The 56,968-nt window shown below is 38.9% G+C and overlaps 6 protein-coding genes and 1 non-coding gene across 12 annotated transcripts; 5 read left to right on the top strand and 2 right to left on the bottom strand.

Annotated features, from left to right (window-relative positions):
- Positions 1-5,014: 5,014 nt before the first annotated feature.
- On the top strand, positions 5,015-9,040 carry LOC113171011 (dual specificity protein kinase CLK4-like). The gene is made up of 12 exons (XM_026373362.1): positions 5,015-5,156; positions 5,746-5,840; positions 6,097-6,256; positions 6,704-6,770; positions 6,880-6,993; positions 7,142-7,308; positions 7,628-7,722; positions 7,821-7,950; positions 8,047-8,129; positions 8,233-8,312; positions 8,695-8,785; positions 8,861-9,040. The coding sequence occupies exons 2-12, from the start codon at positions 5,829-5,831 to the stop codon at positions 9,038-9,040; spliced, it is 1,179 nt and encodes a 392-aa protein (XP_026229147.1). The 5' UTR covers positions 5,015-5,156; positions 5,746-5,828.
- Positions 9,041-10,037: 997 nt separating this feature from the next.
- On the bottom strand, positions 10,038-16,098 carry LOC113169625 (glucose-dependent insulinotropic receptor). Of its 2 annotated transcripts, XM_026371192.1 has the most exons (5): positions 15,434-16,095; positions 13,510-13,570; positions 12,703-12,920; positions 12,390-12,591; positions 10,038-12,253 (listed from the first exon to the last, which is right to left on the bottom strand). In XM_026371192.1, the coding sequence occupies exons 2-5, from the start codon at positions 13,529-13,531 to the stop codon at positions 11,562-11,564; spliced, it is 1,134 nt and encodes a 377-aa protein (XP_026226977.1). In that variant the 5' UTR covers positions 13,532-13,570; positions 15,434-16,095; the 3' UTR covers positions 10,038-11,561. The 2 variants fall into 2 exon arrangements, with proteins under 2 accessions (XP_026226977.1, XP_026226976.1); XM_026371191.1 differs by having other exon boundaries at positions 12,390-12,920; positions 15,434-16,098.
- Positions 16,099-17,283: 1,185 nt separating this feature from the next.
- On the top strand, positions 17,284-29,784 carry slc25a14 (solute carrier family 25 member 14). Of its 2 annotated transcripts, XM_026371194.1 has the most exons (9): positions 17,284-17,455; positions 18,048-18,149; positions 19,118-19,256; positions 19,530-19,624; positions 22,330-22,415; positions 22,837-22,932; positions 23,371-23,495; positions 23,616-23,829; positions 24,653-29,784. In XM_026371194.1, exons 2-9 carry the CDS (start codon positions 18,086-18,088, stop codon positions 24,692-24,694), a joined length of 861 nt encoding a protein of 286 aa, XP_026226979.1. In that variant the 5' UTR covers positions 17,284-17,455; positions 18,048-18,085; the 3' UTR covers positions 24,695-29,784. The 2 variants fall into 2 exon arrangements, with proteins under 2 accessions (XP_026226979.1, XP_026226978.1); XM_026371193.1 differs by lacking the exon at positions 17,284-17,455 and having other exon boundaries at positions 18,029-18,149.
- Positions 29,785-30,219: 435 nt separating this feature from the next.
- btg4 (B-cell translocation gene 4) lies at positions 30,220-32,769 on the top strand. The gene is made up of 4 exons (XM_026372288.1): positions 30,220-30,814; positions 31,015-31,152; positions 31,707-31,983; positions 32,233-32,769. The coding sequence occupies exons 1-4, from the start codon at positions 30,642-30,644 to the stop codon at positions 32,443-32,445; spliced, it is 801 nt and encodes a 266-aa protein (XP_026228073.1). The 5' UTR covers positions 30,220-30,641; the 3' UTR covers positions 32,446-32,769.
- A 2,852-nt stretch (positions 32,770-35,621) lies between these two features.
- LOC113170987 (heterogeneous nuclear ribonucleoprotein A/B-like) lies at positions 35,622-41,005 on the top strand. The gene is made up of 9 exons (XM_026373334.1): positions 35,622-35,731; positions 37,173-37,360; positions 37,587-37,755; positions 37,981-38,139; positions 38,481-38,612; positions 38,868-38,970; positions 39,429-39,575; positions 40,054-40,141; positions 40,591-41,005. The coding sequence occupies exons 2-8, from the start codon at positions 37,194-37,196 to the stop codon at positions 40,122-40,124; spliced, it is 948 nt and encodes a 315-aa protein (XP_026229119.1). The 5' UTR covers positions 35,622-35,731; positions 37,173-37,193; the 3' UTR covers positions 40,125-40,141; positions 40,591-41,005.
- A 1,025-nt stretch (positions 41,006-42,030) lies between these two features.
- On the bottom strand, positions 42,031-42,103 carry trnav-aac. The gene has a single exon. It is a non-coding gene; the product is annotated as a tRNA-Val (tRNA).
- A 727-nt stretch (positions 42,104-42,830) lies between these two features.
- On the top strand, positions 42,831-50,316 carry znf346 (zinc finger protein 346). 4 transcript variants are annotated; one of them, XM_026373113.1, is made up of 7 exons: positions 42,831-42,919; positions 44,228-44,331; positions 44,700-44,795; positions 45,637-45,784; positions 47,012-47,245; positions 47,980-48,079; positions 48,251-50,316. In XM_026373113.1, the coding sequence occupies exons 1-7, from the start codon at positions 42,862-42,864 to the stop codon at positions 48,453-48,455; spliced, it is 945 nt and encodes a 314-aa protein (XP_026228898.1). In that variant the 5' UTR covers positions 42,831-42,861; the 3' UTR covers positions 48,456-50,316. The 4 variants fall into 4 exon arrangements, with proteins under 4 accessions (XP_026228898.1, XP_026228896.1, XP_026228897.1 ...); XM_026373111.1 differs by having other exon boundaries at positions 47,009-47,245; XM_026373112.1 differs by having other exon boundaries at positions 45,634-45,784.
- Positions 50,317-56,968: the final 6,652 nt, after the last annotated feature.

The following is a 56,968-nucleotide window of genomic DNA, read 5'->3' as shown; positions in this document are numbered from 1 at the left end:
GTCCTGCTCCATTACTAGAGCACAGTCTTCACATAATGTCCACATCTTCATCATCTATGCCTCTTTACTTCCTCTCCGCCTTCACTATGTCCCTTCTTACTTTCTATCTGTCTTTCCACTTGTCCCTCTTTGTCCCTGTGTAGTTCGTCCCTCCCTCTCATTCTTGCTATCCTCAGCTTCTGTCTCTCTGTCTCTCTCTCTCTCTCTCCATTTCCCAGCAATGTGTGTGCCCCCTTGTTGCCCCCCTCCCCATTTACCTCATCAATAACCATGCTGTGTGAGTGTGTGTGTCTGTGAAGACTGTGCATTAGGAAAATTGGTTCTCTGCGACGCACCGCTGTTTTACCAAAGTAATCACAGCTGATGGTGAGAGAGAGAGAGAGAGACAGAGAGAAAGTGAGAGGAATGATCTGGCTCAAATTCTGCTACTGCTGAAGTATGGTCTGCTGCAACGAGTGCACATACGCAGGGACACACACACACACACACACACACACACACACACACACACACACACACACACACTGCTATCATGATTCAAGTGGACATAAAAGCAAGAGAGGCTGGTCAGCCCAGTCAACTTTTGAACTCAATTAAAGTATGAAAAACCTCTCTCTCTCTCTCTCTCTCTCTCTCTCTCTCGCTCTCTCTCTCTTGCAATACAGTCAAATTCAATAAGCCCCAGTGTCCTGAAGTACAATATACTATAGAGTGCAGTACATAGGTAAAGCTTTGTTTTTAATCAATATAAGCAACATGAACCTAAAGGATAAAATACACAGAAAATGAAGACAAGTAAACATGAGTCATGTTTGCTTTGTTCATTCAACGTGTTAAGTTGTATTTTCTTTATACACCTGTGCATTTCTTTAGTTAATTTACACAGTATGAATGTATTTATGCATGTATTGTGTTTTCATACCATCTGTTCTCAACTACAATTTCCCTTATTGTATTTTTTGGGACAGGGGCCAACACCACCACATAATGTAAATGTATGTAACAATGTCACTCCCTGACAATGAGGCCAATGTGCCTCAGGCTGACAAAATAAGTATTTATTGACTTATTTTTGTAAAAAAGTAAACTCTGGGAACTTCAACATCACATAATAGTGAATCAAATCTTCTGGTTGGTATCATCAGTTATCATAGCACTCATGTTTAGCACTGTTGGTATTGCATTATTGCTCCTGAATCTTATACAGAATATCAACAGACAATCATGTTTTTGGTCAGTAACCTTGGTCAATAATATCATTCTTATACATAATTACAACAGCACAAACACCAATAAAAGGAAAACCAATTGATCTGGACCAGTCTGTCTGTTATGAGTTGTGTAAATAAAACTAAATAAAAACTAGTTCAAGTGCAGCAGCTTTGCAAAACAATGCATGTTAATGTTGTCCTGTGTATCTGCCTGTTTGTGTGTCAGATTGACTGAAGTCTAATCACAGCTGAGAGCTTTCACATCTGTCTGTCAATACAACTCACACTGGACAGCATGCTCGTCATTATGAAGTGCTGTGTGAATGTGTGTGTGTCTGTCTGCCTGTGTGTGTGTGTGTGTGTGTGTGTGTGTGTGTGTGTGTGTGTGTGTGTGTGTGTGTGTGTGTGTGCATATACTCTCCACTAAATTAAATTTGCCATCTGGTCTTCACTTTGACTGCATGTCCGTAATAAATCACATGCATGGAAATATTAGTAACCAGAAGCAGTCTGTCTCAGTCAAAACATAAAAAAGACTGCAGTAGAAGTCCAAAAGCAGCACCCCCAACTGATCACACATTGCAACTGCAATTAAAAATTTTAATTTGCTGCTACGGTAAACACCATGCACACAGTTTACAGGTAAATCAAAATTTTATGTAGTAGCTTATACATGTTTTATGTTAAAGAGATGACTTCATCTGATAGAGGATAAACTATCATCAAAAATGTCCATGACTACAGCTCCTTAGCTGAAAACAACAGGTTATACTCTGTTTACCCTGTTTGTTGTTTAGCACTTATGAAGAGGGTAAATAACTTAGGACAAAATATCAACAAAATAATAAATTTGTACAAATAATAAAAAGATTGTGGTTATCTAAGTGAAATCTGATTAAATTACAAAGTGCACTGTTGTCTTATGATACATAGTCAAATGTCATGATATTGTCATTATATAACATTCACTTTTTCAACATGTTTTCCATGACAGCTGATAGAAAACTCCTGTACATCATCATCCTGCATCAAGAGTGTCCAGGTCAGACATAGTACACGATGTCTTCTCTTGTATAGTGAAAGAAGAGTCACTGCTGGGTCAGGCCAAGGGCTGAGGCTCCCGTGTCCCTTTTCACTGCAGTTGGCTGAGGATTTTACGGCGTAGGAGTATATTTTAATGCACTACAGACCCCATTTCTGTCTCTCCTTGTCAGGGAGCTATGCTGTGTAGTAAAAAAGTTCTGCGTGGCCCCTGGAGGACACCAGTAGGAAGAAGAATAAAAAAGAGGAGGACAACCGGCAGAAGACCAAACAGCACACAGACAGTGGAGCAAAGAAGCTAAAAACATCACAGCTTCAGTGATAAAGAAAGGTAAGAAGATACAAACTTTCACTAACCACAGTAATATAAGTGACGTACAGCAGCAGCAGCAGGAATCTCTCTGTCATCAACCAGGGTATGATCAGTGATCAGTGTAGGGTTATGAAAGCTGAAGTGAAGTTGCCAGTGACGATCATGTGGAAAACAGCAATACAGTACAACAAGCTAAATAAATCTAGTAGTTATATCAAAAACACAGTGTTAATATGCTGCATTAATGAACACAGTGTACAGTACAGAGTCAAGTGTGGTCAGCACAGTGCTCGTTGCTGGAGATGTGTGCAGGGGTCAGTTTACAGACTTAAGACTATTGTTAGATTTCATGTGTTTCCAGCCTTATCAAATGACCTGTCAAACTATAGCTGATAGGGACAAATAATTGTCTCCAATTATAGCAGTCAGTCACTTTGTATTTGATCATTTAACATTCACAATAGAACACTGAGTAAGTTTAGGTTAAATTATAAATATATAAATTATAGCAATACTATGGTATTGTAAACAGATGAGGCTGTGGCTGGGGGCACATTTCTAGCACCATGTTTCACATACTGCAGATAAAGAAAACTCTGGAGCATCTTGATGTTACAGACAGAGATGTTTGGAGGACCCAATTATGCCAGACACAAGGGGTTTTGAATGAAAAAGTTCTTAATAGCAGAGGAACATGGCAAAAGACAAAGTAAAAGTAAGTTTTGTTTAAAAAGCAAAATGACAGAATATTTAGGGGACAAGATTTGATCCTTGTGGGACTCCCTACAGTACAAAGGATTTACAGAGTCACTAGTTTCTTAACAAAGCAAAACAAAAGTTTATCATCCAAGTCTAAGACTAAATCCATATACCATATCATAAATCTTGCCACTCTAGTTTTGAAGGCATTTACATAAACTGTAGCTGCAGTCAGAATGAGCCCTGTGTCTCCAGCGACATACTATTAAGATATATTCAAAGTGAACTATGCTACACTCCTGGCAGTGGTTACTGAGCAGTGATTGCTGAAACATCTTAAGTGAGTGACAACAGCCCTGCATGTTGTCAGCAGCACTGAGTCGTCCTCAGCCCTGATTTACACTCCGTCACAGAAAGCTGAGCCTGAGATCCATTCCTGAATGAGGGAGGAGGAGGCTCTGGAACGAGTAACACTCCTACACATTATTGGCTATAAAAAGCAAAGCCCCTTGGCGTTCCATATGCTAGTCAACCAAAACATGTCAATATTTCCCTTTCCATGTAAAAAGCCTTAGGTTATATAAAATTAGGGGTAATTCTTCAATTTGTCCTCCTTGAAACAAATCTGGCTACTTATGCAAGTTGTAGATGTTGCTTATTTGTCATTTTTGTGGCAAAGGTAAAAAGACATAGCGATATACTCTGGCATAGGGGAATAGGAAATAAAAAGATGAATAAGAAATGACAAAGAGGGAGAGGAGCCCACACTATATATGGCATGCCCGCTATTTGTGGAAGAGGCACAGAAAGAGAAAGCGAGAGGCATTTACAAGTGTAATTCCCATGGCCCAGTGAGTAGGATGCATCTGCATACCATCACATTTATTATTGCAAACTGTAAACTTGTGGACATGATGCCGAGGTGTAAATCACCCCTGAAGGTCTGACAGAGTTTAGAAGATAAGGTTAATAATATTCTACTTTTTTCTTATTTTTAGATCAAAACCAGCAAAGTCTATGCATTAAGTATTAGTAGTAGATCCTGTCGGTCTGATAATCCACATCTTGATGTGTTGCTTTTTCACTTCTGCTAAAGATTCCTATTGTGTCAAAAAGTAGCATGAACACATCAGAGATTCACTCTGTTGCAATGGTGGCATGTTCCTTCACTGTCATGACCATGGTAACACTAGTTTATTTTGAGCTCCATACAGTACAGTATGCTGCTCAGCTGACAGAAAACTACACTACAGACTTAATGTTGAAAAGAATCCCCTCACGGTATACGCTTGGGTTTCAGTAATTCTTGCTCTGTGTCTGTGTATGAAAATGATTTAGCTATTTTGAATAAATGAACATAATCTAAGTCAAGGTACAAACTAATTCTACTGATGTGCTGATTCCAGTTAGTCTTGTTTCTAATCTGTTTTACTTTATCATATCTGATGACAACTCTAAAAACCTAATTTCCGCACAGGGATCGTTAGCTATGTGTTTTCTTTTCACACTTGTGGAAGCTTCTCTGCTAATTATGGAGGCTGTAAGTAAACCTTCTCCAGGGGAAGACCTGGAGATGGAGAGACACATTTTGTTTTTTATTTTTGGTTAGAGGAACATTACACTATGTATAGCTTTGAAAACTGAGAAGAGGGCATCAGGGGTTGAGGAGACAGGGAAACTTTTGTCCTTGTAGATCACGGGCATTGAGGAATGAGGGGTTGAATACCAGGCAGAGCACAGGGGCAGAGCTGTGAAGTTCCTGCATGTTTCTCCACAGCCAGATTTTTCTGTTGGATTCCTTTTGGTTCATTTTAAACATACCTGCCTCTACAAAGTGTGTCAGAACAGCAGAGAACAGAGGGAAGACGCCACTGAAGACGTTTTTCATTCAGGTACAGCAACAGAGCTCTTAACTCAAAATGCTCACCCTTCTGTTCTGTTTAATTGGTGGTACAGGTTCATTGCTGAGTCTATAAATCGAGCTTTATACACAATGAAGCATCTTGATTATAATGATATTTAGTTCCCTTTAGGGATAACCTGCTGTTTGCCGAGTCTCAAAATTTCCATTAAGATTCTGTGAAAGCTGATCAAATTCTTATATATTGTGCATGTTTGCATGCTAAGGGTAATCATGCCATCACAAACTGACATATTAACAGTATGGATTGTATTAAACCTGCAAGAAGCAAAGTTAATGCTAAATATTTTCAAATCAGTTTTTAAATGAAGTTCTGAATCTTCAGAAAATACTATACTTTGAATTTTGCGGGAATAGTCTTTACATGTGAATCTATGTTGAAAGAGCATGGATTCAAATTAATTACAGCTATCAGTGGTGCCACCTTTCATCAAATTTAAAGAAAGGTCTGAGCATTAATAGATCAACATGTTTTTCTGACAAAAGGTTTTTTGATTATGTTTATAAATGTATTTTGAATTAAGTACACATCACCTCCATGTCATTCTTTCTGCTGATAGACAGTGAAAACTATCAACCAGACCTCCGCACTGACAGAAAGACTGAAAGCTTCAACCAGTGTACACACAGCACCTACTAGGAAATGGGTAATTTGGTATGATGGTCCTCTTCCTGTTTATTGCCCTCCTTCTATCTGATTCTGTCTGGCTGTGTATTCATGTGGCATTTGTTGCTATTCCAGATAAACTAAAATTAATAATGTGGCCACCCCCAACTTACTCTTGCACTGTTGCACTGTCTTCTCCATATGTCGTCTTGTCAACCTGTTTGTGTCAAACACCACCTCCACCACTGCACACATACACACGCCTTCATCACCTCATCCTCCCTGTGTCTGAAACCCAACTCAGCCTGATGACAACTCGGTCCAGCTTGAATCTCCTTGTCTTGGTGACAACCCTGTCAACGCAGATGACGATGCAGTCCAGAAGAGTCACAATGGAAAGCGCTGTGGGGATGAAGAAGACGGTCACCTTGTCTATCACGTTGGCCTTGTGCTGAAAGAAAGATGTATTTAAATCCTACATATATCTTGGCTTGCCTTTTTTACTTGTCCTAGCTTTGGTGTGTTGATTTCTAACATGGAAACATGGAGGCAGCTTTGTATTCACACCACCAGCAACTCCAGAGAAATAGGTTTCTGGTACAACATTCACTTCACTGGCTTCACAGGTGCAAATGTTGCATAGAGGGAAAGCTTTGGGTAACACTTCCTGATTTCTACACCAAATTCTTTTTCAGCAAAAATGTTCTAGTTGGTGATTTATCGCTGCCAACAAGTTTAAAAGTGGTTTGAATACTAAGCCAGTGTGAGTTTGACTGGAGGGTTTTGTGTATCATTGGAGTGTAGTTCAACTGCAAGAGACTTCTTTTTTATTACTTAAAAAATATTTGTCTTGTGTTCTGGTGAAAGAAAAAAGGGGAAACTATTCATTCCTATGTATCTGTCTTTCCCAGATGAGGCTGTCTCCACGTTGGGAGCAGGAGCCTTTGGAAAAGTGCTGAAGTGTATTGATAGAGACACGTAAGCCTCAACCTTGACCATAGCTTCTAATTATAGGATTCACTGCTTAGATATTTTATCTTTCTAATGAATGGCTTGACCGTTGAGCCGTTTCATATATGTTCACCAGAAATGAGCATGTTGCTGTGAAGATTTTGAAGAACACTGAGTGTTTCGGCGAAGTTGCGATGTCTGAGATCACAGTGCTGGAAGAGATCAACAGCTTGGATGACGACAACAGATTGTGAGTGTAGCTGCAGCAGACCAATAAAGTCCTGGATGTCTTGTAATTAAATAAAACTATAATAATTTATCCTGACATCACCAATAAACGTGGTTATTCATACGTCACGCCTCATGTTTATGGACTGCTTCTCTTTCTCTCCTGCCAGTGCCTGTGTGAGGATGCTAGACTGGTTTGAGCACAAAGGTCACATCTGCATAGTGCTCGAGTTGCTTGGCCCCAGCACCTATGAGTTCCTTCGACAAAACAAGTTCCTGCCGTTCAGTGTGGAGCAGATCAGACACATGGCCTTTCAAATCTTCAGAGCAGTCTGCTGTAAGTTTACATTTACATTTACATTTAGTCATTTAGCAGACGCTTTTATCGAAAGCGACTTACAAGTGAGTAAGTTAATTGTATTTGTGTTTAACAACTTTTCTACCAGCCGTAAGTCCACTGACACCTGACTCAAACGCAACTCATGGCAACAGTGTCACCACTCTGAAACTTTCCTCACACACACTAATTAAATTAATAGTTTAAATTAATAGAGAAAAAACTATTAACAATGGTAATTCATGCTGGCCATCTCACTTTGTTGAATGTTAACTTTTAACAAATGCACAATTACAATGTATGTTACAATGTTTTACAGTCCTTCATCGTAACAAGCTGACCCACACAGATTTAAAACCAGAGAATATCCTGTTTGTCTGCTCTGACTATGACCTGGAGTACAACAATGAGACGGTAAAAGTGTTTTAGTGACTAAAACTTTAAAATATTGATATTATAATATATTGATCTGTCATTTAAACACTTGTTTAGCACGTGTTTGTGTGTCTCAGGGGTGTGAGGTGAGGAAACTGAGGAGTCTGGATGTCAAAGTTGTGGATTTTGGGACCGCTATATTTGACCATGAACACCATGAATCCCTAGTTTCAACACGCCACTACCGAGCTCCAGAGGTTATCCTGGGTACACAAACAATTCACATACACACATATTAAAAGTGTCGCCACAAGAATTAATGTATAATGTATTTTCTTTCGACCTTTGTGTGTTTATGTTTAGATCTGGGCTGGAACCAGTCGTGTGATGTTTGGAGTCTGGGCTGCATTTTAATGGAGTTTTACCTGGGACACACACTCTTCCCAGTATACACACACACGTACACACACTCTCTCTCACTCTCAAACACACATAAAGGAAGAGAGAAATAGTAGTATGTCCTTCTGACCTCCCTGTCTCTTAATTTAGACCCATGACAGTCAAGAACATCTAGCCATGATGGAGAAATTCCTTGGACCAATCCCCTCCCACCTGCTAAAAGAGACACGGTAACAGACCCACATAGACATTTATTATTTCCCCACAGTCACTAAAGTTCCACAAGGCTCCAAGGCAAAAAAAAAATAAATTTTTGATAACAAAATGAAAGAATAAAAGATTTATCTGCAGGGAAACAACAAAACATGACAGCAGAGACAAGTACTGTGTCCATCAGAGTCCATGGTAATAGAAGTTTTTAAGGTTATGTTAGATGATATAGATAACTTACTGTAGCCTCTCTGTTTATAAAGGATTTTTTTAAATGTGTTTTTCATAATTACATATAAAGTAGTGGTGGGGTAATAGCAGTAGTAGTATAAAAAAATAATCCTGTTCATATCTTACCTGCTACTAACTACTGTGTAATTCATGTTTATTGTGTGTGTATAGAAAGCAGTGTTTTGCGCACGGCGAGCCTCTGAGCTGCAATGAGCAGAGCTACTCTGATGGTTACATTGAGAAACACTGTAAACCACTCAAGGTACACAAATTGGCCAATTAACTATTAGGTACGGGTGGTTAAAAAGGAAAAGCACAGTAACTGTTTGTCTCTCAGCAATACATGCGCTGCGGCACCGAGGAGGAGGTGCAGTTGTTCGACCTGCTCACCTGGATGTTGCAGTATGATGTCACCAGACGGATCACAATGGACGAGGCGCTGTGGCACCCATTCTTCAACCCACTGAGGACACAGAAGCATCGGTGCAGCACAGACACACACGTAGTTTTGGGCTAATTACTTGTCAAAAGTAATATATTACATATTAGTTATTACTGTTTATTGAATGTAATTAGTTATATTACCTTACTTTTGGCTGGAACCAGTCCTGCGATGATTACTAAGACAACTTTATGTTTTTTTCTTTCAGCTGTCACCTGTCTGTATATTTCTATACATTTCATCTACCTCAGGCTGTAACTTTACTCATCTGGATTATTTTTTATTGATGTCATGATAATGGAGAGCATTCCTGTTCATTTGAAATACATTTTTTTACATCCCTGCATGATTAAACACTCTGCACGTCATTGTCAAAAGTCAAGTTGTAGTGCAATTTACGTCACTGATTCTTATTCATCGTTTTAATAAAGACTCAGCATTTTTCTGTGTCTTAGTTTGTTTTATACAATAATGTAATGCTACTGCATGTAGTGCAGTGGGGGCCTGGTGCAAAGAAAAGTCGACTTGTACAGTAACCAGAAGGTTCGGTCCCACATTGAATCATGTTGGGAAAAGTGAAATATCTGTGTTTCAAACCACTATGATGCAGTTACATCTTTAATACCAGCTGTTTCAGTGGAGTGTTTAGTAGCCACAGACTAGGGTGGTGGTGGTCAACTTCTGCATCGACAGCCTCTTAGTGAAACTACCCTAAATAAACAAAGGCAAAAAAAAATACTTAGTAGGGAGCAAAACTGCTGTTGAAAGTATTGTTGTTCTCTCATTTTAGTTTTTCAACTGAAGTAAGTGTCTAAGAAACTGAACATTAAACATTACATTGTTTCATTAAGCTGTAGGTAAAATTGAAAATTCAGAGATTTCTATAACACAGCATTACACAGAAAAAGTAGTAGTAGCAGTGGTAGTAGCAGTAGTATACTATATATAGTAGACCAATTTTGGAGATGTGATTGGAGTGTTACTCTGGAATTAATTTTGTGATCATAATGTTACTATTTTTGAAGAAATAATGGCCAAAACTATAAAAACAAGAAAGACGCTGAATTATTTATTCACACATTTGATGTATCTTGTCCCAACTTAAAACCACAGACCCTTCTCCATTGTAAAAGAAGAAAAGACACTGCTCAGTGTCTGTCAGCATGATGAGACAAACAAAGGTACCTTGGCTTTATTTCCAGCTCAGGTGATTGGACTTTATGAATTCACTGTAGTCCTTAATGCTAAAGTAAATGTTGGCTATCTAAGCCCACATAGACATTCCAGACATCATTTGGTATAACTGCTTTGTTGATAAAGACTTCTGACATATAAAGCGAACAATATTTATCAAGACTCAAGCAGCCGAGGAAGTTTCCATGACTGAGTAGTTGCCCAGCTATAAAATATTACATGTGCAAGCAGCCACTTAGATAAATAGCAGACTCATCTACTATCTCAAACCCATCGGTTGAAAGCTACTAAATCCCATGGATGTAATAAAGCTGTATAAAACAAAGTGAGTCAGAGAGCCAAGTTTATGTGTAATGCCATGGGTTCCAGGCTGTCTCATTACCATTGCTGTGTGTTATCTGTGATTTATCATGCTTAATTTACCTGGCACGGAAGAGATGTCACAAATCTAAAGACAAAAAGAGTGGGTTTTTTTAGAGAAGAGGTGGGACTAAAATATAAGAGAAAGAGTTGCTTATTTTTTAGTGATAAACGCACAGTGGTGGAAATTTCTACCTTCATGAGTTGATGAGACTTTTGATGTGTCTGCTTTAGAACTGATTGAGAATTTTTTGTTCAATGTGTGGGATACCTTTCTTTCATAAGTTAGCTCACCAAAACAAGATCTGGCAGATCTTAAATTCTAAATCTTCAATTCCTATAATGTCCAAATGCATGTTCAAATCAAAAATATTGATGTGATGATGGTTAGAAGGCATATTGTTTACCACCTTAGCTTTTAGTAGGCTGGTTTTATTAATTAGATCTAAACATAAAGTATATCTAATGCTGATGGCAAAGACATATTACAGTCATTTGGACAAAAATCTAAGTTAATATAGGGGACGTACGTGTGTTTACCATTGTATTGTATTGTATTGTTATAGTACACCATCTAATCATTGTTGACAAAATGAAGGTTCGCTTTCATCCAACAATTACACACAGCCAAGACATGTCAAAAAATAACCCTGAATTGTTTTTGAATGCCACATGCTTGTTTGTTTAATGCCAACATATATTTACAAATGCATCCGTACTGAAGACCTGAATATAAATAGTTAGCAAAACAAAAAATGGAGAGAAAATTCTTTAATATTTTAAATAATTATTAGTTGTGGGATTTGGGGCACACTGGACTGAGAGCCCACAGCGCTGCATGGCAGCAAAATAAGTCTGTTGCAAAATGGTGCATGTGTGACATATGGACAAATCTGTGTGAATTATGTACAGTTATCACTGTACGTTTAGTAATTATAACTTGGACTTCTGTTTTTATTTCTAAACTGTAATCCAGTCTAGGGTATATAAAAGCATTTTGCAAAAGCATCATTTGGTGTCTCTAATCATTTCCCAGTTTCTTTCACATGCTAGTTGTAGCAGATAGCGGCACGGTGTGAGACTCATCATTACAGGTAATTGGCTGAGACTTTGAAGGGTTGAGGGCATCACCACCAGAAACACATGATTGAGTCAGTACAGGTGGCTGCAAGTCACTGTCTTTGACATCTGGTGGTCCAGAAGTCAATGAGCAGCCATGTTTGAAGCAGGAAAACATGGCTGCTAACTGCAGTCGCACCTCCTTTTGACAGAAGGCATATACTATAGGGTTGATGAGAGAGTTGGTCAGTCCCAGTAGCCACAGATAATTCTCTAATACACCTGTGAGTTCACAGCTTTTACACAGAATGTGCACTATGCACACCACAAAGAAGGGGCACCAGAGGACTGAGAAGCAGCCCACAAGCACTGCCACCATCTTCAGGGCTTTGACATGACTCCAGTAACCGCTCCTCAGTTGCAGAAGCTGGTGATGATGCTGATAATGTTGATGGCCATGGTCGTCAGCTGTCCTGGAGCCTGCTTGTCTAACTTGGCTGATCTGCTTCTGGTGGCTGCAAGCAATCCTCAGGATGTCCAGATAGATGTAGATGAACACAGAGAGGACAGGAAAGAAGCATGCACTGAATAAGATGATGATGCCCACTTCTTGGATGACAGAGAAGAAGGCACAGAAGCCACTGTACCCCTCTGTCTGCAGCTGCTGCACCATGACTGAGGGACAGAGGATATGCGTTATTACACTGTTGCTACATCCCCAACACTAACAAATGTTGAATGTACTGGTGTCTGTGGTGGTACAGCTTTAGTTACTTCATAAATTAGATATTTTTAAGTTTACAAGTCTCACCTGGCAAGAATCCTACAGCAAGAGAGCTGATCCACAGAGCCAGCAAAGACACAGCTGCTGTCCCTTTCCCAGAAAGCAGGGAATATCGTAGGGGCATCTTGATGGCTGCATAGCGATCAAGTGAGATCAGGAACATGGACATGATGGATGCCGTACATGGCGATGCGACAAAGGCCATCCTCATCAAACACCGAGTCTTGCCCTGAGCAGAAAGCGTGGTGTTTGTTGGAGTGTCAATAGCGGTGTGGTTGTGCTGGTTCTGAATTGAATAATTGTAATTGAAATCCTCTGTGGCCAGGCCGGTAATACCTACACCCACCAACGCGTCAGCTAGTGCCAGGTTTAGTACAAAGCACCAGCTCTGGCTGCTCTTTTTGAGGAGCAGCTTAAGTAGAGCAGCTGCCACCAGCAGGTTTGTGGAGATGATGAGGCAGGCAGTGATGCTCAGGATCACTCCCATCACATCGCGTCGGGTTGCTGGTTTGTTGTCTACATAGTTAGGTATCATGGTAGCTGAGGTCTCAGTGCCCACTGGTCCAGTCAAATATGACATGTTGATATGAAACGAAATTAAGGTAATTTACAAAGCCTGTGTGCAGTTGAGATTTGTTGACACTGCTTCAATGAGAATCAGTGTGTTGCTGATTGCCAATCACAGAGCTAAATGTAGGAAATTCCAAAAAAACAGATGCTCAAAAACAAACTACGTTTAAACTTTAAGAAAAGTTGAGTCTGTGAAAAAGATACAGGCAAAATATCAAAGATCATATCAAAGATCTTCCTGCAGCTGATAAACATGTGCCTGCTCTCAAGTAGCATCAAACTGTTTTGATAAAGAACCTCAAAACCTTCTTGTTATGTTAATCCAGTGTCTTATTATATTTCCACGCTGATCAACGTTGAGTGGTCCATAAAACGTTTATTCAAACTCAGTCGTCTCGTGTGTGTCCTTAAGATCCCTTCAACAAGTGCAGAAGGACAGAAACACTCACAGCATTATCAGCAGATCTCACTTGTCTCCTCCCCTCATACACACACGTATAGAGCCTACACACACACGCACACACACGCATTGAAAGAGCGAGAGCATAAAACACACAAATACTCTTCCACTACTCACCTGTTGCTGTTATTGCCTCCATAGGATTGACCAGTGTCCCAGCTTTCTGTCTGCTGGCCCTCTAAAAAAATATTATTGTTAATGTAAAGCAGAGTACCAAATCTTACACAACTGGTAAACCGATAAATAACGTTAGTTAATAAAATAAGTGCTAGCCCTTAGATAGCCTTTTTTCTTGCAAGTTCTTTTTCAAGTGTATTTCTGGGTTCACTTTTTTTTTTTTATCAAAGTTTCCCTTCAGATTTGTAAATGCAAACTAAAAATGTAGAATAAGTGCATGGAAGTGTAATATCCACAAAAAACATGTGCTGACATAACATACTTCCACTGATGACAGTGACAAATAAAAATACTAATGTGCTATTAAAACCCCTTCACATGAACCTGTTTTGTCTGAACTACTGACGGTTTTACCCCAAATCATTCATCGATATAAAACCCAAGCAGTTATGAGCTGAAGGGGCTTAGGTAAACTCTAAACCTGTTGGCTGTCGTCCTGTTGTGGCCCTAGAATCCCTGGGAGAGACATCTGGCATGATGGGACCATTTTCCACCAGGATACACACACAAATAGATCTGGCTAATGACGCTTCCTGGCCGCACACACTCAAAACATCATCTGGCGTCACACCAGCTTCTTACACTAGCTGCAGCTACAGGATTGAGAGAAAATATTTCTAGAAAAACGAGAAATGGAGCATCCCCATCTAAAATTAAACTGGTTAATTATTAGTCTTGATCGTGTCCGAGCCCATGATTTGTTGGCTTGTCTTAAGAAGTTTGAATTTTAATGTACTGGCACAAGGTAATGGAGCTTCTAAAGAGTTTTAAACACTTCTACACTACACTCCAAGCCAGCCCACAGCACCAGAGCACAGTTTCACTGGGTTCAACATGAGTTGACATCAATCTGAGAGGGAAGATCCTCTTTTTATTACCACTCACGCCCCCTCCCTCCCAACAAACCAAAACTCCAACACACACACAATGTAGGGATGTTATTCACCCCTGCTAGACCTTTCAGGACCTTTCAAAACAAAGCGTGGGTCAGCAGTAATTGTGCACAGGGCTCGGCAGCACCCAGGGAGCCTCGATCCTGTTTACACCTCTGCCAACGCCATCCTCCACTAGCTGTGACGGATTCTTGTGACTCCACCTGCGCTTGGGAATTGGTTTGAAGGAGCATCTGGGTGTTTTAAAACAAAGCGAGGACTTCTCCAGTGTTGGAATCATAACAAGTCAGGAAGCTCTTCACCTGTTTAGGATTGTTAAGGTGATGGTGGTGATGTCTGCAGCAGAGTTTGAGTGGTGTCAAAGTTTCGTGACTGTAAAAACGAGCCAGTTCAATCATCTTTTCATGTATATGTAGTATGTGATGTAGTACACTGTTAGACTTCATGTGAGTGATATTGATTACAACCAGATTTAACAAGAATTTCTGTTTTCTTCCCTCAGAGCAGATGTAGTACAATTATAATTAGATCATTAAGACTGATAAACTTTAGTTTGACCAAAGTTTATTCTAAACATTAAAAATGTATTAGGCAGGCATCACATTCAAACATTGCTGTAATAACAGCGGTTCAACTGCCTTATTTATAACTTTCGCTTAAAATTTAATAGTTGTAGTCAGGCCCCATGTTGTAGAGTTTTATGCAGGTTAATGTGATTTTATTAAGTGACTTTGTGTTAACTGTGCAGTCATTTTAGCCACAGCTGTAAAAAAGGGGAAGCTTCACAAGAGATGAGGTTAACCAAGAAGTTAAAAGTTGTCTTTTAAACTGTTTTTTTTTTCTGAGGAAATGCTTTAATTAATGTGTAAAGTAAATGCTTAATGTACTGGTCAGAAATGCATGTTATTCCCTGTGTCCATGTACCAGCCACAGTCAACAGGTGGGTTTGCTTAAACAAGTGTACTTTTTACCTTTCACGTCTGATCTGTGGTTGACAGCCTGAAACTGACGGCATCTGTGACAGTGTCAGAGTGAAGATGTCTTTAAAAAGACGGCTGCTGTCCATGTTGTTGTGCTGTGTTTACTGCGTGGCTTCGCTCTTCTGCCTCCACCCAAACCGCAACAACTGCTTCTCTCTGGGAGCTCGGTGAGTCTGTGTGTGTGTGTTAATATATTAAAATGAAAGAATCTTAAAGTTACAGTGACTTACATCCTACATACCTGTGATTATTTTAAAATATATATATATAACAATAGGGGAAGTAGATAACTAAATATTTAGTCTTTGTATGCATACATTTACTTCTAACAGACAGTGGAAACTTTACAGGATGAGAAAGAGAGAGAAGCAACAAACTTATCTTTCCACTTGCATTCACCTCCCCTAGGAATCTCGTGTCGGTCGTCCAGCAGTTTTACCAGCGTGTCATTCGACTGCTGCGCACAACTCTGTGATCCTCAGCCCCTCCTGTGTTTGAACCCTGAACACTGACCCTGTCCTGTTGCTGTGACACTCTCGCTGTTGTCAAAGATGTCCCCCAGTAGTGCATTGCCAGTTAAAAAGAAGAAGAAGAGGAGGAGGAATGATGTCACTCCAACCTAGGACAGTAGAGCTCCTATCAAGTTGAGCCATCTGCCCTGACGTGTTCACTACTGTATTTCTTTGACCATACAGCTGAAGAGTAAATTACAATGACTGCTTTTGTACTAATAATGGTTAACATTGTGGATATTTGCTGTGTGATGAGCGAGGTGCAAGGGACATTGACAGACCTCTTCTTAAAGTGTTTTTAGGTTTTACTATGAACATGTCAGCTCCTCTGTTTATTGCACAATTAATGAACAACGAAGAGCACGGAAATAAGCATGTAACAAGGAGGCTGGTGGTTGAAATTCCTGCACTTGCTAGTTTGTCAGAGAAGGAACAACCTTTCTTTCCTTTAATTACAGATAAAAAATCAGTAACTCATGTAAAGATGCTTTGTGGCTGGTGGTGACTGCTATTCATAGTGAAGCTTGGGACTGGGTCTACAGCCGTAACTGGTCTAAAATATACCTGAGGATAAACAGGCCTGATTAACCTGAGAGTACTAGCACTGGCAGCAATAGGGTATAGAATTAAGGAGCAGTCCCAGTAGTTGTGCTGCAGTGGTCTGTTCAAGTTTTGGTAGACTGAAATTACATAAAACCATTTCTTACTTTCATTATGCAGATACTGTTTTGGTTTTGTTCGTGCAGCTTATGAGATTTGTACCTCTATGCTATGTATAGGGAAGGCAAAGTGCTGCTCACAGCAACAAAAATGTGACATTTAAAGTGCAAAAGCAAAGAAAATACCACATCAGTGAGTTTGCTTGTCAAGAAAAATAAATGATGAGATGTTTGTAGCTGTATGAACAAAAACTTTGACATTTTGTTTTGACGAGGATCAGATATAATTTTAGTTGGAATGCTTGAGTGAAGTGAATGAGCCATGAATATTCAATGTTTCCTGAAATCCTGTTGTACTCATTTTGGTGGACAATGTTGCTTTTTCACACTTTTGTATGAACAGAGTGATGATACTCTCCCTAGAAGATTAACTGTGCCACAGAAATTGCTAAAATAAAGTCTTCTGAAGATGTTTTCTCAAATAAAGACAGAAGATTTTAAAATATATAATTTTTTTTTTTATGCCTAAAACACCTGCAACACTTTAGGCACAATATTCTTATAATGTGTTACTAATTTTAAGGACTGTTATGACCTTGCTTCTATTTTCTATTTTATTTTGAAAGCATTAACGGAAATACAGTTTCACCATGTTCCGGTTTGTCGTGTCTGTGCTTGACGCTAGCTGAAATGGGAAGCTAACAGCAGGCGAGAAGTTTTCTGCTTGCACTTTGCCAAAGTCAAGCCATGCATTCGTATTAGATAATGGAAAAGCAAGTAAAATAGCAGGCCGCGGATTTTATCGACACCACAGAAACGTCACGTCTCGGCTGCATGTAACGGTAACTAGCTGCTAATCGGTAACCTCGCTAAGAAGCGGGCTAGTAATTTACAGAAGTGTTAGCTTACTAGTTAGCTGTTAGCCTAGCTGTAGCAATCTGTTTTGGGCTAACCTTTCTGAACAGTTGGTATGGTCTTCTTTATAACAAACAACATAAAGACAGTATGTGCATTAAAATTGAACAACAATCATGATAATTTAGATTTTTTTTTCGTTTTCTTTTCTCTGTATTAAGTATATGACTAGCGCTGACGGTAATAAATAACTTAATTTTTATTCTCGTAACACTGTCGCCGTCCCCGAACTGTTGCTCATGGTTTGACTTCCCCGGTACAACAGCCAATCAAATCCCTTCAAAGTTTGATTGAAAGACCTCACAGCCAATAAGCAGGCGCACAACCAATACGACGGTTCTCCTAGCGGTGTTCGACACAGCGGGCGTCTCTTTCCGGCGCAGTATGCTGGGATGCTGATGCTGAGGAGTCTCGTTGATCTGTAGCATCATTAGATCTCAATGTTTCTCGACATGTTGTATTGTCTCAAGTTGCAGCATTGTGTTGACCTCTGTCTGGGCTGCCTGCTCTTGTTTTTAGCGGGGCTGCAGCAGGTGGAAGCAGCCGCCGCCGCGGAGATGTCCAACTTAAACTGGAAACCGTTCATCTACGGAGGGATGGCCTCGATTGTCGCAGAATTCGGTACGTGATGCACCACAACATGCAGACGCCGTGTATGTGTATCATCGGGTTTTATTTCTAGTATGGTGTATAATAGCAAATACTTCTCTATGCATTAAGAGCTTGACGAATTTGCAGCTGTAGGAAAATCTTGCACCAGTATCTGCTGAGTGATGGTAGCACTGGCTCCAGATAGAGAGTGATGCATACAGTTGAATGAATATCAAAGGTATATGGTTCACATTTCAAGCATTGCCCTGCAACTGCAGATTCACATAGTTCATAAAACTCGAGTTCAGTCAGGTTTTTGGAGTTTATAATACGTTATAATTTGCACATCACACAAGTGATGTGTGCCAATTTTAAAGAACAATCAGCCTGGCAATTTGCCCATTTTTATCTCATATGTGTTCCTGTCACATCTAAGTAAGGCATCAGTTTTTGTTTAGTTTTTTTTTACAAATGAACTAGAACTGTAAACTGATCTTCTGCATAGCTATTTTTCCAAGATGCAATTGTTTTTTCCAAATTAAAGATTTGAATTGTAAAGTTACTGTCATTCTGGTATTTTTGGTACACGTATAGGATTGGCAACTTTGGAAGGTGCTTAAAAACCTTACAAATGTCCCATTGCCACCCTTCCCATCCCTTCATCATAATGTTGGCACTATGAATTTTGACATCAGCATCATCATCATTGTAACAGTCATCACCATTGTAATTATTCTTGCTGTCTACATTATGTGTTTCTCAAACTCACCACTTAACTACCCTGGTATTATTTATTACAATACATACATTGTATACCTACATTGACTTCAGAAATAATTCAGACCCCTTCACTTTTTGCAGACCTTATTGTGCTGTAGAAATCATTTCAGTTAATGCTGTTGACTCAAACATTTATTGACTCCAATTCCCTCAATTTCTGTTTTCAATTAACTGATGTTGTTGTTAATTATTTAATATAATTTATTATTTATCACCAGGGACATTTCCCATTGACCTAACTAAGACCAGGCTTCAGGTCCAGGGTCAGTCCCAGTACACAGAGGTGCGCTACAGAGGCATGTTCCATGCCCTCTTCAGGATTGGCAAAGAGGAGGGAATCCGGGCCCTATATTCTGGGTATGGAACAACTTTTTAAGGCTCTTTTCACACAATGCATTCAGTGAATACCCATAATTCAGTAAATGCTAAGTAAACCTTTTGTTCACTATTATTATAAGTAATTCATCTCTGCTTTTGAATAATAAACAATAAGCCTAATTTTAAATTTTAAAACTCCTCAGTGAAACTGGTAGAGGAGAGTTAATGATAAACACTTACTTTTCTTCTGCACTGATCTTCAGTTTACCCACAGAGTGCAGGTTAATAATTTTTTTTTCCATGTTTTCTCAGGATTTCCCCTGCTCTTTTGAGACAAGCATCTTATGGGACAATCAAGATAGGAACCTACAACTCCCTGAAGAGGCTGTTTGTCAGTCGTCCAGAAGGTGGGTGTCACTACTTCCATTATTTGCAAGATCTTGTCATCTGTCTTTCTGCCAGGCTTGCTTAAATATTAGCTTCTGTTAGTTATAGCAAATAATGTGGATGAACAAATGAAGAAACACAAAAACTGCAGTCTAATTTACCCTGGTATTACTAGTGTAGTGACACTGGTATTACCAGCTAAATTTCACTGAATAGAATTATTTGCACAGCAGCTAAACTGTATGCAGTTTTGAGTGTATTGCTGTATAAACCGCACCCACAAATAGGTTAAATATGTCGTGACAACCTGTGTTGGCCTGTCTTCAAAGCCGAATGAGTAAGTTAACTTACCAGCACTAATTTGCAAGCAAAATAAGAGACAAAGGAGGTGGGGGGCGGGGAGGGGGGAGCGTGAGTCAGGCTACATTCACACTGAAGCTGTAAGTGACAAGAGAAGACATTTGAAGTCACCATCTTTGACACAACACATCAACAACATGATTAATCAGTTAAATAATTAATGCATTCATTATTGATTGACTGATGACTAAATTAGAGTAGGTAATTGTAGATGCCTTATTACAAACTTTAAATGTACATCATGCACTACAGAACCAAAACTGTCAAGTTGAAGAGGCAGTAGACAAACCTTATTTATGCCAAATTTGGATAAAGATATAGTAAAAAGTAAAGCAGATACGAGTTATTGTCCTGTGTGTTGACAGAGAAAAAGAACCACTTCAGTTATCAGCCAAAAAGGATTTGTACTACATTTATCAACAACTGGCTGGCGCCAGCACAACTCTGAATTTCAGGAAGTTTGCGACCATAGGCTGTATCTCTTCCTCTATTGCCTCTCTGTCTGCTTTTTCATTTGTCATATCACTTCTCCCGTTGATTGGATCCTTCTTTATCTGGCACAATCTTTCACTCCCTGAATTCTGGGTCCTGCCCCTTTTTGTTTTCTCTTTCCCTCTACTCAATTGTTTCTCTTCAATCAGCGCACTATTTAATGATTAATATTTAATGATATTAGTGTACAACCTAGATAATATGAATAATAGAGTAGATGAAGCTAAAGAACAGAAGTGAGGAATTGGGTGGCAGAAGCGATGGACTAATGAAGGGCTGCAAATGAGCTTACTGAGCCTGAACTTATCCTGTGTACAAAATACAAAACACCTGTTTTGTTTGTGTTGATTATTTGCCTTTCAACCTTGCATGCCCTGTGCAGCGATGGTGCCACTGTGTTTTGAATGCTTGTTTTGATACAGGCTTGGTTTTACCCTGTGGTTGTGGTGGGATCGAAGGCCCAATGCCCTGCCCCCCAAAAAATGAGAGACACGAGGGACACCACTCTAACTGGTGGTCAGATTGAACATGGATCACTGTAACTATTTTTCTAAACTCAACCCGTTATTATTTTATCTCCACCTCTTTCTGCTTCTTTCTCAACTCTAGACACCATACTGGGTTACTATTAATGAGATCCACCACCTTCTAACACTGACAGACTCTGCCAAGGCTAATTGCTAACACTTGTTCCTGTTTATTTAAAGCCAGTGTGCAGTAACAACAGAAATTTCCTTTAATTATTTATTATTGTTTAATTATTTAATTCAAATGTGTTTTGGTCTGCTTGGAGTGTCAGGCTGGTGCAGTTTGACACATCATGAGAGTAAGTTCACACTGTTTGAAGTTTATCAAATCTACTTTTTGGTCAACCACTTATGTTGATCAAGATACAATTATTTCCTCCATGTAGTGCTCCAAGTGGATCAAAGTAAAGAGTAACATGTATGCCAACAACATTAATTTAGACATAATCATTTTTGATTACTGACAATGATTACACATTTAAATACTGCATACTTGTGTAAAGATGTAGTTTGTAGACAGTGAAGTAATATCATTGTTGAAAATTATCACTTGTACTTATAATAATCTTTCTTTTCTGATTGTCTCTTAGCCTTATATTGTCTAGTTTAATAGCAATTTTCAATGTGTAGCGTTTCTAGGATTAAATAGGATCTTTATAAAACACATTTATATGTGAATTCTTAACGTGTTATTTTCAACACACTATAGATTGTAACTTGTTTGGGTCAGAGCAGGCTATTTTTATAAAAAAAAAAAAAGCAATACATTTCTTCACCAGTATGAGTAGTGCTGATGTTAGGGAGCTAATACTGATATGAACATTTGACATTTTAAGATATGTACTAAGCAGGACATTTTACAGTTTAAATCTAAACTTCCTTGATGTCAGGTTTGTTGGCAAAGCTGCTGTATCTCACATGTCCATATATTAGCTAATTTTGATGATTTCAGTCATCATCTGATACAAGCAGTATTTTCAGTATGGCCTCTAAATAATTAAATGTTATTGTTAGTCAAGAATTGTTTCCAAAGTAAATTTGGAAACAAATTATTTTAAAAATGTGATGTGAGAAATAGAGCTACAGTTGTGTGCACACTGCAGCAGCAGCTCCAGGAAGGGGAGGAGTGGTGTTGGCATTACGTGGCTGCCAGACACAGACACATCCACTGGATGAGAGATGACTTTAAATATTACAAGTTGTTTTGTGTTGAATAATCAAGCTCTACTGGTGTGTTGAAAATGACAATTTAAAAAAGTGGACTGCATGCATGATTAAAGTTATGGACTCTCAGAATAACTGTAATAAGTGTTAATGTACAACATTTGTTGTTTCATTCCTGACAGATGAAACTATGGTCATCAATGTCTTCTGTGGTGTCGTTTCTGGGGTCCTGTCCTCCTCTCTGGCCAACCCCACTGACGTCCTAAAGGTGGGTTCCAATGCTGGGTGCAAGACTTAAAGCGAAATGTCTGTTTTTGACAGTGAATCATTTTGACAAGCCCCTTCATCCAGCACTAAAACAATATGTTCCTAGTTGGTTAAATATAGACAGTTTAAGCAAACAACCAAAATGTCAGATTATATTTGGATTTAAAAATTTTTTAGGTTACAGTTATTTAACTTTAACAGCTTAAGGTAAATAGTAATAGTTTAGGTTGGACTGTCTCAGCTGATGTGGAGTATGTTACTTGTCATTGTTGTGTTCCGAACCCACATAAAACCATCTTGTTGAATATTGGAATAATGTAAAGTGTCTGTATTCTACAAACAAATGTTTATATGTGACACAAAGTGAAGTGTTGTGAATCAGAGGAGAGTTTAACCCTTTATGGTTTGTGTCTTTTCACCAGATCAGAATGCAGGCACAGGGCAGTCTGCTTCAAGGCAGCATGATGTCAAACTTTATCAACATCTACCAAACAGAGGGCACCAGGGGACTGTGGAGAGTGAGTGTTGAATTACTCTTTGTATGTGAGGGACACTGGATTCCATAATGGTGCCTAATTCGTTATTGTAAAAGTTGCTCATCAGGTGCTTCACTTCATACTAGCTGGCTTAACCTACATAAAAGTCATATCAGTAAATCATTCTGACTATTTGCTAAAGCTTAAAACCTAATTAATTAATTCATTCATTCATTCTTCATATTCATGAACAACACAGGGTTTTGCTCAGTCCTGTTGTATGCTATAGGTTTCTGCCATAAAATGAATAAGCATATTTGCCAGAAGAAGAAGAAGAATTTTTTAAGTTAAAAAGTTCAATTTTACCTTTTACATGCCGTGTCTTGCAGTTAGCTATATGGGTTTGTTGTATGTCTACTCATTTGCTAGGTTATAATGTAGTAGTTTTAGTCAACCTTTTTACCTAATCCTTTTCTTCAGGGCGTCATTCCCACAGCACAGCGAGCAGCCATTGTTGTTGGGGTGGAACTTCCTGTGTATGACATAACAAAGAAACACCTCCTCCGCTCTGGCCTTATGGGAGACACCATTTTGACACATTTCATGTAAGTTTCTTAATTCCTAACTGTACTTTTCAGATATTATCATGTGTCAGTAGTTGGGGATTAGGCTTTACAACTTTCAAGTGGTCCATTAACGTTTTCATTGTATGTATGTTTGTCTAGTTCAAGTTTTACGTGTGGCTTGGCGGGGGCACTGGCATCCAACCCTGTAGACGTGGTTCGGACCCGAATGATGAACCAGCGAGTTCTGTCAGGAAGCCCCATGTACAAAGGAACACTTGACGGAGTGATGCAGACTTGGAAGAATGAGGGTTTCTTCGCTCTCTATAAGGGTTTCTGGCCTAATTGGCTGCGACTGGGGCCTTGGAACATCATTGTATCCTTTCAAACATATCCCATTTCTTCATAGGTGGGTAAAACAGAAAAAGATTTCTGGTCACTTGTGGTTTTTGGAAAAATGAGTCCCAGTCTGGAATAGCAAAAAGGTCTAGAATTAACACTGTACAACTAACTGTTTTTAAAATTGTGTCATAGATCTGAATACTATGAAAATTGAGAAGAAATTTGTCAGCTTATAAGGACTTTTTAGTTTTTTTATACTAAAATAGCTACATCTTGAATCCCATAAGTGTGTTGCATTTAGTCTACTTTATGAAAAAACTACAGTATTTTTTATATAATTTCTACAGTAAACTAAAGTTTGTTGATTTGACAGGTATTAACTTTGTCTTTACCAGAAACTTACTTACTTAACTTAGTATCAAAGTATAACGTTTTGATAGTGCTCAATTGCATGTCAGTGTAAGAACAATTTACCTGTTCAAACTACATATTATCTGTAATGCAAAGAGGCGACTTGAGTAAAATGGATTTGTTTATTGGCTTTTGAATATGCTCTGTGACAGACAAATGTGTTGTTAAGCTCCCTTGTTGTGTGAACTGCCATGTTTTGTCTTCTGTGCACATATTGACCAAACAGTCTTGCTGTAGGTAAGTTTACATGTGTGGTGTGATGACTTCTAATGTTCCAGACAGGTTGTGTTGTCTGTCATCTAGTCTCATTTAGTCAGATTTCTCAGAACTAATGATGCAGCAGTCCAAATTGTGGTCATGTGCATCCTGTTTGGTTTAATTTTATTTCAAACATTTCCATCCTGAACTCTCTTGCAGTATGAAGTTTTCCTTAATGTGCCCCCCAGTTTTTCATCACCTTCGAGCAGCTGAAGAAGCTCCCGTTTTAACATGAGCAGGAAATGGGACCTCACTGGTCTACTAGACTGTGTTGGGAGTAATTGGGATGTGAGCATGGCAGAACGTGGAGTTTTAACACCAGTATAATCACCCTCTAAATCCATACCAGTAATACAGCACGCAGTATCATCTACCCATACTCATCCAATTTTTTTCTGTTTTATTTATTGACCCTGGTTTTGTTTTCACAGTTTTAAGTACTGTTGCTTTGATGATTGCTCTCACCCTCAGACACCTTTGACACTCCCCAGGCAGCTAAATGTTTGGTTGTATCTGACGATGGAAAGTTAGGAAGACTAGTTTATTTAATTGAGCTGGTGAAAGATGGAGTTTGCCACTGTGGATTGGGTGAGTAGAAAGCAAAAGTGGAAGCGTAAAGATGACATTTATGATTGTTTGCCCTGGATTCCTACATAGTTCTGAAAAAATACAGGAAATTAATGCAATAGTAAGCCTAGCCATTGTAAAATGTTAGTCCAAACGTGAGACTACGCAGTGTGTGAAGTCTAAATGGTGACTATGAAATTTTAAAAATAACTGGTGTGTGGGAGCCCCAATATTTTGGGCACAGCATGATATGTGTTAGCAAAAAACAGGTGTTACTGAACTGTTGAATGTTGAGAAATTGTATGGATGAGTGGTACATATGACAAATTGACTGTTACTGTACTGTAGGTATTGCAACAAGGACAAACTGCACTTTGTGCTTTAAGAAACAATTAAGTAACAATGCTCAACAGCTCTTCAGATGAATTCGACTTTGTATTGAAAATGATACTCAAAAACCTTACATCACAACACTTCTCATGTCAGCTTTGATACAGTATCAAACATTGGTGTCAAAAGCCCCTGGACATTTATAGTGCAGTTTAAATTAAAATTGCTCAACCCTTTTTGATTTAGTGTTTATTTTTTGTTAGGACATATTAGGACATCAACTCTGGACATTTATCTTTTAAGGAGCCAGCTGAAGTTTTACTTATCCCATAATGACAAAAAGTTCACACTTAAATTTTCAGAAAATTCATGTTTTAATTTTGTATTTAAAGGAAGCAGTGCAACCAGGTTAGTCACTCCTAAAGAAGCTTTTAGTTGTTGTTATTCTTTATTGTTGCTTTGGCCATGGACTTTTTTTATTCACCTACAGTCTGCTGTAGTATAAGGAAGTCATGATTTGTGATTTGCTATTTCTGCCATAATGATCAGTACTGTACAGACTCATCCAGACATAAAGGTGCATGTATTTTATCTTTGGCATGTTCAGGTGTGCATAAGATGCCTTGTGCTTTTGATTTTCTTTCTTTCTTTTTTTTTTACTATGGTTTCTCACTTGTTTGAGGTAAGAGGAACGAGGCATGGTGTGGAAAGAAAGTGGACAAGCAGGCCTTTGTGCCAAATGTTTGTATCAAACTAGGTTACATTTATGTGCAGGTAATTCTTGAGAGTTCATTTGTAGCCACTCTTGTTCCTTGAAAATTTGGTTTGCAGAAGTCTTGAAAGTCAGTGTGGTTAGAATCGGTGACTTCAATACAATGTTGTGAATTAAACAACATATATAAATTAAATTATAAAACAGTCCAAATTAATTTTTAATAACATTTATTTTTACTTGTTTATAAGGAGTCTGCAAACTTTAATCAAAACAAGTGCTTTGAATTATTTGCAAATACTGATTTTCATGTGTTTGAACAGTACAGGAGTGTAGCTTCCCCCTGCTTGACCTCACGCTTTAATTCACCAAAACATTTTTTATGTTATAATTTTACCAAATTTTATTACATTTGATTTTTATTTTTTTTTTACAAGATTAAGGCTTTTTTCCCCTTGTGTTTGGCCTATCTATATCACAGCAGCTCAGTCAAAGGATTCTCATCTTAGCAGCAATTTTCTGTGATGTGTCCTCCAGTAAGTGTTCCAAATTGTCTTTAGACTGAGAAAAGTTATCTTTTTCTGTTGTAACAACCCACATTTGCTCGTTTCTATAGCTAACGCACATTGAAAACATGCTGCTATTCAACAGAAATCCTGCTGTAGTCAGTGGTGCTTGAGTTTTTGGTTTAAAACGAATCAGTGGTCATTGACAGCTTTTAGATTGTTCCTGTCTGCAGAATCCAAAAAACAAACAAACAAAAAAACCATCAGGTCACATTTCTAAGGAGTTATTTATTTGGTTGGTACTATTTTCAGCTGTTACTCTAATGTCCTTTTCATTTTGTGACGGTCAGATTGTAGTTTGTGTAGATCAGTTTATTCTTCCACGCTGCATCTGTGAATACTGAATGGAGTCCTGGAGTTCTGGAAGAGTTGCATTGTCACAGCCTTATGCTTTTATCACCTGTCAACAATTATTTTCTATGGTCACGTTGCCCCTCTGCCCATTCTGATGCCTCATTATGATATTGGGTTTGTGGGTTTTGTTTTGTTTTTGTTTTGTTTTATTCTGTTTTTACTGTCCACAGATGGATGTGCTTATAATACTGAAGTTAACATTTAGAAAAAAAGGTTCAGTACATTTTAGAGTGTTTGGGAGGAGGTGTGCTCTGTTACCTCAGTTCTCATGCTTTCCTGAGCCATTTAAACCGTCCACAAACACATTGTTTTGAATGTGCAACTTCTGTAAAATAATATGTGCATATAGATATATACATATACATGCTCTGAGTCCTGTATCTATTCATAGAAACTATCAAACCTAACAAAGTTAAATCCAAAAGACCTGCACAGCTTTTAAGAGATCAGCTCGCCCAAATAAGAATGAAAAACAGCTTCTTTTCCATTCACCTTTGTTTGTATGAACTGACCCTTAAATGTTTAGGTAACATTCGTCACTCTTTGGAAAATCAAGTGACTGATTTTGAGTTTATTTTCTCCTATTTATAAATCATGTTCTTGTAAATGTATATTCACGCCTGCTCACTCCGTCATCACATCATTCTGATCACTGTTACATGAACTGTCCCGCCTTTAAATTGGTAAAAGTTATTTTTTTCTTTCAGTTTTCACTTTGAATGTTCTGTAGTTTCACTTGAAATTGTGTTGTAAAAGCTGTCATCATGGTAAATATATTTTAAAACTATATGTTTGGAAATTCTTTATGTTTTAACATTATGCTAAATGTTATGTATTTCAAAGATTCTGAGTTCGGCTTTTTATGTTGATCTGCTTTGACCTTACAATGATCTATTTATTAGATTCTGTGTTTGGTCGAGAAGAATACAGTTGTGCTGATGCTGCTTTCCATTCCTGTTTTGATTTCTTTAAATAGTATTTAATGCCAACACTGCCATGTTTTTCTATTATTTTTTTGTCAAAGGTTTTGTTTTAATTTGATCTGATTTAATTTATCAAGTGATAAGTGATATCTGATTTTACTGCTGCCAGTTAGCTTATAGCTTAAGCTGTAAGCTAACTTCTTCTGCCATTTCATCTCACTATTGGCAATAACACAAATGTGCTTATTTCCCACATTGTCCAACAGTTTTAGGGCCTGGTCACATCAGAACGAGGGGATGAACCCTTGCATCTTTGAAATATTTTGGCAGTGGTTCCCCACAGTTGAACTAAACTAAAAAAGTTTAGATTTTGTAACCACAGCAGTTCTGTTCTGTTGGGCATGAACAGTACTAGGTGACAGTATGATCCAAACTTAAGGTCAACATACTCACTTTCCCATGAGCAACCAAACTGTCCAGTTTTCATCAAGATGAATGGTGTTTACTCCGCTATGTATATGATGTATAGTAAAAGCCTTCCTTGTTCTGTCATGTGGCCGTCCACTGGTCAGTGACCTCTGACCCTTTCCCAGTCCTTGCTGGGACCAGTCTATGTCTTGTCCTTGGTCATTTGCCTAGGGTCCTACTCTGATATTGCGTTAATAGTCTTCCTCTCAGGGAAGGTCCTGGCTATAGCGAGTACCAGCAGACATCTTATCTTGTTGAAAGGTTTGTTAGTGAAGACTCACTTGATGACTCAGACGCCTGCCGTCTTCTCTGTGCTTTCTTGGTTTAAATCGTGACATTCTCCTCCACTGTTTTATACTCATCAGTAGAGAGAGGGTTTCACAGCTGAAAGCTCTTGAAAAAGTGGGTGTTGAGTAGTAGCTTTGCTTCAGTTTTGACACTGGTTTGTAAGAGTTTGTCTTGTTTTAAGCTTTGTAATATCATCACACTCCAGGAAATGGATCCATAGAATTGCTTAGTAGTACTCGCACAATACAAAAAAAGGTTTTATGTAGAAAAGGAGCATATGGAATTTGATTTTGCTCCATGGATAAATTTATGTAGTGCTTTATGTTTATGAAGGGGATCTCACAATTTGAGGGTAAAAAAGAAGTCAGAAAATAGTTGTACCTCTGCATTTCTTTTCTCCCACTGGTGCCATTTGATCTTTGTATTCTTTTTTTTTATTTTTTATTTTTTTCTCCTTTCTATACGGCATCTTTAAATCTGAATTTTTAGCATATTGTGGTTTGTTGCTTAATTGATGCTTTTCTATTTAATCTCAAAAGTAGATTTTTCACAACTTTAAAGCTCACTTCCCCTTCAGACAATCTTTTTCTTTGCAAACTTTTCCTCTGCCACCTGTTTCAATGTTAAAATGAACACATTGGACATTAAATTAAAATTAGACTACAGGTAGTCGGCATCATTAATCCTGATCACAGCAGAAAAACATCCTAAAAATCTACAGACTGATTGAAACTGTTGTCTTGGTTTGATTAATTGTAAGGCCAAAGTAGTGCCTCTTTCTACTGTCAGTTTTTAAAGGACAGGTTTTACTTCAGAATGGTGTTTCAGAGGCTACAGTTCAGTCCAAATGGTTTTAAATACTTTGAATGTGGAAATTGTAATTAACCGTCTGACAGAGGTCTTTTGGTAAATTTTCCCATCACTGCCCACTTATTATTTGCACTTTGGTATCTGCTCAACTCGTATCATTGATGTGTATAACCTTTTCACTAGTTTACTTGATCAGTTTCTATGGACATTTTAGGTGCAGAGTACTTTTTTTATTTCTCTGACAGAATGGATTTGGCTTTATATAAATTCAGTGATCACTCAAATAAAAAATATACGCTGTGGTTGTTTCTGTAGCACTTTATTTTTTTTCTGGTGAGTACATTTGGGTAAAAACAATGTTCTTAATGACTTTAATATTTAAATAAATATGTGAAAGTGTGAAACACCTAGAATCTTGCAATGATTTTTAAAATGCTCCAGAGAGTTATGGTGACTCTTGATTCAGGAATACAAAGCTGCAGCTTCTCTGTGACTGACTGATGACAAGTGAGTGTATGTTACCACAAGGTGGAGCTGCAGAATAAAAGAGACACATAAGTGATGATGACATAAGTACAAAATGATAAATAATATAATAAACTGATTTTATATATTAATGACTCATTAAACATTTCACACCAGCTCACATTAACTTGTAGGCCTATAACCAGCTGTTCACCAAACATGTTAAGAGAAGTCAAACACACACACACACACACACTCATCAAGTCAACCAGATTCAGGTGTGTCAGCCTGTCACACAGCTGAACTGTGGTTTTATTAAACCTCATGAGAAACTAAGGAGGCGCTGAGTGTTTTAGTATCTACGTGAGGTTTCTGCTGTTACACAAAGATTTAGCTGCATGCAGATGTCTATGTTTTCATATTTAAATTGCGTTATTGTTTTTGTGTATCAGCATTAGAACTCACAGCGAAGTTCTCTCCAGAGCTTCAGCAGCAAATATGTTTGCTTGAGTTGTTTGGTTTCCAGTTCTTCTGGTCTGTTTTACTTTATTTTTTCCTTTCTTTTCTGTAACAGTAGGATCATCCTACGCGTGTTTTATTCTCTGGCTTTTAACAGTACAGCTGTGAGTTTGCTCAGTCTCGTCAGGTTTATTTAACTTGGAGTATAGAGTGTGGTGTGTATGTGTGTATAGCCATGAAGGAGGAGATTGCTGCTGCTGTGTTCTTTATGGCTCGGCTGGTGAAGAGGTATGGTTGTCTGGATAATAACAGCAGGGATCGCTTTGCTGCTGCCCTCACCTCTGTTCTGTTTGAGAACTACAAGAACCACTGGCACCCAGATGCACCCATGAAGGGACAGGCATACAGGTCAGTAAACCTGCTAGTGGGTTTCCCTGCTGCATTAAAAATGTGAGGTTGGATAATTAGTAAAACAAAATGAGTTTATGAAATGTAAAACTGTAGTACTACAAGCAAGGTGAAGTTTTCCACATTTTCCACAAGACTTGTGAAAGTAAAATAAGTCCCCCTTCTCAAATCCTGATCACTGTAACTGCTACGTCTTTCAGGTGTCTACGTATGAACCGTGTGCTGCTGCAGGACCCAGTGCTGCAGCAGGCCTGCGAGCGGAGTTCGGTGCGGTATGAGAATCTGGGTCTTCCTCAGGAGTTGACCGTGTGGGTCGACCCAGGAGAGGTGTCCTGCAGGTCGGGCCCCACTTCACTATGTAGATAATCCACAGAAGTCTTAGTGCTAGAGCCACAGAGGGGTCTGTACCTCTGAACTGCAGTGCTTGACTGGCTCTTGCAATAGTTGATGATGAAAATTTAATTTAAACTTTGTTCTTGATGGAGTGGTTTATTTGAAATCTGTATGTTCAACCTAATCGGGGTCTTAAATAACTGGACTTTAAACTTCACACTAACACCTTTCTCCATTAAATTAGTACTTGAGCACAGGCATGACTAAATTTCAAGATGTAAGCATTGGGGAAAAAAAAGCATAATTTCCTATTTTTGCTAAACATCAACTGGCTCTACAGTAGCTTCATAATGAAGGTGAAGACTATTGTTAAAACTTGAATCAAACTAATATTTTTATTGATTTGATGTTCTACTAAAACTCCAAAAGGTAGTGCAGTGTCTCACTACTGTCAAAGATGGAAATATGACCCTATGTTTGAATCTGATGCAGTGAATAGAGCTGCTTTAAAATGCTGCAGAATGTAGTTTTTAGTGGGTTTGTTCCCCTTTTTTTGCAGATACGGCGAACACAGCACTCCATTCTGTGTCTCTGCAGTGGACAGCTGTCGTCGTGGAGACAGGGAATTTTCCCGCCGCATTCATGATGCCGTGGAGCGGGCGAGCCTCGATATTCCATCAGGAAGCTCCTCAGACGAAGAGGATGGAGGTGGAGACAACAGCCTGAGCAGCAGCAGCAGTGGCAGCCTGACGGCTCTCTGCCCTGCTCCAATCCCACCCACCAACCCTGAACCCAAGACCATCCCGACTGTCAGCAACCCCAACAGCATCTATCGGGTAGGCGCTGTAGGAAAATGCCTTCATTTTATACTGATGTTCTTGCCTGGTGATGGTTGAATATCTGACTTCTAGTGTAAGCTTGTTAAAATTGGTGAGAATTGTAATGTAACTAGTAACCATAACTGCCTTATGATGTAATTTAGTCAAAATGGTTCTCTGAATTGGACATATACGCAACGTTGTTGTAAAATTTAACTTACTATCCTCTGTACAATCCTAATAACCCTTTGCTCTTCTTGCCCTCAGTTCAGTGAGTTTTCTCCTGGCGCCCCTCAGACCTGGTTAAGGGAGAAGCGGAAGGCCTTTTCTGGGGACACATTCCTGCATCATGCTTCTCTAGCCGGAGGTCCGATCTCCCAGTTCTCTGGCCAGAAAGGCTTCAAGTCATATCGAGCCACATTCACCTTCAGTGGGCCTCGTGTTGACAAGTACCACTGGGTCAGCAAATCTCGATCCTAGAGTGACCTCAGCCTTTAACCTACATTCAGAATCTTGTCGCTGCTCAGCACAGGAGCCATGATGCAGGATCAAAGTGATATACGCTGGGGATGTTTCAGGACAGTTTATGTATCTTTAAAGGAAACGAGTTTATTATTTGTACGTGGTTTAAAGTAATGATTTATGCTGTTTAAGCACGATTTTTAAAGATGTTTGAAGTATTCAAAGTATTTTAACCAAACCCTCTATTCTAAATGTTTTTAACCTAAAATTAAAGTAAGTGTGAATAAAGTAACATTGAACTGTCATTGAAAAGAAATAAATGTGTCAGCTCTGCTGGTTATTCTAAAGCATTTTACATGTTTTGGTTTTATCTTCTTAAATACTCGTCACCACTTCTCTCTTTGACGCGACAGTGTTGCAGCAAATTGAGAATTTTACTACTAGTAAAGTATGAACACAAGCGAAATCAAGGTGTGAAGAACAAGTCACAATTTTATTCCAGCTACAACATAAAATCTGTAGCCACAAACTCATCACAAATCATAGGTAATGCCAGTAAAAATGTTGATGGGACAAATATTTTTTTTTTAAGATATATATTCAGTCCCGCAAATCTTTCGGTGAGCAGCTGTGTGTGGTGGTGGTTGTTCTGGTAGTGTAGTTAGTGATTGGTGTGTTTTAAACAATCAGCTAACAACACTGCCTGCACAACGACCCCAATCATGCCATCATGAAGCCGTGATACTGCAATAAATGCTGCTAGATGTAAGATGGCTGACGCAGCGGATGCATAAGCAAAATAACTTTAATTGGTGAGCTTTATAGATGCTATTAATTCATATATTCAACTCAATTCTATATGCATAGTGCCAAATGACATTTAATTTGATTACATACGTGTCACATACAGTGTTCAAATTTAATTAATCTGAACAACACTGCAAAAACAATTCAACAATTTACCTGTCTCTAGCAGCCTGTAGAAACCATGAAATGATCCAGTGAACTTTCACTTCAAAGATTTTGTTGAAGTTTTGTTACATCATATGCTTCAAATTTCTTTATTAAAATAAAAAATCTAGAAATCAAAGACCGATAAATACAAATACAAAATATTCAAACATGGCAGTTTACAAACAAAAGTGATAGAAGTGAGCTGGAGTTCAATGCTGGAATCAATGTGAACTTGTTTCAGATAAAAATATGTGATGTTATAATTTCTCTAATGCTGAGGTCCAGTTCTGCAGATCTATTTTTAGGCTTTTCCACATCACTGACAGGTCACATTTGTTTATGCAAGTGAACACAGCAAAATTCAATTATTACAAAAACAAGAACAATAGTAAAACATTGCTGTGTTGTATGTATGTGAATGGATGAGCGCTGTGTTCTTACCTGCGATCACTGCAATTCTCACAGATCTGTTTACAAGTGACCACTGCTGGAGAAACAACACTGTCTCCACAGCTACACTTTACTCTGTGTGTGTGTGTGTGTGTGTGTGTGTGTGTGTGTGTGTGTGTGTGTGTGTGTGTGTGTGTGTGTGTGTGTGTGTGCGCGCGCCCATGTTTCAGATCTTGCCTCAACTTGCCCCTGGTTGGCGGTTATAGTTGATGTTGCCTGGGTGAAGCGGTCAGTGGCAGTAATAAACACTCTCACCCTGAGCCACAAGATTACCTTTTTAGCTGCATTTATTATTTGGGCCCCTCTTTCTTAAATGCAGCCTGGAAATAGAGTGTTTTTTGAGGTTGGAACTTACAATATTGTGGTATATAAGAACAGGAAATCAATCCACAGGACACCCGCATCTTGTTTTACAGCAGTTGGTTCATGCAGGTTGACATTCATTGACAATCATTCACCTGATTTTGTGGATCATGGACTACCTCAGCGACCCTCCCCAGTACGTCTGCCTGTGTAACTTTGTGTCAGGTACTAACTCCTGCGTCCTGCCACCTTCAGAAGTTCTCTGATGACTCTGCAGTTTTAGAATTTATTCAGGGTGGAGACATCACAGAGTACCAGGGAGTGGTGGACTGGTGTGGACTCAACCATGTTCAACCCAACATCAGTAAAACAAAGGAACCGGTGATGGACTTTAGGAAATCTGGGAGTCCCATCATCCCTCTCTCTATAGAGGGGGATGACGGGATGTAACAAGATGTAACAAGACAAAACAATTTCCCTCTGGGATTAATAAAGGTTTTTGAATCTTGAATCGTCTGGGATTCTGCATGCATGTTCACTGTCAGTGCTTCATGGGACATTTGATGATATGAGCAGTTGGTAAAGAAATTAGTTTTACTTTTATGACAATGTTCGGAGTTAAAGAAAATTAGGGTAGCAGCTTAAATAAAAAAAAATTTTATGGGCACGATATTAGATATTTTTTATTTAGATAATTTACATGTGCCATGTTTTAAAACAAGAACAGCAATAAATATAATTTATTTCTGTTATACAACTAAAGATAATCTAGTCGCCTATGGCTACAAAACTGTCTACAAATGTTATTTTGTCAGAAAACCTCCAAATTACAGATCCTATTACTCCTGTTGAAGTCTCAATTGTGCGACAATAATAACTTTATAATAAATTTTCCCATTACAACCTCAACAAAATGACAAGAACAATATTCAACAACTGTTAATTTGCAGCATGTAGATGCATAGCATGATTATGACACAATCTCACAGTATTTCCACTAAAATATAATTTACCATCAATTACACAGAAATCACAACAAATGCAAAACAACAACAACAACAACAATAATAATAATACAACATTACGGATTACATTACATATGGGAACAAATAGAGCCTAACAACAAAGTTTGGCCCTGATATCCTCCAGGAGGCTGATGCAGCTCTGTTGTTACTGCGTGAAACATCTCAGGCTCCATGTTTGAAGATGATTCACAGATTTTTTTTTTTTTTTTTTTGAGTAGCTGAGTAAGATATAATTATTATTATAGTACTTTGGACAATAGGGCCCACAAATTAAGACGGGGTTTAAACTACCTCATTAATTATAAACAGTTTGAGGAGCAGTGAGAGGACAGGAAACAGGAACGACATTTGGCTGATGTATTTATGTTTCATCAGCAATGCGGGCAATCGACCAATCATTTCACGTTTTCATTCGCACAACATGGCTTTGTGTCCAATCACAGACTTTGTCATTACGACATGCTTCACTACTCGGTCACATCCGGTCGTATATATGTTGCCACGAGTTAGCGGCGAATTTGGAGAGTGTCCATTTTGAACAGTAAATCGGCGTCTCCGGTATTTCCCTTAAAGTAAGCATGCTTTTGTTTTTAGGTGTCTAACGGAATATAGACAGGCTGTGCACCATAGTATAGTGATTGTTTTGTTTTCAGTGTTTGCCTGCGATCTACTTCAATCGGGCCAGCATCTTCATGTTAGCTCTAACTCTAGCTAGCCGTGCGTTAGCCACAGCGGCGCTAACATACGTTAACGCAGTTATCGCACTAAATCTACAGCTCCTCCTTCCATTGTAGTACAATTTAAGGCTTTTAGCTTTTGGCACTGGTGATTCAGGTTTTATTTGTGGTTTTTGCAGTCTCCCGTTGGTTCGTTTGTTCAGAGTCAGCTGCCAAGCTGCTATCCGGGCCTACTCTGCTCCGAGCGGTAATTTAACGGAGCAAAGCGCGGTCCGCTTGAACACTTGATTCGGAGCGTCACGCTGGTTTATTGCTGCTTTTTGTGTGCTAGCAAAGTCCAAATAACCTCGTAAACATGCAACAGTTTACGTTATCCACTAACGTTACTGTTAACCAAACCGTTAAGGATATGTGTTTGTGCAAGCTCATGGTACAAAAACAAATACAGAGGTTAAAGTTAATAAGTAGCAGGAAATTAACACTGATTGTTTTCAAGTAGACTAAAAGTAGCTGGTTAAGAAATCTTCACTGTTATTGAAACAGGTTAATATAGTTTACATTTGTTGACATTGCTATGTTAAAAAAAAAAAAAGCCAAGTCAATGAATTGGTAGCTCGCAGAAAATAAGACTACTTTTAATAATTGGTGTCACATTTGCATCTAAATTAATGAAATGCAACATGCATGTTTCAACTTTATTAGACTAAATGTTTTCCTTTGGTGATATGGTTACTGTTGTAAACTTTTTGTTGCAGGTTTTTGGGCTCTCTGTCAAAAAACATGATCAACATGATTTTAAACATTTTTTTTTAGATCAGTAATGTTAGATCATCAATGAAAATGGTTGTAATCTGCAGCCATTCAAGGCACCAAATAATTGGAAAAGTTTGAGATAAATATGATCACGTTACTCCAATAATCAAATACTTGGTAGCAGTGCAACTTTTCTAGCCCTGTCTAGTAGAGGCCATTGCATGAAAATCTGATTCCAACAACTTGTAATTGTACTTCATTTGCCAACATCGTGCATGTTCATGTTCATGTTCAAAGCTGCTTTATTAAATACAGTAAAAATTAATGCAATCTGGCAAATTATAGAAGCATTTGTGTAGGAGTCCATTAGACAAGTACTACTCAATTTTACAGACTCTCAATAATATAATGAAACACGTTTGTGGCATTCTAAGCAGTGTACTTGATGAACTTGTGGGCAACAGATGTCCCCAAGCAAGTTAGAAATGTAATAAAATGTTTATCCTAAAATAAATTGGAGTAAGTAAGCAATATTTATGACACAAATATAAAACACCTACTTATTTGGCTTGTCCTTTTTCAGTCTCTTCAAGAGTCCATCACAATGGCAGATGCTGATAGTCTTCTTATGGAGACATCGGAGCAGAATGGCAACGAGGGAGAGGAAGACCAGAATGGAGCAGAGCAGGAGCTGATGGGTGGAGATGATAGCCAGGATAATGGCACAGATGGAGGAAAGATTGATGCCAGCAAAGAAGAAGAGGATGCTGGGTTAGTGTGTATTTTTTTCCCCTATAGGACCAGTCTCACTTAACATATTCAGTAAGAAATATAATGTCATTAAATAGTTTCACTTATGGCCTCCCATGCAACTGATAACAGGATTGTCAGTTGGTTGATTTAAACAGATGTTGGGTTGCTACTAGCTAAGGCTACCTGTGCTGTAATAATGTGTGTACAAAAGAAATAAATCAGTGGTGCAATGGTGTGTTTGCAGAAAAATGTTTGTGGGCGGCCTCAGCTGGGACACAAGTAAAAAGGACCTGAAAGATTACTTTAGTAAGTTTGGTGAAGTGTCGGACTGTACAATCAAAATGGACTCCAACACTGGCCGATCTCGAGGTTTTGGCTTTGTTCTCTTCAAAGACTCCGCCAGCGTGGATAAGGTGAGTCATCTCTGATCTCTACTGCTGTTTGTCATTTAACACAGAAGTTGGTCAATGGGGCACTCTTTTGGTACCCTGAACTTATTTATTTATTTATTTATTTTTTTAAACAGACAGCAGGGTTTTTTGCTAACACTATTAGCAAAAAACATGATACTGACTGTTATTCCAATGTTGATAAGTAGTCTTTCAGTCTTTCAATAAAGACAACACATCTGTCTGCAGGTGCTGGAACAGAAGGAACACAGACTGGATGGACGTCAGATTGACCCCAAGAGGGCGATGGCCATGAAGAAGGAGCCTGTCAAGAAGATCTTTGTCGGGGGTTTGAACCCTGAAGCAACAGAGGACACCATCAGGGAATATTTTGGGGCCTTTGGAGAGGTCAGTTTTACTAGATGGAGCCACTACAAAGACCTTTGACCTTTGGATAGAACACTGGAAACCTTACTCCTCTCAGGATTCCTGTATTCACAGCCACATATATCTGAAATCTAGATGGTACTTCACTTTTTTTTTTTACTAAAGGAAATGATTCCAATGGAACTGGAGGTCACTGAAGAGCCAACTCGTCTTTTAAACACACACATCTCTGCACAGAATTAGGAAGGATGCATGATTTATTCAATCTTAATTGTTGTAATCTTAATTGTATCGTAATTGACATGCCTAATTGTCTGAATTAAATATTTGGAAACTTAAACTTAATCCTCTTTTCCTTCCAGATCGAAACCATTGAACTTCCCATTGACCCTAAATCGAAAAAAAGGAGGGGTTTCATTTTCATCACGTACAAAGACGAAGCCAGCGTCAAGAAGTGTCTGGAGAAGAAATACCACAACATCCAGGGTGGCAGGGTATGTATACACAAACACACACTTTCACTTTAGCAGCTTTTAATAATTCATGATACCACTATGAAACTGAAAATTTGCTTTATATGATGCTATATGTGACCTGTAACACTCCATCACGTAGTGAGAAATATGCTGTCTAACTTCATCTTGCCACAAGTTATATTCTTGGAACCAGCTGTGATTCCTTCAGGCAGCAGTTTTGAGCTCAAGATTTTATGTATGTTTTAGGTTCAACATTTGTTTGTGTCTCTTTAGTGTGAGCTGAAGATTGCCCAGCCAAAGGAGGTGTACCAGCAGCAGCAATATGGAGCAGGACGTGGTGGTGGTTATGGAGGCAGGGGAGGCAGGGGACGTGGAGGTAAGAGAAATCTAGACTGAATGTTTTAATGACTATGTAAGAGCAATGTCAACATTTGATTTGCGTCCGTCCCCACAAAATGTAAAGAATATAGTCAGAAAAACAGCAAAAAGAAAGAGGCTGTTCTCCTTTCATGCATCTCTAAATGCATTTTAGTACTATGTCTAAATATAATTGAGAGAAACTACAAATACTACATCAACAGATTTACTTGCTGTGAGCCAAGACCAGAGTTTGACTTAACTATGGGTTCTTATCTAATAATTCTTTTATCTGATTTTGTTCTATATAACTTTAAGTTTTATAGTCCAAAACCTTAAACATATAATTTAAACCAGTCTACTCATAGTGGTTTCAGGGAGAGGTTTGTTGTCCTGAGGTTTGGAAGAAAAAAGAAAATTGTATTCAGACTGAGGCTGAAGCTTCTATGGGAATTCTGCTTTTTTTTTGTGTCTCAGGTCAGAACCAGAGCTGGAATCAGGGCTATGGTAACTACTGGAACCAGGGTTATGGTAACCAAGGCTATGGCTATGGTGGATACAGCGGCTACGGCAACTATGACTACTCTTCTGGTTACTATGGATATGGTCCTGGATATGATTACAGTAGGTATATGCACAAACATGTTGCTCTTAGTGAATCAGCAGCACTGCTCCAGTTTCATTGTGTGTTCCATGCATACATATGTAATTATCAATAAGCAACCTAAGGAATTGACTTAATTGAGAATTCAGATGTTAAAGACATGGTTCGACACTTTACATGAAAAGAAATTTGCGTTTGTTAAGATAAACACTGTTCTCATTCCTGTGTGTTAAGTAGCTTTCAGAATACAACTACCAGCAACTCTAAAGCTGCTCTTACCTGTTTGTTTGGCAGTTCATGTTTTCCTCTAGTCTTATGCGAACCATGTTCTTACTGCAACTCTGCACTCAACAGACAAACTTTAGGTTGATATCAATCCTCTCACCTCACTCTCAGAAAGTTAACAGTATATCTCCAAAATGTTGGACGACTTTATTTTAATGCTGAACGACTTCAATCATCAACGGTCTGACTGGTCTTTTCACCTCTGTCCCATAGATCAGGGCAATGCTAACTACGGAAAAACCCCACGACGGGGGGCACACCAGACCAGCTACAAGCCATACTGATTACACGGTATTGCAAGGTATGCTATGGTTGTAACTACACTCTTTTACAAACAGTGCCCCACAGGCACAGAAAGTCGACTAGCATGAAGAGGAGAAGGGATGCCACAGAATTCCTCAGCTAGATTTGAACCGTGGAATATGTAGTTCATAGTTTGTCTTAATCCCTAATGGCAAGTTCATACATTCTGCATTTGTGCATTCATTGTGATATGTGTGTTATAAATTTAATCACCACCCTGGTGATGGGACACTTGATGCATGCAGTTGATGCATGCAGCCCAAACATTTGTTTTTAATGTGCCAGTGCACAGATGGCATGTACCAGGAAAGTCGATTAAATCCTTGACATCTCACATGAAGCGCTTCCACATTCACTTCTTATTTCTGTCATGTTGTTTGAATACATGATGTAGAATTTGTATTTGTGGTATATGTACTAGAAACTGAACTGAATGTCCTCCCTCAGGACTCCAGTGATCCAATAACACAGATGGCCGACGGCTGAATGGACCCACTGGCCTAACTCAACCTATTTTATGACAGAAGACCATTTGTACAGAAAACATCTGAAATGTAACTTTTTCATGTTTTTTTTTGTTTTGTTTTGTTTGTTTTTGTTTTGTTTTTTTGTTTTTTTTTTTTGTTTTGTTTTTTTATCCTTTCATTTTTAGGTTTTATTTTTCCCTTTGGTGTTCTCTCCTTTTCCTTCTCTCCTCCACATTTCCATCATTGGAAGTGTAATTTTTACTGTACTTTTTGGTACCTGTTTTGATTCTAATGTATTGTAAGGGTTGTATTTTACATGTTTGCTGGCTTTACAGGTTGAAAATCTTGGCGCTGTAAAGGAGCTTTTTTGACAAATAAACAGTTTTCAGTAATTTCTTGTTGTGGTGCGTCCAGTTTCTACTAGGATAAAAGCTCACTTCTTAATTAAAGTCGGTAATCAAGGCTGCCTAGCTTAGTTGTTGTATTTCCTCAGTTTCACTCAACATCAGACTGTTCATTCTCTGTGAATTATCTAGGATTATTCTGACTGTACAAAAGTACAACACATTGTGTTGAGGAATCGTTTGTGGGAGTGAGCCATATGAGCCAAAGAAGAAAAAGCAGCAACAAAAATGAATAAATGTCAAGATGCTATGGATTTTAGTCATTACAAACATAACTAATCATAAGCAGTGTCTCGGCACATCAGAATAAATAACTTCATGTCAGCCACATCCAGTGGGCCAGGTCCACCCTTCTCCGGTCAGTGTTTTTGACATGATTATTTATGTGGTTGATACTTGTTACTAACTCTTACTTATTGTTCTGGAAGATCTTTTATTTATTGATGTGCCTCTGCTGCTTTTCTTCACTCTGCAAACACCCTGATGGGGCAGTGTTATTCCAGATGAGTCCGAATGGATAAACCTAAACGGGTATTCTTAAAGGTGATGCTGCTGGCATCTCATTTATCATTTAATAAAAGACTTGGGTGGTGTGGGGGATAAAAAATATACCTTAAAAATTATAGACAAATGTACAAAGCAAGTTATATAAGATAGTTAGTTTGTAAATTGTCACATACAAATAAATGTTTATTCCTCCCACATTGGGGGAGGTTTGCAATATTACACCAGCAGAAAGGGCAAAAGTAACCATAGAGAGAACACTACTGATACATATGACAGTACAAAAAGTACATCAGTATTGTTATGTGCAGTTTAAACTATATAGTGAAACTAAACCAGCAGAGATATAACTATTGTGCGTCTGCCATCAAACAGTGTGTACTATGTGTATTTTGTTAACTGGGAGTAGCTTTGAATAATTTCTTGTACATGGTGTGACTCATAAGTGTTTGTATGTTTTAATAAATTCAATTAATTTAAAAAATTTAAAAAAAAGGTCAGATAGAAAAAGCTGTTTCCGCCCGGTTTCGAACCGGGGACCTTTCGCGTGTTAGGCGAACGTGATAACCACTACACTACGGAAACTGATGATGAGTGAACCAGATACGAGTCACTATAAATAAACAGCTCTGAAATGTTTTATTTTATTCCTCCAACTGAAACTAAACTTGAGGAACAGTGAGTAGATTGTCTAAATAATAATTAAATAAAATGTAGCTGCAGTAGTGAAAGAAAAACGAGTTGACCAGAAACGCAGTTATTTCTAAATAATGTTTATATAAAAGCAAACGTATTAAAAATGGCAGCAAAACTAGGTTAAAATAGGGTGACACCTTTATTACTATGATTTCTATATGCAATTCAGAAACAGTGGGAAGAGAGGAAAACTTAACAAGGCTGAGATTAAGATGAGACATTAGAGGAAAACATCCAACTCTGTTATACATATAATAAATACAAATCTTATTTATATTCCCAAATGACAAATTTGCCTTAGCATGATAGTATTGCTTGAAAATAATCATATTGGCTGTAACAACTACCTGCATGGTTATTCTTATGGTAAAAGTGCTCAAAGTTGTGTTTGTAATAGTTTTAATTGTTAACATCAGACTGTCCAATGACAGATAAAAATGAGCCTTTTGACAAATCTGACATAAGTCTGCATGTTTCCTACAAATGTCCAAATTGTCAGCAGGTTCGTTTATTGGCTTGTTAATGGGAATTATCTGATCCACACTCCAGTGTAATAGGTGGCGTAATGCTCCACAGCACCGGACGGCACCTGTCAGTAAATAAAGAGAAGAAGAAGAAGCGGGACACGCTAGTTGTGAGTAGAAATAATGGCCGATGCGACGCAGAGCGAGGATTTTCCTTATTTACCTTCGGGGCCGGCGGAGGGTATGGCATGTTTCTCTACCACTTCAGCTTCCTTCTCAATCAAAACAATGCGTCTGTGCACCACAGTAGAGACGGTTCTGGCCCAACAAGCCACGTTTTGCTGGCACCTTCCTGCAGTTTTAGCCTGAAGCGCAGGATGAGGAAGCAGGCTTGCTAAAGCATGCTAGCGTTAAGCTAAGCTAGCTGTAGCAGCTTGGGCTCCAAGGTCGATGAGAGCATGTGTGTATGTGATGTTGCTTCATAATGACTGTGAATCAGTCGTCTGCCTGTGGACCAGCAGAGACTGAGGGAGGCATCTTCAGATTAGGATTATGGTCCAGCAAACATGCGGGTTGCACTTCATCCTGGTTTTGCTCTTGCAAGATACTTTTGAACTTTTCAGTGAGCACCACTGATTTGCAGCTTTGCATGCATTGAATTAATTTTAATGAGCAAATGTGTCTGTTGTATTTTAACTGATGTCTGTTTTAATATGGCTGCCAGGTGATATCATTGTTAAATAGCTGTAATGACAAATTCCTGCTTGCATATTTTAGTCTATTTATGTAACTTCCTTTTGCACCATTGATGTGATGCCAAAACTGCATAACAAGAAATGCAAACTCAGCTGTTCAATAAAGAGTCTGTGGTTCTGTGGGTATTAGTATATCTTAGATTTGTATTTTCAAAGTTAAAATTATAATAATTTGTCAGTTTGACCACTGTGAAGCAATGCAAATGGACATCATGTGGCATGGCATTATGTCTACACAGCTGCTTAGTGCATATAAGGGATGTATGGGAGCTTTTTATAGTGGTGCTCATCTAAAGTGACAGTGACTCCAGTAACATATAAATACAACAAATAATATGTCAATACCTTCACTTTTTAATATCAATCTCTGTTAAGGTGCTGTCATATAACATCTGTGTTAAAACTCAGTTAGATGTTAAAACTTATCATGTAGATAAACTGGGCAGTTTTGCATGTTTCATCTTCAATAGGCGTGACTTAAGTAGTGCTTACGTAAACCCACTAAATAGGTAAAAGACATGACACGTCATGCTACGTGTCATATCTTACTACCTCAAACTATCTGACTTACTTGGGTAAATCATCTCTGTGTAATATATCACAAGTTATTTTTGTCACACAGTTGACACACGAAGGTAATTTAATTTACCAGATTGCATGTGCCAAGAATAATGACTCAGTTTCGCACTCAGGCAGAACCTTTTTGTGTGTCTTAAACTGTTTCCATGGTTTGTATTTTCCCTGAAGATGTAACCTAATTTGAAAACTCCTGTTTTTCTTCTCCCCCCCTGCAGTAAATAAGATGATAAAGGAGCATGGCGACCTGTTTTCTGACTCCCAGTGTAAAATCTGCAGTGCTGTCCTAATTTCTGAGTCTCAGAAGTTGACTCATTACCAGGTCAGTGAGCCCACAGTCTGCTGCTCCTGTTTCCATGTCAGGGGACTTTACTTATTTTTAAAGGTGCTACTACTACTACTAATAATGGCTTATTGATGTAGGGGAAAACTGCCTGATTAATAGCTAGAAGTTATTGTTATTGGGTGCGCCTAACTTTACCTAATCAATGAGTCTGTACAGCTACGACAAACGTGTTTTCTTGTTCAGTACAGATTACAAAAGGTACCATCCACTTGCCAAAGTCATTAAAAACCAACCCACAAGCTGCGAAAATGCTAAAGCTGCGTATTGAGAATGTGCGTAATGTAGTGGTTTGGGGTGTTGTGTGTTGTTCACTCTGTGATAAACATTTGTGTCTTTCCATCCAGAGCAAGAAACATGCCAACAAAGTGCGACGTTATCTTTCCATGCAGAATGAGAAGGAACCGGTGTTTAAAAAGCTGAAGTTGTCATCATCTGACCAAGTGAGTGAAAAGTGTTTAGTTTTAAGTTAACTGTAAGTAGTGTGAAATCACCCAAACATGATGACAAGTAGTGCAATTTACCAGAACATAGCAGCTGTTTTTCTCTTTCTTTTTTTCTACAATTTAAACAATCAGAGGGGCATAAGCAACTATTCGCACTGATGGACTGCATGACATTTTCTGATATTACAGTAGTGTCCAGCTGTTGCATGCAATTGTACTTGTTCTGCCAAACTGAACTAAAGCTCAGAGTCACCGCCACACCACATTTCCTACACCCACTCCTGCCATAACTGCCTGCTCCTGTGCTTGATTTACATGAAGCCTACATACAAGAATGCGACTTATGGCTGCTATGTTTTTACTCTGGTTTGTATATATTGAAACAAAGCCTATCCTAAAAAATGTGGGCTGTAGTTACACCTGACTTCATTAACCATTAATTTCCTGCAACAGACTGGGACACATCTAGCTGATTGTAATGCGGTGTAACACAAGAGTGCTGCAGTAAATCCTCCCCTTCTGGTTTTGTTCAAGCTGTTTTAAAGAGCTGTGCATGCATTATCTGAACTAGGCATGAGGTGCACATTTTCTTTTCACTCTGTGTTTATACAAACCAGTGTGTATATATAGGAAACCCATATTCTTCTGTTTTGTTTTTTTTTTGGGCATTGATATCGTGTGTACATCTGACCTGAGGAGTGTTGGGACTTAGTGTGAAAAAAATGTGGTACCAACATAGTGAAAACATTTCAAATGTCAGCATTTAGAAAGTGATGTGATAATATACAGTCTGACAGGTGAGGCCATAAATGGTTCATGTTCCTGTGTTTGTCAGCAGGAATGTAACAACGGAGACACAGACCGGTCGAAGGTGTGTCATGTATGTAACATGACCTTCTCCTCTCCTGTGGTGGCTGAGTCTCACTACCAGGGCAAAGTTCACGCCAAGAACCTGAGGCTGAAAAATATTGGTCCCCAGACCCCAGGTCTGTACAATTCAATTTAAATATTTAAAACCCCCAGCATTTTACCCTCTATTATCTTTGTCTGATATTATGCTCTTTCTGAAACAGCTGTTCCTAAAGGTTTTATACAAATAAAGTTTGTTAGGTACAATAGGGCAAAAAAGTATTTAATCAGCTGAGGTCATTGATAATCTGGGGCTCCACGCAAGATCTAATCCTGTGGGGTCAAACTGATCATGAGAACGGTGAGAAAAAAATCCCAGAACTACATGGGGGGGGACCTGGTGAATGACCTGCAGAGAGCTGGGACCAAAGTAACGAAGGTTATCATCAGGTATCAGACTACGCCGACATGGAGTCAAATCCTACAGTGCCAGATGTGTCCCCCTGCTTAAGCCAGAACATGTCTAGGCCGCCCGTCTAAAGTTTCCCCGTGAACATATGGATGATCCAGAGGAGGATTGGGAGAATGTCATGTGGTCAGATGAGACCAAAATAGAAAGTTTTGGTTAAAACCACCTTGTCGTTCAGTAGGAAGAATGCTGAGTTGCATCTCAAGAACACCATACCCACTGTGAAGCATGGGGGTGGAAACATCGTGCTTTGGGGCTGTTTTTCTGCAAAGGGGACAGGACGACTGATCCGTGGTAAAGGAAAGAATGAATGGGGCCATGTATCATGAGATTTTGAGCAAAAACCTCCTTCCATCAGGGAGAGCATTGAAGATGAGATGTGGCTGGGTCTTTCAGCATGACAATGATCCCAAACACACAGCCCGGGCAACGAAGGAGTGGCTCCGTAAAAAGTATTTCAAGGTCCTGAAGTGGCCTAGCCAGTCTCCAGACCTCAACCCTACATAAAATCTGGTGGAGGGAGTTGAAAGCCCTTGTTGCCCAGCAACAAAATACCAGCTGCAGTGTGTGCAAACTTGGTGAAGACCTACAGGAAACATTTGACCTCTGTCATTGTCAACAAAGGTTATATTGCGAAGTATTGAGTTGAAGTTTTGTTATTGATCAAATACTTATTTTAAGCAGGAATCTATAAATAAATTCTTTAAAAATCCTACAATGTGATTTCCTGGATTTTTTTTTTTCCACATTCTGTCTCTCACAGTTGAATTGTACCTATGATGAAAATTACTGACCTCCGTTATCATTTTAAGCGGGAGAACTTGCACAATCAGTGGCTGACCAAATACTTTTTTACCCCATTGTAACTGTTGTTATTGTGTCTCCTCTTTAGCAGTAGCCTCACAAACAACAGCCGCAGTTCAGTTGAAGAAAAAACCTGCAGATGATTCAAGCAGTGTCCTCGTGTCGGGTAACGACAACGACAGTGACCCACACCGTTTCTGCTCCATCTGCCAGGCCTCCTTCAACAACCCAGTCATGGCCCAGCAGCACTATGTAGGCAAGAAGCATAGAAAACAGGTGACCAAGCTCAAACTGATGGAGACGTACGGCCCGTCCACAGCACCAGGTTAGAACATAGAATCAGGAGCCCGTGTAGTTGTATTTGGAAGATATGTTGGTCTGTGTTTCTTTATTTAACTGCGTGGACAGAGTCAGTCTTCCAAACATAACCAACTATGTTCACAGCAATTCTCTGCATTATGTTCTGGCCCAATCCCAGAGCTAATCTGCTGCCATTATACCTGTTGCATGTGGGATAGGGTTCACCAGGCCACATCTCTTCAACATAACATACATGTATGAATGTGTACAAATACCTGTGTTTAGTAGTAGAGTTAACATTTATTTTTAATGCTCCATTTTATATGTTAATGACTTTTGACTGTCTTTTTCTTGTTTGTAATTAAGCGATAGAAATAAACACAAACTCACCTAGAATAGTCTCTATTGTTAGATGTCAGAACTAGAACAGATAAAATTCTTATTATTTTGTTGTTGCAGCAAAACTCCAGGTTGACGACAGGTGTTGTGAGAATAACTGTGCACTAACATTTAAAATGACTGATAAGGGAGAAATGTTGATACACAAAGTGTTGTCATAGTTAAGTAGAGGTGTGTAATAATAAGATCTTCATTGTTATTTTAACAATGTGCTGCATCATGTAGCGAAGTAGGATTTTACACATGTGCACTATACATGCAATGTGCTAGTATAGTATAGTATAGATGTACAAAAGAAACACAACACATCTAGATCATGTGGAGATGAGAGTTAACTTATCTCTTTTTGTCTGTCTACAGCTTCCACACTAAAGGGCTACCCATGCACCGTCTGCAACATTGAACTAAACTCTGTAGAGCAGTACCAGTCTCATATAAGTGGTGCCAAACATAAGAACCAGTAAGTATGCACTTCAATGCCATGAAGTATGTTTGCTAGCCTGATAATAAGAAAACTCTTTTACTTTTACCTTATCAATCGGTAGTGTGAAATCACAACTTGGTAAAAACAAATGCAAGAAAAACATATTCTATCATTTATTTTATTCTCTTTTATGTTATTTTTTTAAAGAATGAAGAAATCAGGCCTGAACGCTGCAGGAAACAAACACACAGCAGAACAATCGCATGCGGGCGACAGCCAGAGTGCCAGCAGAGACAACCAGTGCAGTGCTGCTGGTGACCAGTATGGTCCCAGAGATGACCAATATGCAGTCGGAGATAACCAGTACACACCAGAGGACACGGAGTACTCAGAGGAGTACCAGTATACTTGAGGCTGGACTGGGAGGGACTGTACATGTTCAGTCAGGACTTGGAATGACACACAATGACCAGCCCCTTTAACACATTAACAACGCATCAGCCTCCATGGACCTCCAGCTCCTCAGTAGGTTTCCCTTAAACAGACTCATCTAAACCGCTGGAATACTCCAACATAGTACTTTATCATTTTCCCAACTGAAATATTTTGAGAATGTGTTATATATATTTATTTAATATGTCTCCTCTATTGAGAAAAGTACGCTACATTTCTTTGTCTGTGATCACTCGTTCGGCAGAGATGCACGACAAAGAATCTGTTACTGACAGAAACTGTTCTTCGTACTGATGGACATCAAGTCTGGGCATTGTGTGAAATTTGTCAATAATGGTCCTGATTTATTTTATTTCTCTCTTCTACATTTTATTTTGTGAAAAATATAAATATTTATCTTGTTCCTTTAACAAAGAAGCCTCAACTTTTCAAATGCTACAGTCAGTATAAGAAGGCCAAATATGTTTTTACGTACAAGTGTTGTACAAAAGACCAGTTTTAACAGAACTAAAATGCAGATTTGTGTTTTCTATAAAAAAAAAAAATCAGAGAATAAGTAAAAAAGACAACACATCTGACAGTGCTGTCACTGCTAACGTACCAGTTCAAACTTTTATTACAAATGCCACAAGTAACCAGTGCAAATTTAAAACTGCTTCATGTCTGTAGTTGAACATAGTTTACATCTCCAGTGAATGTATTTGTTGAAACATGCCCTTTCCTCCTTTCTCCACTTTGTTTGGTTATTATTAAATCTGGAGTTGAAGATGCAAATATTGGGGAAAGAAACTACTTTCAAACTTTTGCACAGGCAAAACAGTCACTGTAGCCAGTTTTGATAACATCATTTCTGTCAATTTAGATGAATAAACACTGTAAGACTTTGACTCTAGATAAATCTCCTATTAGTTTCATTCTATGAGATCATGCTCTACAAGTCTACTCATACTCTCCTGAACTGTTCGCTTGTGGCACTGCACTTTGTCAGTGCAGTAGATTGTTGCTGTAAAAATTAAAACCTATGCTTTGAAAACGCATCATAGAACACTAACATTATGACGGTGGAAATCTTTATCATCTGGTCATTATTTATTTACAAAAGAAACAGATGTGAAAGGGTAAAGGTCACAAACCTATCACTTAAATTCATAAAGTACTGGAAGTTTTCAAATCTCCAACTCCTTGTCAACAAAGTATTTTGTAGAGCTTGATGTCATTTTATAAGAAATATTTTCTTTTGGTCAGGAGTCTGTGTTGTTTAAATTACAAGATGTGAGAGATGAGAGGGATTCTGATGAACAACATGAATGCTGTCGTATTTCTAAAGCAGTGGATCAACAACAGTTAGGAATGAAAATGCTTTTTTTTTTTTGTTTAGATACGATTTGTTTTTGTTTGTTTGTTGTTGTTTTTTTTTACTTTTCCCTTTGAGTGGTCCAAACTGGGGCTTTATAAACTCTGGAGGAAACTGATAGCTGCTTTCTGAGCTCTGTAATTACTGTCTATAGCAGAGATTACAATATTTATCACAGAGATTTTCAAGAGTGATGTCAAATTAGAAATTGATGTCAATAGTAGATTTTTTTTTTTTTTTTTTTTTGTCCCGATGACAAATGGCTGATTATTTTAGTATTGAATATTGAACTTTCTCTTTTGGATGTGATTTATTACACAGAGGGCTTATTCACATTGTACAGTGCTTAGTGTATAAAAGACAAAATGGCCTTTTTGTTTTCACCCTCATTGTTTATCTGTTAGGTGTTTCTGTCTTTTATTTTCAGTTTAAGTTATGTACTTGAGGGAAAAAAATGCTGTGAAGATGTGCATTAAGTAAAAAAAATGTTTTAAGAGAGTTTGTTTGTTCCTCCTTTGACACAGGGTGTTTGGGGGATCCTGGCATGCCGACTTGTTTTCCAGTGTAAAAAGCAGGACCATACCTGAGTAGAGCTGAATTGCTGATAGGAGCCTATTGCATATTGTGTGTATATATAAATGTATAGAATCGTACCACTACACAGGGTGTGGTAAGAAGCATTTCATACAGGAGACCGGGCACCCCCTTATGACACAAACAAACATCTTCTAGACTAACAAGATGATGAGAAGTGGGCTAAGAACAAGAACAAGACAATTGTTGACTAGCGATGATTATTTTATTTGATGATTTTTATTTTATTTCAGTGTAAAACTCAACAATGCCTTTTTCTTCTTGGTGTATATACAGTAGACATGTATACACCAACTGGTCACTCTCAGCTCTGCTGTAAATTCTACAAAGTACAGTTTCTCCATACTGGAGTCCTTTTCATTAAAAGGTTATTTTGAATGTTTAGGCACAATATTTACATACACCTACACACATGCCCGGTAGAGTATCTGACATAAAACCACAGAGCAAAGAAACCGAAGCTCACAGTGTAGATGTAAAACAGCTCAACCCAACAAAGCTAGAGCATTAATTGAAAATTTAATTGAAGCATAATTGGAAAATGTAAAAAACTGTCGAACCTCAGTTTGAGAGACAACTCACAGAGACTGCTGGTACAGTACATGGAGAACTTCGTGTGGGCTGATATCTTTTAGTCCACACGGTGGTGCACTTACTCTTTGCTTCTGCTGGATCATCACTACGGTTTCTGGTCCCAGCTTTCACAAAGACTTGAATTCAAATGAGCATTTTTCTCATTTGACCTGTCAGCCTTCCTCAGCATACAATCCAATCTGTTCACTTTACATTATTGAGACGTTTCTTCAGCACTGCTCGGACATCTCCTTACTCTGTTTGTGTCTGTTTGTGCTTTTTGTTTTTTCTAGGTGGTGTTCTTTTGTTTGTTGTATCCCCTTTAAGGGCTGCCTACTCTGGAGCGTGTGCCTGCTGGGGTACAGTGGGCTGTACTGTAATGAATACTCCACTGTACCTGTATTCTGAAGACACCTGTGGGATCAAAAGATTTTAATGGCTTACTGGGTGAAGTATGAGGTATGTTTGCCTTCAATGGCAGATGTCACTGTCTCCCTCTCTCTTTCCAAAAGAGTTAAAATAGCTTTCAAACTCTATTACTTTTATCAACACCAATGTCTTCCCCAAAATGATGTTCACAGTTTAGCAGTGCAGCTGCACATAGGGGGACATATGGATGGTCAGTAAGAGCGTCCAGACAAGACGATTTGTCTTGGTCCCCTAAAGGCCGAACGGGCTCCACCGTTATTGTATTTTAATTAAAAGAGGAATTTCAGTATTAAAATGTTCCTGTTCTGGTTTTTATACAGTATCATCTTACAGTATCCACTGTCAGTTAGATTGGCCTCCTTGCCTTCAAAAATGCTTTGGTTGCCAGATTGTGTTCGTGAGGAACTTGTGTGATGGATTTCTCATTGTCTGTAATGCTGGGTTTTAAAATGTGTTATAAATACAGATAATCCATTCAGTCGTCCATTCAAGGACAGAGGGTGTTGTTATGGAGCGGTTTGTTAAACCCACTAAGGCAAAAAGAAAAGTTCACATTTGACATTTTGTAAGTTTTATGTTGATTTGAAGCACTTTACAAAGTACAAAAAGGGTTATATCAATGAACTGACATTGACATCAACCAATAATTTCCATTTTTCTATTGTGTTTGTATATGTGCCACTTGTCTGCTCCTTCTCTCATCATTTTTGGGGAAATTAATGTAACACGCACTATTATCAATATAATTATTTATGCCTGTATGGAAAAAGTCTCACAGACTTTACTTTCAAATTGTAGTTAAACATTATTTCCAATGTGATAAAGAAACGCATCATAGTTGTTGCTTCATTTTAACAGTTTCATCTTGTAGTGTGATTTCCTTTTAAAGGCAGATCATTTCTAAAACTTCCAGTCAAGTAGAACTCAGATAATTCCTTCAAACACAACTTCGGTGTCTTATTCCATTTCCTGTACTGTGTAGTCCATATGTTCAAAAGATCAAAAGCAAACTCAATCCCATGAAGTTGCTGAGGGTTTTATGGCATCTGATCTGTCTGCAGGAAAGGGTTTCTGATTCACATCTCAAATCCAAAAGAAAACACTGCAGTGTGCAACCTCTTTACTTACTAGGGAGCAGCTCTGTAAGTCCACAACACTTAAGGGAGGATCACATTAGAGGAGCTGTCCTCACAAAGGGATCACTTTCTTTAATGACATTAAACCTAATTTCCTTAGAGATCATTAAAGTTTCATTTAATTGCCCAGTTTTAGTACATCACTTGACTTACTGTTCAATGCCACGTGTGTGGCAAATATCACATGTTTACAGTGGCTTTCTCTGAGTGTGTCTGAATGACGTCTTGAGGAACATTAATGTAAACGTGAACACCGCCTGACTGACAGCTGTCACTTTAACAGGTTGATGAAGTCAGCAGTATTAACGATCCCATGTGTGAAAAAGCCTTTACAGAGGCTTTCAGTCTGTGAGAGCTCTGGGGGTAATCAATGTCTTGAAAGTGAGACATTCAGAGGCCAAGGTGTTTGACCAGTGAACAAAACAACCTCCTCCCTCCACCACTATAAACACCCCCACACCCCCTCGCTCCTCCTAACAAGAGGCACAGGTGGCCGAGCTGCACATTGTAAAAAAATAATGACCTTTCTCAACCATTAACTAAGCACTTTGCTAACATATTGTGAATGCTCCCACACTCATGAACCCTGTTGATGACTGTAATTTTGTTTGCACCACACAGGAAATTATTGACATAGTGATGTAGTTTTTAGCCTTCTAGTCACAGTTAGACAAGCTGCACAGAGATCAGTGTTACGCTTTAAGTCTATTCAAACACATGTCAGTTTTACAAGAGAATAACCTGCAATGGTGAGGACTACCTGGTCGGTTTGGTACACCAGGTCTCCTGAATGACAACATTTACTGGCACTTTAGTACATTATTGAAAGATGCTTACGACACTAATTACAACTCATTAAAAATAATCTGTTTTTCTTTTTTTCTATTCCAGTTCTATTGTCTTGTAAGGGGCCCTGACACAGCAGACTGCTGGGAAGGAATAGCCAGTCAAAGGAAGTTGGCTGATCTGGCTGTCATCGGCTCATTCCCCAGCATGCAGCAGGCTCATTTCCCATCAGCCATCAGTCAGCAAGCCACTCTATAACTGACAGGCAGCCAAGGAAGAAACACCCACATTTGTCTCCTGTGCTACCTGACGACTGCAGGTGTGTGTTGGGTGACAAAGCAGGCAGCCGGGTTAGTGTGTATGTGTAATTCATCACTTTCTCTCGTTTGTGCTTCTAGCTGTGGAATTGTCTCTCTGTGCTAATGTTTTGTCTCTGTATCTCTTTTTTTAACCAGTATCGGAAATGACCCCATCATGGTTTCGTTTTGTTGATGTTCCACTTTGAACTATAATCAGCTTATTATTCACTGATAAACACTAATGATACCCATTTATTATCTACTTCTACCAAAATAAGTTTGCTTACACCGAGGCTCAGACGGAGTCTACATAACATGGGAATACTTCATTTCATTTTCTTTGCAGTGCAGTCTCTAAAAGGATTCAGTTGTCCTGTGTTTACATTATCACAGCCTTTAGTACACCTATTTTTGGGGCACTTCCTCCCATTCTTTTTTGCAGTACCTCTCCAGGTCCAGAGACAGACATTTTCAGATCTCACCAGAGATGTTCAGTGAGGTTCACGTCTGCGCTCTGGCTGGACCACTCAAGGACATCCACAGAGGTGTCCTCTGGAACAGTTTTTCATCAGGGATGTCCCTGGCCACTCTACTATACAGGCCTGATCGATTTGTTTCTTCTGGAACGTTCATCAGGTTCAAGGTCACCTCCCTGATTAAGGCCCATTTTACTTGATCGCTTAGTTTAGCCAGGCGGCCCTTTCTAGGAATCCTGGAGTCCTGGTGGTGATTCCAAATGTATTCCATTTACAGATGATGGGCTCTGGAAATCTTTCGGTATCCTTCCCTAGACCTGTGCCTTGATACAATCCTGTCTCAGAGGTCTACAGACAGTATCTTGGACTTCATGGCTTGGTTTGTGCTCTGACATGCACTGTTAACTGTGGGACCTTATTCAGACAGGTCCAAATCATGCCCAATGGACTGAATGTCCCACAGGTGGACTCCAAACTCATTGTAAAAACATCTCAAGGATGATCAGTTGAAACAGAATGCACTAGAGCTCAATTTTGAGTGTCACGAGAAAAGCATGTATGTATATTATGTACATGTGTTTTTTTCATTTTTAATTTTTTGTCAAAAAACATTTTTTGACACACATGCACTGTAAGTATATACTGTTTTACACTGTGCTGTTTCACTTTACCTTAGAACTGGGGGTCTTTACTTTGTGTGCTATGTGCTGGTGAAGTGTGATGAAAAAAAAGAAAGTAAGAGTAATCAGAGCCACGATGGTTTTTATCATTCTTTCAGAATTCAGATTCAACTTTCCTGCAGACGATGTGTAATAGCTGACACGTACTGTTAACTGCTGTGTAATTTCACAGAACTCTGCTGTAAAGAAGTTATGACGTTGTAAATATTTTCCTATGAGATGTTGCCGTGCCCTGTACATTCAATAGTACATTATTTTGACCGGCATGTCAATAACGTAGAGACACATACACACAAATAGAAAGAAGGTGAGAGAGAGACGGAGTGTGTGCCCTTTTTCTCAGGGGTTTCTCAGCCATCTACTGCAGGTGGCTGGGTGGTTGGGTTACAACCCCAGTGAAAGTACGCACACACACACACACACACACACACACACACACACACACACACACACACACACACACACACACACACACACACATGCACCTCTCCTTCCATGACATCTGAAAATTCCTGTGGATTACTGCTAATTCTTGTGACAGATGGACACATGGTGCTGGTGTGTACATGTGAGTGTGTGTACATGAGAGAGCAGCTGGGAGCACAAGGTAAAACCAGTATGCAGGCTGCTGGGACCGTCAGCAGACACCTGTTCGAACCCCCTCCTTCTCCTTCTCCTTCTCCACTCCCCACTTTTTCTCCCCCAGACACTTGATACATGGGAGAGAGAGGGAAAGTGAGAGGTGGGAGGGGGAATGAGACAGAAACAGATCGAGGAGGAAGAGGAGAAAGGGAGAAAACAGCTGGATCAACTGAATGTTTCCGTTTTCTGTTTCCTGTCTCAGATTTGTCAGAACTGTCTCTAGCAGGGACCCAGGAGTCTTAAAGGGGCAATCAGTAAATTTTTAACTTCTCTCCACCATGAAGCAGTTGATGATTAACACTGACATGCTGTGATTGCTTCATTTTACCAGATGTTGAGGCTTTGATTTCCACATAGACCCCTTCATGGTAAAAAAAAAAACAAAATAAAGTTTATCCATTGAATATTTGGTGCAAAAGAATTGTTTGCACTAAATGTTGGATTCTCACTATTTAGTGAGACCAGTGGTTTGGATATGTTTGAACATATCTACAACAGAAACAGACAGTTGGCCCTGCTTTTTCCTGGGATCTGTGTTGGGTGCAGGTTGTCTTCGTGATTTATTCAGTGTCAAAATGTTTGCTGGGAACCACGGGACAGACGGGGTTGAGAGGAAGCCAAGGCGGCCTCCTGACCGCAGAGAAGCAGTGCCAAAGTCACAGTCAGACAACAGGTGAGCGGTTACGCTCTCAGGCACGTCCCATTGATATTCTAACCTATTGCACTTTCCCAGGGAGAGGACTCCCCTGAGGAAAACATTACTGCCTTACAGCTCTCTCTGTGGCTTTGATCCTCTCAATGTGAAGCAGATCTCAGGCCAGGCTCAGCAGCGCTTAATACAACCAGTGTGTCCAAAAGAAGAGAGAGACATGAAAATATCTGTGGAGGCTGGAGAGTTTGTGGACGTGTGGAGGTTTGAAGAAAGGTGTTAACGTATTCGGTATTTGTTTTTAAGGGGTCAGTTAACCCATATTAAAAAACATTTTTATTAAATGTAGTGCTACATAGTCATGGAGATCGGTTTAGTTTTAGTTTTATTTGTTAGTCTGAGCTTGTCACTGCTGAGAGTTTAGTTCTGTCCTGCCAAACTGAATAAACAGTCGTTTAAGAACCCAATGTCCACAGTCAGCAAAAGCCAATTCATGTTTTCAAGGGTCTGCACTGTTTCTCAGACATGTGCCAGACAAAGTAAACCAAATGATTGTTTCATGCACCACAGGTTTCTTATGTTTTTTTTGTTTTTTTTTTTAGATTTGTTTTTTGATTTACTGTGTTATACTTCATTTGACAGATTCTAGTTAAAATGTAGACAGGAAACATGGGGGTAGGTCCCGAGTCAGATTTAAACCTGGGATGCTGCAGTTACATTCACGAGCACTGAAACCATTTGGCTACGTGTTTGCGACAGGGGTTCTAATTTTAACTTTGGCATTATTCTTTACCTGAACAAGCTTTGTTGTGTGCATTTGTGGAATGTGTCCACGTATGCATACCTGATTCAGA

The sequence above is a fragment of the Anabas testudineus genome, chromosome 14, assembly GCF_900324465.2.
Source record: "Anabas testudineus chromosome 14, fAnaTes1.2, whole genome shotgun sequence".
In the NCBI taxonomy this organism is placed as follows: domain Eukaryota; kingdom Metazoa; phylum Chordata; class Actinopteri; order Anabantiformes; family Anabantidae; genus Anabas; species Anabas testudineus.
This window is presented reverse-complemented; position numbering and strand designations above follow the sequence as displayed.

Coding starts and splice junctions, on each gene's coding strand:
- btg4 (XM_026372288.1), top strand. CDS start 30,642: ATGAAGGAGGAGATTGCTGCTGCTGTGTTCTTTATGGCTCGGCTGGTG. Junction 30,815..31,014: donor ATGAAGGGACAGGCATACAG/GTCAGTAAACCT, acceptor TACGTCTTTCAG/GTGTCTACGTATGAACCGTG. Junction 31,984..32,232: donor ACCCCAACAGCATCTATCGG/GTAGGCGCTGTA, acceptor TCTTGCCCTCAG/TTCAGTGAGTTTTCTCCTGG.
- LOC113171011 (XM_026373362.1), top strand. Junction 7,309..7,627: donor AATCTTCAGAGCAGTCTGCT/GTAAGTTTACAT, acceptor AATGTTTTACAG/TCCTTCATCGTAACAAGCTG. Junction 7,723..7,820: donor TGGAGTACAACAATGAGACG/GTAAAAGTGTTT, acceptor TGTGTGTCTCAG/GGGTGTGAGGTGAGGAAACT.
- LOC113170987 (XM_026373334.1), top strand. CDS start 37,194: ATGGCAGATGCTGATAGTCTTCTTATGGAGACATCGGAGCAGAATGGC. Junction 38,140..38,480: donor ATTTTGGGGCCTTTGGAGAG/GTCAGTTTTACT, acceptor TTTTCCTTCCAG/ATCGAAACCATTGAACTTCC. Junction 39,576..40,053: donor TGGTCCTGGATATGATTACA/GTAGGTATATGC, acceptor TCTGTCCCATAG/ATCAGGGCAATGCTAACTAC.
- znf346 (XM_026373110.1), top strand. CDS start 42,862: ATGGCCGATGCGACGCAGAGCGAGGATTTTCCTTATTTACCTTCGGGG. Junction 42,920..44,227: donor ACCTTCGGGGCCGGCGGAGG/GTATGGCATGTT, acceptor CCCCCCCTGCAG/TAAATAAGATGATAAAGGAG. Junction 44,796..45,633: donor AGTTGTCATCATCTGACCAA/GTGAGTGAAAAG, acceptor TGTGTTTGTCAG/CAGGAATGTAACAACGGAGA.
- slc25a14 (XM_026371194.1), top strand. CDS start 18,086: ATGTCCAACTTAAACTGGAAACCGTTCATCTACGGAGGGATGGCCTCG. Junction 19,257..19,529: donor ATCCGGGCCCTATATTCTGG/GTATGGAACAAC, acceptor ATGTTTTCTCAG/GATTTCCCCTGCTCTTTTGA. Junction 22,416..22,836: donor ACCCCACTGACGTCCTAAAG/GTGGGTTCCAAT, acceptor TCTTTTCACCAG/ATCAGAATGCAGGCACAGGG.
- LOC113169625 (XM_026371191.1), bottom strand. CDS start 13,531: ATGGAGGCAATAACAGCAACAG. Junction 12,921..13,509: donor GGAGGCAATAACAGCAACAG/GTGAGTAGTGGA, acceptor TGACTGGACCAG/TGGGCACTGAGACCTCAGCT. Junction 12,254..12,389: donor TGCTGTAGGATTCTTGCCAG/GTGAGACTTGTA, acceptor TCTGTCCCTCAG/TCATGGTGCAGCAGCTGCAG.